At 42.3% G+C, this 60,948-nt stretch overlaps 1 protein-coding gene and 1 long non-coding RNA gene across 3 annotated transcripts in view; one reads left to right on the plus strand and one right to left on the minus strand.

The window, feature by feature from the left end:
- LOC311532612 overlaps positions 1 to 8,134 on the minus strand; it is a 14,102-nt gene extending 5,968 nt beyond the window's left edge. Inside the window, exon 1 of the long non-coding RNA XR_014714414.1 lies at positions 7,793 to 8,134. This is a non-coding gene — a long non-coding RNA (uncharacterized lncRNA). The remainder of the gene's footprint in view (positions 1 to 7,792) is intronic.
- A 22,974-nt stretch (positions 8,135 to 31,108) lies between these two features.
- USPL1 (ubiquitin specific peptidase like 1) lies at positions 31,109 to 56,179 on the plus strand. 2 transcript variants are annotated; one of them, XM_084651167.1, is made up of 9 exons: positions 31,310 to 31,412; positions 38,156 to 38,322; positions 38,880 to 39,008; positions 40,057 to 40,711; positions 47,706 to 47,792; positions 50,107 to 50,236; positions 51,146 to 51,271; positions 51,975 to 52,135; positions 54,135 to 56,179. In XM_084651167.1, exons 2-9 carry the CDS (start codon positions 38,224 to 38,226, stop codon positions 56,099 to 56,101), a joined length of 3,354 nt encoding a protein of 1,117 aa, XP_084507293.1. In that variant the 5' UTR covers positions 31,310 to 31,412; positions 38,156 to 38,223; the 3' UTR covers positions 56,102 to 56,179. The 2 variants fall into 2 exon arrangements, with proteins under 2 accessions (XP_084507294.1, XP_084507293.1); XM_084651168.1 differs by lacking the exons at positions 31,310 to 31,412; positions 38,156 to 38,322 and adding an exon at positions 31,109 to 31,201.
- Positions 56,180 to 60,948: the final 4,769 nt, after the last annotated feature.

Genomic DNA, 60,948 nt, shown 5'->3' on the forward strand with positions numbered 1-60,948 from the left:
GGATGTAGAAAAGGGGGTAGCTAGGGGCTGTGTGCAGGCAGGGGGGTAGCTCTGGGTGCAGGGAGGGGGTAGCTAGAGGCTAGAGGGGGATGCGCCAGGCGGCAGCGCTCCCAACCCAGGTGCTCCGGGCAGCGTAGCCAGCCCCAGTGTTCCCAGCCACCCTGCCTCCCTGAGGGAGGCGGGGCCGCCAGTCCGGTGCTCCTGGCAGCGTGGCACCAGCACCAGTTGCCCTGCCTCCCGCAACCAGCTTGAGCCGGCAAAGCACTGGAATGCAGGGGGGTGCCTGGCCTGGGGGCAGAGCATGGGCAGGGCCATGCTAGGTTGGTTAGGAAGGCACAGACTATGCCTGTCTATGATACCCGCCGCCCATGCCTACTGTAGAAGATGGCGAGACTCACTGCCAAAACAGAAACCTCAATATCTGCATTAAAAAAACCAACTGTATCCTGTCACAGCAGAGTCTTTGGGAAATAAATCTTCCTCTGAGGATACTGATTCCTTCAATAAAAAAACTTCCACATCATTCTGTGAACTGCAGCAAACCAGTCTTGTCTTTCTGAGACCTTCTTGATGCATTATAACAGAAATAATAAAGGTCAAGTACATTTTCTTTGCTTTTCAGCTCACTGAAGTCACTTTGATCTTCTTCCTGGGACAATGTAATGGCAGAAACTCACCTTCTCATCCTTTCAGAGGTGCAGTTTTGATAATGAGGGGCCCCAATTTTGCCCCACATACTTGAGACTGTGTTAGGAGCAATGATGGTTCAGCTGGAGAATTCTGAGCAAGGACAACTATCTCAAAATACCTGCTCCAAGCAGGCTTTGACCACAATTTCTGAAGCGGTATTGAATATATAGTTTGTCCTTTTCTACAGTTTGACATAAAATTGTGTTTAATGCCAGTTCAGCTACACCCATAGCTGGCACCAATTTTCAGCAACAAGTAATTTTGCTAGGTTTAGGAGTATTCTACTGCAGGCCTTTAAAATAATCTAAAGTCAATTATGTTATATCTGGTTCCACTGCATTTACAGACAAGCATTTTATACTGATTTTGGTAGGAAGCTGTCATTAAAATCACATCAGAAAATCTACGTGTAAAACTGAAGTATTTCATTCCCCCCCACCCCAGACTGGAGTGCTATTCTGTGACCATTTATTAAAAACTATTTTAAATCTGATAAACCCAACTGGGGAGAGAAACTCATTTTCAAAGCGACTTGGCTGTATTCATGGCAGTTTACTCGCAATCTGAAAGCCTCTCTCCTTTAGACTACCATCTTTAAATTATAAGCTTTTTACATGTAAGAAAGGGGGTATTTGTGAAACCAAGTTGACAATTTCCTCTTAAAATAAGAGTCTAAAGTTAAGGGTATTTTAACCAACAAGTGGAAGTGAGTACTAGTCTCTCTAAGGTTCTGATTGTGCAAACACTTGCACACCTGCTTAACAGTATTCACATGAGTAATATCATTGAAGTCAATGGGACTATAGACACAAGTAAAGCTAAGTATCTGCATAAACATTTGATGAATTGGAGCCCACATTTACAAAGAGACTGGAAAGAAATGCAAAGGATGTTAATGTATTAAAATTACAAATACTCCTTATTCAACAGTAGAATTCTCAGAGAAACTTCTACTACTTTCAAGATTTTTCGTGTTTAAGATACAGAAACATGCATGTGTCCACAAATATATTTTTATATACATAACTGACCCAATGTTCTAGTGACAAAGCAGACTGCTACCACACAGGGTTCCAAATCTGGGCGCCCCATTGCACAGGTTAACAGGCAACAGTAGCAACCCTACCTCAACCCTTCTGAAAGGAGTTCATTCTCTTTACTCTTAAGTAAGCCCCTATTTGACTGATGCTCAGAGCACTCAACCTGGGTTGGCAAGACAGAAAATTCCCACAATGCAGGGGGCTGGGAGGGGGAGTTAAAGTGTGAATGGAAGCAAAGGAAAGTAAAATAGTTAAAGTACCTGATTAAACACTGTGTTTTAAATAAGAAGACTTAGTAATAGAAGAGTAAAATAACATGTATTTGTACAGATTTAAACTAGGTACAGTACCCACATAGTTTAATGGCAATATTTGCAGCGTAAAAGCAAAAGCAAAGAGGAGTCCTTGTGGCACCTTAGAGACTAACACATTTATTTGGGCATAAGCTTTGGTGGGCTAAAACCCACTTCATCAGATGCATTACCAAGTGGGGGGTCAGTGCTAATGAGCCAATTCAATTAAGATGGAAGTGGCCTATTCTCAACAGTTTACAAGAAGGAGTGAATACCAAGGGCGGAAAAATCACTTTTGTAGTGCTAATGAGGCCAATGTAATCAAGGTGGCCCATTTCAACCAGCTGACAAGAAGGTGTAAGTATCAGCAGGGGGAAAGTTTTTGTAGTGACCCATCCACTCCCGGTCTTTATTCAGGCCTAATTTGATGGTGTCCAGTTTGCAAATTAATTCCAGTTCCGCAGTTTCTCATTGAGTCTGTTTTTGAAGTTTTTTCAAAGTTTTTTTGTTGAAGAATTGAATTGGAACCTTAATTGAATTAGCTCGTTAGCACTGACCCCCTCTTCCCCATTCTGTTGCATATGATGTCTTGTTCTATGACTCATGATACTTTGACTGAAGTATTTCACAGGGTGCACTACTCTTTTCACCCAAATGCAGAGAGTCCGAGTCAGGCCCTGTACACACCTAAGCACTTGCACAGCGAAAATAGCTGTAAAAATGAAACCTTTTTGATGCTACAGATCTGCATCAGGAGTATAATCAGAATATTTTAGTGCCAAAAGTAAGTTTGTAATTTTTTTCTCCTTGCTGTTAACCTGCAGGGCAAGCACAGCTAAGCACAGCAATGGTCACATAAACACCACCCTATACCAGAAACCTACTGACCATACTTACCTACATGTCTCCAGCTTTCACCAGACCACATCATATGACCCATTGTCTACAGCCAAGCTATTAGATACAACTGTATTTGCTCCAATCCCTCAGACAGAGACAAATACCTACAGGATCTCTATCAAGCATTCTTAAAACTACAATATCTGCCTGGTTAAGTGAAGAAACAGATTGACAGAGCCAGAAGGGTACCCAGAAGTCACCTACTACTAGATAGGCCCAACAAGGAAAGTAACAGAACACCACTAGCCATCACCTACAGCCCCCAACTAAAACCTCTCCAGCGCATCATCAAGGATCTACAACCTATCCTGAAGGATGATCCCTCACTCTCACAGACCTTGGGAGACAGGCCAGTCCTTACCTACAGACAGCCCCCCAACCTGAAGCAAATACTCACCAGCAACCACACACCACACAAAAAAAACCAATAACCCAGGAACCAATCCCTGCAACAAACCCCATTGCCAACTCTATCCACATATCTATTCAAGGGACATCATCATAGGACCTAACCACACCAGCCACACCATCAGGGGCTCATTCACCTGCACATCTACCAATGTGATATATGCCATCTTGTGCCAGCAATGCTCCTCTGCCGTGTACATTGGCCAAACCGGACAGTCTCTACGCAAAAGAATAAATAGACACAAATCAGATGTCAAGAATTATAATTTTTTTCGCAGGAGTGGGTGGGTGAAATTCTGTGGCCTGCGCTGTGCAGGAGGTCAGACTAGATGATCATAATGGTCCCTTCTGACCTTAGTATCTATGAACATTCAAAAACCAGTAGGAGAACACTTCAAACTCCCTGGTCATTCAATAACAGACCTAAAAGTGGCAATTCTTCAACAAAAAAACTTCAAAAACAGGCTCCAATGTGAAACTGCAGAACTATAATTAATTTGCAAACTGGACACCAGCAAATTAGGCCTGAATAAAGACTGGGTCATTGCAAAACCTAAAACTAATTTCCCCCATACTAATTTTCCCCTGCTGTTACTCACACCTTCTTGTCAACTGTTTGAAATCAGCCACTCTCATTACCATTACAAAAGTGATATTTCCTCCCTAGGTATCCTACCGCTAATTGAATTGTCTCGTTAGACTGACCTCCCACTTGGTAAGGCAACTCCCATCCTTTCATGTGCCGTGTATTTATACCTGCTCCTGTATTTTCACCTCCATGCATCTGATGAAGTGGGTTTTAGCCCATGAAAGCTTATGCCCCAATAAATGTGTTAGTCTATAAGGTGCACAAAGGACTCCTCGTTGTTTTCATCAAATCAAGATTACTATTATGTAAATATAGTTTCACTGGATGTACAGAAAATTCCACACATAACGCATGACCCTCATTCAACTTTAAAAGAATAGACCCAATAGTATTATCTGAAAATTTAAGGATCCTGTTAAGCACAAACCCTGTCTGGCTTCCATGTCACAGAAAGATGCAGAAGCAGATTTTTTCTCAGGGCTTCTGCAGCTTTCCAAGTTATGGAAACTTTATGTTCATTTTTTTAAAAACAGAATTGAGTCCTAATGACTCAGAAAGACAGATGCATAAGAGCTGCTGCAGTAAAGCAAAAATATTAGCACCGAACAGAGAAATGAAATAAGCTGATAGGAAAACACTGAATAGACTTACCAAAAAGCAGAACTGTCTCCTTACAAAAAGACAATAAACTCCATCTCTTTCAAAAAGTGTGATGGCTTGAAGTGTCGCAGAACTAATTTTCTAATGCTATAGTTTCCTCCCCAAATGTTCAGCAACTATGCATTCTACTGACAGAATGTGAGTGGCACTTCATTTGAAGAATAGTTGGTGTTTGACTAACCAGCACAAAGCCCAAAAAGTCACACTAATTTATGTTAAACTTTAATATGCTAAAAAACATAATAAATCTAATGAGGATCTAGTATTTATCTGAACTGACCAAGGACCTCTGGGTTGTGTTCTGACTGTTTCACAAGTGAAGACTTTTCTTTGCTTGATAACTTCAGCTCATCATTCTGTGGCACAGGCTCCTCCGAATGGTAGAGTCAATGAATTGCAACTAGGGAAACAGGTTTCAGAGTAGCAGCCGTGTTAGTCTGTATCCGCAAAAAGAAAAGGAGTACTTGTGGCTCCTTAGAGACTAACCAATTTATTAAACAGCTCATCATACAGCTCATCTAAAGAAAACAGAACCGGAAGTAAAAACGGCTGATCTGTTTTTAACTATGTTTGTACTTTAAAAACCGCTAAGTATTTCAAAAAAAGAAAAGGAGTACTTGTGGCACCTTAGAGACTAACCAATTTATTTGAGCATAAGCGAAGTGAGCTGTAGCTCACGAAAGCTTATGCTCAAATAAATTGGTTAGTCTCTAAGGTGCCACAAGTCCTCCTTTTCTTTTTGCGAATACAGACTAACACGGCTGTTACTCTGAAACCTAAGTATTTCAAATAGGTCTTTATTACTTTATAAGAACATTTTAAATCTTATACAAGGAAACTTTTTAATCTTGCTTGATAAAGTGGTTCCAAATTATTTTGTCAGTTAAAACTGGTGGTTGCTTAATGCGATTTTGGCCAGAAAATAAAATTTAGCACACTTTCACTTTTGCTGCCTTTCAGTACTACTAAGAAAAAACTTAGCATTGGAGGGAGTGGGTTTAATCACTGCACATTGAGAGGAGGTTTTCAATGAGCTATCCACAATGACACTCATATCTTTTTCATGAGTGATTACAGTTAATTTAAAACTCAGAAATATATCTAAGTAGTTCAAAGTCATTTCTTGCAACTAACTTTACCTTCCATTTGTCAATACTGAATTACATCTACCATCATGTTGCCCATTCACCTGATTTATTAGGTCCCTTTGGAGTTCCTCACAATCTTCACTAATCTTGAAAAACATAAATAATCTTTCTCACCTATAAATTTAGACTCCTTACTTTCATTTACAGATCATTTATTAATGCATTAAAACCAGCCCCAGAGCAGATTTTTAGGAACCCTAATATTAGCCGCTCACAATACTGAAAATTGACCATTTATTGATACTCTGTTTTCTTTCTCTTACCAGTTACTAATCTGTGGAAAAACTTTACCTCCAAACCCATGACTTCTTAGTTTTCCTAATAGCATCTTGTTAGGAACTTTTTCAAAAGCTCATGGAAAGTCCAAATAAATTATGTCTTCTCCTTCTTCCACTATTTTGTTGACATTGTCAAAAAAAAAATCTAGTAGACTAGAGAGATTTTCTTTTACAGAGCCATGCTGGTATGTCCTTTTTGAAAATCTAATTATTTCTTCAACCAATTTCTCTTTTACTGAAGTATGGATCATGGGTCTGTAAGTGCCAGGATCACTCCTAGTGACTTTTGGAAATCGTATGGCATATAGAAGGGTGCAAGTAAGCTGGTATGGGCCAGTACAGTGTACCGGTAAAAAGTGGCCACCGGTATCAGCCCGTAGTCAGCTGTACTGTGGCCGCACTTTAAGGACCCTGTTTCATGTGCTGCCATGGCAGCGCTTTAACATCGTTGTCCCTTTTGCCCCCCTCCCTGGGCGGCCGACTGGGTGGGGGCAAAAGGAGCAGCTGCCCTGGGGCCGGCGATTTAAAAGGCCCTTTAAATTCCTGCTGGAGCCCTGGAAGACGTGGGCCAGGCAGCGCAGATGGGCTAGCTGGGGGATGCTGACCGGAGCCGGCCCCCGTATCGGTAAGTGTTGAATGTTACTTTCACCCCTGGGCATATACAATATTTACTAGCTTCCAATCTTTTGGTATAGTAGCTGATTTTAATGAGATTTCATATTTTTGTTAGCTGCTCAGCCAATTAATTCCTCAGAATTCTCAGATTAATACCATCAGGTCCTAGTGACTTGTTGATCTTTATTACTTTATTCTTGCACCTAATTTTTGACACCTCAGTCTGACAGCGCCTAATCTGTATTTCTTAAAAAGATTATTAATCTCCCCAACATCCTTTGCAATGAAAACCCAATACAAAGAAATCATTTAGTTTCTTTTCAATATCCTTATTCTCACTGTGAAGGAGTGGACTCACTGCTGCAGTGCCTCCTGATGGCCAGAGGTGGTGTAGCAATTCTGTCCCCTTCCAACAGCACCCCATTCTGATGGCTGCTCTGATCTTCCAGTGGTCTACCTTCCTATGAGTTGGCCCTCTGGCCAGGTCACAATTTAATCCGCTCTTCTCAGGGTAACAAGAATTCCAATGAAACAATGTCTAATACCTTCTATCAGATCTTTGGCCATGACTCTGGGCCTCACGGTCCTGACTCCCTTTTCTGAGGGCTGCCATCCTTGTGCCCTTCTCCAGCCTCACACCACCATACCACTGCTGGTAGGGAAACCCGGGCCCTCTCACTACAACCAGGTTTCAGTCCAGTGACCCTGTAACCAGCAGCAAAGGTATGCTCAGTCCAACTCCTTGCTGCTGCTTCCCTGGGTTTCTTCCTACTCAGCCTCTCAATCCTTCCCCTCACAGCCTCTCTAAGCTCTCTCTTCTCTCAGGGTTGGGACTCTCAAGACCCTCCCCTGGAATTGGCTAACAAAATCCCAGCATAAAAGTATAAACAAAAGCCCACTTCTGACTTCCTTGGGCCTGCCTTTACATCCCTCTCACTTAAATGCCTCTCAGGCTCCCTCCCTAGGAATCCAGCTCCTGCTCTTTTGCCATGTGTTGGAATTATTAATAATATTTGAAATTACTAACACTAATTTAACCATAAATTCCTTTATTAAATCCCAGTGTACTTATATAGTTGCTCCTAACATGCCTAAGAAGCCTCAGTAATAAGCAATTTACTACATCCGAACAATAACAAAATATTTATAAGCATTTGATCAAGATACTTACAAACAGGCTAATCCCAGGGATGCTTAGACCCATGTTGATTGACTCCAACGTGGTCAGGCAGGTATTAGCAATGAACTCTAACAGAGTTTACTTTTTATAACTATCAAGAAGCAAGTGATGTCATTGCCAAGTACTGATGTCAGCTACAAACCAATTTGAGACAGTTCACCCTTATTTCCAGTCTTCATCCAGATAAGATTTACAACCTCCTTTCTTCCCAAGGCCTTTCCTTCCCTCCTTCTCACTAGCCAAGTTTTTCCATTGCACTTGAATTCACACAGAAGATAACAGTGGTATGTGGGGTGGGAAGGTCCATGGCTCATTTTAAGACACATTCTCTTTGTCTTATTTAAAACCATCTTCAGACACCCCTATTGGTCAGAGGCCTTCTTTTTAGAAACTTTCCCTTATCTCATTAGTTATTCTTTGATCCAGACAACCTCCCTACTTCATTCCTTCTGGCTTTAGAACTTCTTATTTTCAAGGCCTTCCTTCTACCTGCTAGTCAAGGCCTTTCTTTATAACACATATTTCCTTAGGATAAATATGAAATTAAAGAATTAGAGTTATCCTACTTTCCCCACCTTAAAACCCTACATACTACATCAGGCTTACTACATTAAGCATTTTAACATATTTTTTTTGATTTTGCAACATTTTGTACAACTACTAAACTTGACAATACAAAATCAAAATTACAATGATCACAATTGTATTGACAACCACCAAAGCTTTGAATGACCATTTTAACCGCAGATATAATCCCATGCATATTCCCATCAGGAGGGCTAGTTAACTCCTGAATTCCCTCTTCCTGCCTCTTCAGCTTTTAAGATCCAGGGTCAAGGGGAAAATACTAGGCCCCACCTTCAGTACTGCTTTTGCAGCCTCCTCCTGTAATCTGAATTCAGCCTGTAATTCAGTTACATTACAGAAAAATGGGCATGGGATATAAAGTCTTTCCATTTATCACTACAGTGAATTTTAGTGTGAAATACAATCAGAATAAGAGTCTTTGGATCCATACCAAAAATGGTTACTTCTAGCCACCACACAATATTTACCATTTCCAGCATAAGCAGTTTTTACTTCACCAGTTCCCTAGCATCTCAACCAGACTGTGCAGTTTGGAGACTGCTCCCCCAAAGTGAACCTGCAGCCAGCAACTCAGTCTGTAAAACATTACACCTGCACATGTAGGTGTCCCTCAGGTGCGAGCAACAGGACAAATCCGGGGTTTTCCAGACCTTGTAATTATCTTGCCTCTGTATTTGAAGAGGAAAAACAAACTGTTTTCAAACCTTATGAGTTGCAGTGTCTTCCAGTACTCCCACTGGTAGAGCTTTAACAATGATTTGAATGACACGGTGTTCTGTAATTACTGGGATTGACAGCATGAGTGGGATAAGGAGTTCCATATCCTTTTCACAGTTTACCCCATGGTATTGGACCCTTGTGAGGTTTTTTTTTGTTTTACACCAATCAATATTCTCTTTGCCATACCAAGTTTTCAGTTTCTCTGTAGTGATAAAAGAGGGCAATTTATCTTGCTCTGAATCAGAGAGAGTGGCTTTGATTTTGTCTGCTGCATACCTTCCATACACAGCACATCATGGCCCAGGCTATTGTCCCTCTTTGATGAGCCTCATTGGTCTGGTTGATTATTTCATTCACTTTAGGCTGTACTTTCTTAAACAAATTAACTATTTCATGAGTATTAGATACATTCAAAAGTTCTTGATTAATGGAGTTCATTGCTTTGCTCGTATATTGGACTTAGTATGTCCATAGCCAGCTTGTGCAGGAAGACTCATTCATGTCCCACATGGTCTTAATCACCACCTGGTTTCAGAGTGATGCTCCGTCTCCAAACCACATTGCCACATCACTGGAGAACAGGGTCCATTGGCTTCACCTTTGCATTGATCCGGATGCCTTTACTTTTGCATTTCTAACCAAGTCTTTCCGTAGTCCTTTATCATTTTGCCATACAATTGGCCAAGCTCTGGTAGACATAAAATCCATTTGGTAAATGCAATGAAATCAAATTAAGCAACAGATACATGTTTAAATTGATCATTGTACAGCACTTCTTTAAGGGGCCTTAATACCAGTCCATTACTGGGTCCTGCCTCCAGCTTGGGTCATTCTGTGTTTTTCTTTTCACTGTCTGGTATTTGTGCCATGCTCATTTCTATTTTTCCTGATTCCCAAAACATTCATACTGCTAAGCCCTGTTTGATTAAATTTTACAGGGAATACAAAACCTGTGTACTGTCCCTCATGGCTAGCATACACATATGGAAAAAAGAAAAGGAGTACTTGTGGCACCTTAGAGACTAACCAATTTATTTGAGCATGAGCTTTCGTGAGCTACAGCTAAATTGGTTAGTCTCTAAGGTGCCACAAGTACTCCTTTTCTTTTTGTGAATACAGACTAACACGGCTGTTACTCTGAAACATATGGAAAAGGTACCATTCCCTTAAACAGGGATTGATGCTATGATTATCAATCATTATACAATCACCATGCTTTTTGCCTGTCCTCCGGCCATTTGTAGAATTGTATGAGATATCCAATGGCATTATCTATTTTGCCCCATAACTGAATTGGGCTTCCAGCTATCACTTCAATAACGGAGGCTTCCTCTTATCCCCAAACTCAAATTATTTCTGCATTTATTGAGTCACATCCTCCACGCACAATCAGACCCGCCTTTCTGTACACTACCAACAGTTTGAAAAATAAAACAGTTTCTGGTGCTCCCTCAGTGGGAGCATCTGAACAGTTTTAACAGAATAGCAGGTAGCCATCAATCCTTGCTTTAAGATCCTGCTTCAGACCAAATAAACTGCATGGCTGGCCTTTTTGTATTATTTAATAGGGGCCTCCCCACCCTAGTGCTAGAAATGGGTTTTTTCCTCACGGTTAACTGCACCATCTCTCTACCCCACACTTGCCAATTTAAAGTATGTCCTCATTTTGGCATGATCATCATGCCCCTGCTGCTGTGTACTAGACACATACACATCTTGTAACTTTTCCCCCAACTATCTTACCCATTGTTCCGTGACCAACTTTCCTTCATTAGGTTTGGCGTGGGAACAGCAAACCAATGTTCTGGGAGTCATTTCCCTGCCTGTCATGGCAGTAAAGGAAGAGATCCCCTTTATTTTGGATTCCCCCCCCTTAAAGCCATAAGAATAAGCAATTTTTCATCCCAGTCTTTGCCTGAATCACACACACCACTTTTTTCACCATTGTTTTGATTTTTCTGTTTGTCTTTAATTCCCCCAAGACAGAAACCTGAGGGTAATAAGCTTTGTAGTCAATCTGCAATCTCCCTCTCAAGGATCCCTGAAGTTTTGGGCCTGGATAAATCCATGTTTTGTTCTTCCTGGTGGATTGTTTTTAGCACAAACCAGACAATTGTTAAGAATTTTTACTTAAAACACACAACACACACACACTTGGGCCACCAAGCTATCAATAATTGATAAATGGCATCAGCATTTTCATGGGCCCCTGTCGCACGTGAAGCACCAGTCTTAACATTTCCCTTTTAAGGGGCTGTGGTGAAATCCAGATCAGGTAAGGTAAATCATCCCTACACTGAGCAACCAATTTTCTGATTTACCATTTAGCTGGTTTAAGTCCCCATGCATTACTTTTTGTTTAAGAGAAGATGCCTCTGGATCATATTCGTGTAATGTCAGTGTTTTCTGTTGGTGCTCAAGTGGTGACAGCAAGGACTGGATAAACAGAGGGAGGGACCCAAACCAGATCCCCTGTCAGCCTCAGCTTCTTTTGCAGCTTCATCCACTCCACTGTTTTCCTTGCTTACTTCCCCATGTCTGGAGTGAGTTTTTACCTTAACCACATATATATCACTAAGACACCCAATTTACTTGCTAGTTCCCATACACAGGGCAGAAGGGCTTGAGAGCATAAAGGCTTGTGATCTGCACTGCAAAATAAATCCATACTCCACCAAGGGAGATATGGAGTCAAGGCATCACGGACCCACTGAGAGTCTGAACATTTTAGAGCAGCTGGCGTTTGTCCTTTTACAGTGATGATGCCTCTGCTACAGCAGCCAATTCAGCATACAGGGCTGAGTGTGTACTACATTTGTACTGCACAGGTTCAGCCTGAACGGAGGGAGGCCAAATGGCAAATCCTATGACTGGGGTTCCTTTTTGGTGACAAGAGGACCCATTACAATATACTGTCAGACCCTCACACTGCAGCCCATCAGAATTTAAAATATGTATTGCACATGAGATAAAAGGGTGGGGGGCCCCTCTTGAAAAGCAATTTCTTGAGAACACTCAGAGTACCATCAATTAATAATCTTGCTGCAAAGGTGAGGGTTGTTTAAGAGGACAGATTGCAATTTGGTGTTCTTCCAGCAGCCAGACCTCCAGGTCAATCTAAGACTAGTCACTGTGCCATCTTTAATTTTACCAGACAAAAAATTCTTTACAGGAGTATGAGCAGTGTACAGTTTTATGCATCCCAACTCCACCAGATATCTGAAATGTGTCATGGCCCAGTACACAGCCAATAAAGGTTTTGCATAGTACATTTTAACTCCTTTCAGTATGCTGGAAGCATAAGCACTAGGTTTTTCTCTGTCAGGATAGCCCTGAGTTAACACATCTGAAATGGTTACAAACAATCCAAAAGGTTTTGTACTATCTGGGGGGCTAGATACTGAAGCTTGCGCCAAAACCTCGTTTAAATTATACACTGCCTATATTCCCGCTCTACCTTTTTCTGCAAGAGCTGGTAGAGGGGTGCAGCAGTGGCTGTGTAGTCACGGACAAAATTCTGACACGGCCCTTCGTGCCCAGCAGTGATCACAGTGTTGTTTCTGAAGTAGTGACAGACAGCACCAAAAGTCATGTTAACGTTTTCTTTGTTTGAAGCTCGCTGGCCAGATTCACTAACTGGGTCTTCATTTGGGGTTTGGCTTCAGTCCAGCTTTCATCAAAACCTCACACTGGGTTTCCAACACTTTTAAATGGCTTTCCTTGTCCCCAGGATATCATCTACATATTGCACAATATTTAACAGGTTTAATGCTAAGTCATTACTTGGATGTATTTCCAGGTTAGGGCTTTTCAATCTTTTTATACAATTACTTGAAGTTTCAATTATTCTTTTTTATTTACAAAACACCATATAGATTTTAACTCACTAATAACATTTACTTTACACCACAGTTAACCATAACTTTCGGATACAATTTTTAATGGTTAAGCACTTTTTCTTTTTTTAATGTATTCACTTATCTTTCTTCTGGGTTGTTTTCTGCTTCCCAAGTACACAGCTATCTGAAAAAAAATACAACCTATTGTGGCTCCTCTTTGGAGTCCTTATTGAATTTTAATTAAATAGTATGTTTTGTTTACATTTCATTTACCCCTTTTACAGTATACACTGCATAGTCCAAAACACACAGTGGTAATAGTAGCTACCCCCTTATCTGTTGTATAATTTGTTTGACTATGAGGATTCCACCCAGTGTCACTGTACCAAGTTGTACTGCCATAACTGGGTTTTATCATCGAACCAAGCATTCTCTTCTTTAACACTAACATTTCCACAACCCATGACGGCTTAATTCCTTCTCAACCCTGCAGTATTAATCTGTGTAAAAGTTCCTTTTAACTCCTCACTCTCTTTCCTTAAATCACTTATCTCCCAAAGTAACACATTCATCAGCCGATTCCTCTCACTGGCACTGGCTTTATCTTTGTGGTTTTTTGCACTCATTTACCGTTCTCTCCAGGGTTGCTCATGGGTCTTATTCTTTAAGCTGTAAGTGGCACTCTACGTTCCTCCGCTGTGCTCTGCCATGCACTCTTTTAAATAGGTATCTGAAGTACCTCCTTCTATTCCTCTTATGTTACTGAATTTCTCTTTAGGAGAGAAATTATAGTAGCCCCAGAGGATGTCACTACCTCTTTACGCTGGAGATTTACAGCAACTGAACTTAAGGTGGGATCCCTTTGTGGGTTGCCAAAATGTGGGAATTATTAATATTTGGAATTATTAATATGGAAAACCAAACACTAACGAAAAATTCCTTTATTAAATCCAAATGATACTTATACAATTTCTCTAAACATGCCTAAAAAGCCTCAATAATAAGCACTGGCATGTGGGGTAGGTAGGGCCATGATGGCTCATTTCTCTTTGTCTTATTTAAAACCATCTGCAGCCACCCCAATTGGTCAGAGGCCTTCTTTTGAGAAACTTTCCCTTATCTCATTACTTATTCTTTGAACTAGACATCCTCCCTACTTAATTACTTCTGGCCTTATTATTTTCATGGCCTTCTTTCCACCTGCTAGTCAAGGCCTTTCTTTACAACACACATATTTCCTTAATCAAACTTAAACTAACTCTAATTCTTTAATGTCATATTTATCCTACACCAGGGCTTCCCACCTGAGCCTGCTCCACCCCAGTGGCTGTTCTCTGTCACTCCTGGCCACTTGCCAGATTTGAGGTAGGGTTCCCAGCTTTCTACTTGCACAAAACCAAACACCCTTGCCCCGCCCCTCCTCCAAGGCCCTGCTCCGCCCCTTCTCTGAAGCTCTGCCCCTGCTCACTCCACCTCCATCTGTCGCTCACTCTCCCCACCTTCACTCACTCTTTTAACCGGGTTGGCTTGGGGGTTGGGGTGCAGGAGGGGGTGAGGGCTCTGGCTGGAGATACGGGCTCCGGGGTGGAACCAGAAATGTGGAGTTCAAGGTGCCAGAGGGGGCTCCAGGCTGAGGCGGTGGGTTGGGATGTGGGAAGGGGTGATGGTTTTGGCTGGGGGTGCAGGCTCTGGGGTGGGGTCAGGGATGAGGGGTTTTGCAGGAGGGGGCTCTGGGCTGGGGGGTGGAGCTGAGTAGTTTGGAGTATGTGAGGGGGCTCCAGGCTGAGGCAGGGGGTTGTTGGAGTGTGGGAGGGGGTATGGGCTCTGGGCTGGGGTGCTGGTTCTGGGATGGGATGAGAAATGAGAGTGCAGGGTGCAGGACGGGGCTCCAGGGTGGGGCAGGGGTGCTGGGGGGGGGCGGTTATTCATAAATGGAAAAAGATAGAGTTGAGAGCTAGAATTGGTTAAATGAAATCAATTACATACAGTAATGGCAAAGTTCTTGGTTCAGGCTTGTAGCAGTGATGGAATAAACTGCAGGTTCAAATCAAGTCTCTGGAGTACATCCACAGCTAGGATGGGTCATTCCATCCTTTGTTTAGAGCTTCAGTTTGTAGCAAAGTTCCTCCAGAGGCAAAAAGCGGGATTGAAGACAAGATGGAGGAGCTGCAGCAGTCTTTTATAGTCTCTTGACATGTGGACTTTGCTTTCTTTGTCCCAAAGACATGCTATCCAGCACATGGCATAGAAAAACCTTAGAGTTCTGTTCAAAGGCAGGTCCCTGCGTACCTCGCTGAGTCACAAGGTGTATCTGCCTTCTCTCAATGGGACAACTGTATAGCTAATAGTCCTTAATGGGCCATCAAGCAGGCTAGGCAGTGCGGATACCAAATTGTCTGGGGTGTCACCCAGAAGCATAGCATAAGTTTGAAATACAGACAGTATAGAGCCAATATTCATAACTTCAACTAAAAAAATGGTACACATATACAGATAGCATAATCATAACCAGCAAACCATAACCTTGTCTTAGACACCTTATTTGACCCCCTTTATACAAGATTTGGTGCCACTACAGGACCTTGGTTGCACCAATGATCTATACGGTCCCAGTTCATGTCAATAATGTCACAAAGGAGTCAACGGTGCAAGCTCTGGACAGTGCTTACCTGAAGCAGCTCCCAGAAGCAGCGGCACGTCCCCACTCCAGCTCCTACATGGAGGCGCAGCCAGATGGCTCTGTGTGCTGCCCCGTCCACAGGCGCCACCCCGCAGCTCCCACTGCCCGCAGTTCCCAGCCAATGGGAGCTGTGGAACTGGCGCTTGGGGCGGGGCAGCATGCGGAGCCCCCTGGCTACCCCACGCATAGGAGCTGGAAGGGGGACATGTTGCTGCTTCCGGGAGCTGAGCGGAGCCACAGCAGGCAGGGAGCCTGCCTTAGCCCCATTACTCCTGCCAACTGGACTTTTAACAGCACTGCTGACCGGAGCCACCAGGGTTCTTTTTGACCCGGGGTTCCGGTCGAAAACCAGACACCTGGCAACCCTACTCTACTCAGGTAAGAATCCCAGGGCCTTCTCTCGATAATCTCAGAGAGAGACAGCAGACTCTCTCCCTACTGCCTTCTGTGCTAAACTTCCTGCCTTTATAGTCACTACCCAGCTCCTCCACAACTGGGTTTCATCCCTAAGCTTGGCCTACCTCCAGATGCAGCCAGATAACATAACGGGCCTCTCAGGCCCTCATTAACCTTTTCAGGGCCGGGGGTGGGTGGGTGGTACACAACCCTTAATTGCCCCTTACCCTCCCTGGGAGTCCAGAATACCTACTTGTTTCTGATATACTTGTAGTTTAAAAATATATCAGAATGAACAGATGAACCAAGACCATAATTTTTGATTCACAATTTAAAAGTTAAATAGTCTTAATCATAATTTTTCACATTACAAAACACCCATTATTTTGAAGCCGCTCCCTAGACACCTCAAAAGATTGATTAAAATGTAAATTTACATAACTGAATGTTTGGAAGTTGTCAGAAATGCATTCACAGAGAGCCTTCAGAGGACTTATTTCAATGGCTGTTTACACAGGTGAACCTTGCCACAGACAGCAGGTGGCCTTAAGAATAAGTTTTGCTACAGTAACAGATGGATTTCCACTTAAAATTCTTCATTTAACCATGTTGCTAACTGAAAACTATCAAAAATGATAGCAAATTAGTATAGCTATTACATCAAAATCAATCAGTTTAAATACATTGTTTTAAAAATAGAGACAGCAGTTTTAAAAGTATGTAATTTGCAAATGCTGATAAAATATAGTAATTATAAACTAGTCTTATCAAACTATATTAACAGCAAAATCTTTGAGGAGCTATTCATTAAGAGTACAGCACAGTCAGTTTTCAGAGGTACGCACAAACCAAAAGTATACAACATGAAGACTATGCCTATCAGCTACTATTTTGGTGACTTTGTATACTTAGAAGGATGAAAAGTAAAGATTATTGTCTGTACTTATTTGAAAATGGCTAACATCTTACAGTCAATAATTTGTGGCTTTTTTCTCCTTTCAACTGTTACTTAAAAGGAAATAATTATCACTAGTAATATTAACAGAACATAATTAAACATGTATAGAAGATATATATTCTCATCCAAATAGGGGAAGGAAATGCAGAGAAATCTCTTACACCTCGACAAGTATAGCCATGCCATTGTTGCAGAAAATTTATCTTTAAAAGAATATTTTAAAATGTTTATTCATTTTCATATTAATTTGTTCATTAATCTGATCTGGTTGTGACAACATGTATGTGTACACAGCCCATAAAGTGTAGTGGTTTAGAGATCTTATTTAACAGAAATTCTCTCTCCTCCACCCTGCGGTATTGTTTTGGGAAGTCTTTCTGGATACATGTATAAGAAACATTTTCCATTTTTCAAGCTATTCAGGAGTCTAAAATTGGGTTTTCTGATAAACCCCCGTAATTATGGTGCTTAGTGTATTGTTGACATCATCCAGGATTATCTCATTTAATAACTGAAATGTTCATCAAGGCAGAAAAGAGTTCTGGGATGGAAGAATACCAAGGACCTTCTAAATAACAGTACCGTATGGTTAGTATTTCAAAGTATTCAACTGAATTAAAAACAGCTGATCTGTACAGGAAAAGTAAACATTTAAATTAGATTAAATTGAAGAAGGATTCTTTTGCATCTTCTTTATTTACTTTACCATACTGGGTATTTCTCCATTGAGAAATATGTGACAAGGTCATAGCCTTGGATTTGGGGGGAGATTTTCCAATTTGATAACTGGTTCAGCTATATCTAAATTTAGTGAAAAAAGATGTTTAGTCACATGACGGGAGCATAGTTTTCTCTCATAACTAAAACGAGGCATTCATGTTTTTAAACAAAATTCTCTCACGAAGAAAAAGAGTCCTCTGTAACTGGACAGTGGGTTAACTGAACACAAAGGCCACAGAAGGCAGCTGAAATTTTCAGTTTTAGTGCCTAAACTTTCTTTCTCTCTAATAGCAGTCTATACACACACTGTGGCCTGCAGGGTTTGTAGTGCAGACAAACCCTGTGCCCCAAACACAAACAGGGTCACACCACAATAGGGCTGCCAACTTTCTACTCACACAAAACCGAACACCCTTGCCCCACCCCTGCCCCTCCTCTGAGAGCCTGCCCATGCCCCACCCCTTCTCTGAGGCCCCACCCCCCGCTCACTCCATCCCCTCTTCCCTCTGTCGCTCGCTCTCCCCACCCTCACTCACTCGCTCATTTTCACCGGGCTGGCTCAGGGGGCTGGGGTGCAGGAGGGGGTGCAGGCTCTGGCTGGGGGTGCAGGCTCTGGGGTGGGGCCAGAAATGAGGTGTTCAGAGTGCACGACGGGGCTCTGGGCTGGGGCTGAGGGGTTAGAAGTGTGGGAGGGGGCTCTGGGCTGGGGCAGGGATTTGAGGTGTGGGGGGGGGTGAGGGCTCCGGCTTGGGGTGCGGGCTCCGGCTTGGGGTGCGGGCTCCATAGGCGCCAACTCCACGGGTGCTCCAGGGCTGGAGCAGCCACAGAGAAAAATTAGAGGGTGCTTAGCACCCACTGGCAGTCAAGCTCCCCTCTCTTCCCCGCAGTGCATCTCACCTGCTGGTGGCCCCGCTAACCAACTTCTCCTCCTCCCTCCCAGTGCCTCCCACCGACCATGAACAGCTGTTTGGCAGCATATAGGAAGCTCCGGGAGGGAGAGGAGGAGGAGAAGCAGGAACAGGACATGCTTGGGGGAGGAGGCAGCGAGGAGGCAGGATGGGGGCGGATCAGGGGCAGGAAGAGGTAGGGTGGAGACTTGGGGGAAGGGATGGAGTGGGGGCAGGGCCTGGGGTGGAGGGGGTGGTTGAGCATCCCCCAGCTAGATGGGAAATCGGCACCTACGGCAGGCTCTCTTGTGGGCCCAGGGATGAGGGATTTGGGAGGCAGGAGGGGTCTCCAGACTGGGGCTGAGGGGTTCGTAGTGCAGGATGGGGGTTTGGAGTGCAGGAGGGGGCTCTGGGCTGGGGCAGGAGGTTGGGGTGCTGGGGTGGCCTCCATCTGGAGGTGCAGGCTCTGGGGTGGGGCTAGGGATGAGGGGCTTGGGGTGTAGGAGGGTGCTCTGGGCTGGGACGGGGATCAGGGCTGGGGTGGGGGGGAGTGAGGGCTCCAACTTTGGGTGCAGCCTCTGAGCTGGGGCTGAAGATGAGGGGTTTGCGATGCAGGAGGGTGCTCTGGGCTGGGATCCAGCTTTGCCCGTTACTTTAGAGTATGCTCATTTATTAGGGTTATTCTTCTGGGTGGGAAGGGGTTTCTGTACTTCTCTCAATGTACTGCTTGTGTCACTTGTGTTCTCATACGGAGCTCTACTTCTCCTTGCTGCAAGTTCCCTCCCAATGGAGCTATCTTGCAGGACCTAGGTTCCCCAGGGCTGGGTTCTTCCAGCCCCAGAATCAGATGAACACACTGTGACAGGTTTGGTCACAGAGACCCCCCCCTTGGGACTGTCACCTGATGTGCTGAAATTACCTCCAAGTCCATTTTTCTTGCCAGCTTGGGACTCCAGAACCCTGCCTTGTTGAGTCAGACACGCTAGCCTGCTGCAACACAGACCCAGATCTGATCCACACCCCCAAAGCTGCAGACTTTAACAAAAACTGCTCAGCAGGTCACCACTCTCTATTGCCCAGACACCCAGCTCCCGATGGGATCCAAACCCCAAATAAATCCATTTTACTCTGTATAAAGCTTATACAGGGTAAACTAATAAATTGTTTGCCCTCTATATCACTGATAGAGAGATATGCACAGCTGTTTGCTTCCCCAGGTATTAATCACTTACTCTGGGTTCAATAATAAACAAAAGTGATTTTATTAAGAATAAAAGGTAAGATTTAAGTCAGGGGTGGGCAAACTTTTTGGCCCGAGGGCCACATCTGGGTAGGGAAATTGCATGCAGGGCCATGAATGTAGGGCTGGGGCAAGGGGTTGGGGTACGGGAGGGAGTGCGGGGTGTGGGAGGGGGTGCATTATGCAGGAAGTGGCTCAGGGCAAGGGGTTGGGGCACTGGAGGGGTTTGGTGTGTACGAGGAGGCTCAGGGCAGGGGGTTGGGGTGTTGAAGGGGTGTGGGGTGCAGCAGGGGGCTCAGAGCAGGGGTTTGGGGTCCAGGAGAGGTGTGGGGTGTGGCAGGGGGCTCAGAGCAGGGTGTGTAGGGGCAGCCAGCGGGCTCTACATGCTACTCCTGCCCCAAGCGCCACCCCCACAGCTCCCACTGGCCGGGAACTGCAGCCAATGGGAGCTGGGGGTGGGGGGACCGCCTGCAGACAGGGCAGCACACAGAGCTATCTGGCCGTGCCTCCACATAAGAGCCAGGGGGAGGAGGGAACATGCCGGCTGCTTCTGGGAGCTGCTTGAGATAAGCGCCGCCTGGAGCGTGCACCCTGACTCCCTCCTGGGCCCCAATCCCCTGCCCCAGCCCCAGCTCTGATCCCCTTCCTATGTTACCTAGCAGCTCTGTGTTCTTGGGGAACCAGGGCACAGTACCCAGCCTGTCTGACTCATGAAAGACCTTCTCTCCCCCCCAGCCTCTGCTTGAACCAAAACCGATCAGAAGAAAGACTTACAAAAAGCAATGAAAAGGCAGTGGGAGACACACCTAAACCCCTTGGGATAACGGTGACAGGATTAAAGAAACTCTGCTAGCCTCATTTGCATCGAAGATGGGACAAGGTGGCATCTCCATTAGCATACAGAATGGAGAAAAGAAATTCCAAGGCAAGTAATGTCAAATGTGAATATAATTGAAAGATTAAAGAAAAACATTTAGCGGGCTTAGTGCATTTGGCAGCAGCACTCTGTTTATAGCCCCAAACTGTTTTGCAGGCCTTGCCCAGGATCTGCAAAAGGTTGTTTAACAATAACAGTAGCAGCAAAACTGAAACAGCAACAAGCTAGAGCGTGCACAGAAAGAAAAGGGAGACCTGAGCATGTTTGATAGAGTTGCTCTTTTGAGCCTAACAGATTTTTTTAAGATTAGAAGACATTCTACTTTACAGGGTGTGTTCTCAGAAAATCGATTTAAAAGAAAGGTACATTGAACTTAATTATTTACAGTGCCTCTTCAACAGCAAAATTTCAATCTTAACCCTAGATTTCTTTCCTTTATAATTGCATCAGTTTTCTCTACCAGATTTCTGATGACCAAAACTCAATGGACTCTCCTACTAAATATTTTAGTTACTTTTTAATATCCAACTGGATTGTTCTATCATTTTAGAAACTGATAATCTATTAAATTGTACCTATGGGTGCTCCTGTTTACCGCACGTGACAGGCCCTATCCAGGATTACCCACAGGCTTCAAAATTTCTTACACACTGAAATGCATGCTAGTTGAAAATGAAGGCCAATAAATGAAACCAGAGCAAGAATCATAGAAATCAGTTACTGCCATTTCACACAAAAAAGCAATAGTTTTGAGTAACAAAATATACAGCACTACAGAGGATAGGACAGTAGTGCACTTCAGTACATTTTCCTTAAAACACTGCAGGTTATATAGAACAATGGAAAAATTACTGACTTAAGAGGACAATTATAGCTATTCCCTTCTGTTATAAAGACAAAGGTAGAAACGTATACTTAATGTAGCACAATTACTAGAAATCATCACAGCTTCAGAACATATTGTTTGCAGTTTTAAATTACAGAAAAAGATTGAGACTGACAGCGAAGAGGACAGACAATTAAAGGCAGTGAACTGGCCAACATGTTGCAACAGCCAGGGAAAGAATAAGGGCTAGTCTACATTAAAAGTGCTACAGAGGCGCAGCTGCGCCACCGTGACGCATTTGGTGAAGACGCTCTATGCTGACAGGAGACGTTGGTATAATAAAAACCACCTCGGCGAGAGGCGGTTGCTATGTTGGCGGGAGTGCTTCAGCACATAGGTCGGTGTAACTTACATCACTCAGGGGGGTGGCTTATTCACACCCCTTAGTGACATAAATTATACAGACATAACTGGTAGCGTGTACAAGCCCTTAGATGCGTGACCAGTTTATGTTGGCAACTGGGATAGGAAATAAAGAAGGGAGTTGAAATGTTGCTGCAATTAAAAGCTGAACAATTGATACTATGGGCTCCAGTAAGATCTTGTATCTTAAAATGGTAAAGATATTTCTCTGTCTCCAAATGGAGGCCTAAAAATTTCCCCCCACAATTTTTCCTCTGAAAAAGTCCTTGGTTCTGTTCAATCTATATTGAGACCCCAGACATACCATTAGATTTTTTTTTTTTAAGTGTGGGAATTCTTGGTAAAATAAATAAATGGTTAAATAGTAAACCCAGAAGTAATCCTGAAAAAGTTATGCCATTTTTCACAGTGAAGGAGAACTCAAACAGCCCAATAGCTAAAGGAAGGTTAATGTGCCAGACCATAAGTTGGTGGCCAACTATGAAATCTTATTATGGAAAAAATCTGGAGAAGCAGCTCAGTTTACCAGATGAATAAAAATAACGAAGGGTATGTTAACATGAAAACCAAATATTTGTTTTTGCTCAGTTCAAGCCTTTTCAGTTGAACAGTTGTAAATAAAAAGTTAGCAACTGTCCAGTCAATATATGAATGACCAGAATTAAACAAGATACTTCTGATTTGTACCCTTAAACATAGTAACACAAGCTCTAGAACATAATTCCATAATATTTTGCTATTCTAAATTTATTATTTGTATGTAATATTACCAAAAATGACCTTCATATAGCTCTTTATCAATAGAGTATAACTTAGCACTTAATTATTTACCTTCTTTAAAATCTGTAAGATCTTCAGCAGTTGCACATGCACTCACAAGTCAAGTTCACTGGCCAGAAAAAGCACTGTCTATTGAAATTAAAACATTTTATTTTACAATAATTAAACATTCAAATAAATTAAAGAGATGATCCTATGTGAATGTTGCACACAAGTTAAAGTACAGTTTTGCTTTAAAAAAAAAGGTTTCTCAGCAAATTCTAGATTAGCAAAAGGCTGGTAGGTTGGTTTTTGGTCTGCCAGCTCTGCAAGCATCCTGGAATTAAGAGTCAAATTGGGCTCTCTCCTGTTTGTGTGTATAGGCCCCCTGAGTTTGGATATCCTGACTCGTTTCTTAAATTTCCTTAAAGAAAAACTCTGATAGTTAGTTGGATATATGTTAGGGGAACATTGTATTATATGTACACAAAGAAGTTTTCAAACATTTTAAAGATACCTGTCACTATTTTAGTATCTTCATTATTCACTATCATTGCTGTCCTCTCTGTATGTCTGCCATTTTAATAATGCAGCATTTTATCTACTCACAGAAGTTCCCTTCTCTTTGAAAGTACAGGAAACTAGAACATCTGAAAATGTTATAAAGCAAGTTCTAGGTCTAGGATTTAAAAAGAAAGTGATTTGTCAGTTGGCTAGTAAATTGTTTAACATTCTGGGCACCGATAATATCTGAGTTTGGTTCTGTCGACAAAATATGTAGAAACTCTTTGCAAGAGTCACAAAAGTTCTGCATTTATTTACATACTTGACAGGTGGTCTTCAAAATACCTTCCAAAATACCATAGAACAAGTAGTAGCTGTTTTTTTAAGAGTCACATATTATGTCAGACATTGCACTTGTCCAGACATATCATTTTAGGTTGATTTCATGTATTTAAAAACACATACAAACAGATGAAGCTCTAATCTCTTATAGGCCAGATTTTCCTAAGTGCTTAAAACCACTGACTTTAGCTAGTATAGTGCAGGCTCACTACCCCCCAAAAAACAAGCTTTGTGACCACCTTCATTTAAATTCTGCAGAAGGCTGGTATCTTTAATCACGGCTGAGGGAAGGCCTCAGGAAAGTCTTAGGCATTTATAGAGAATGACAGAAATTCAGTTGGAAGGTCACTTAAGGATGGGGGGGGATTAAATCAAAATATGGACTAGCTTGCAGTTTAAATAGCAACACTGGCAACTGTCTTTTCTTTTCTGCTAAGACTGCAGCATCCTGACATGAAACACTTGATAAGTGAGGGACCACTTATAATCAGTTAAATTCTGACAGGATTTACTATAGCAGGTGTAAATTTTGAGGTGCTGATTGGGTGGCAGAGCTGCTAATTAAAGGGAAGTCTGTGAGCACAGAAGTATATTATTGAAGAGTCTGAAAAGTGTAGTGGGAAAGTTTGTGGGCAATTTAACCTGTAAATTAGATTTCTATGGGGAAATAACCTTCATAGAAGTGCTAGTTTACTCTAGATTCCCTATTGAACAAGCTACAGACATTATAGTAGAATCAGGGCTGGAAACTCCAGGCAATTAAAGAAATAATATTGGTTTGTTTAGGATCTCATACAAAGCTTATTGAAACCAAAGGAAAGACTCCTATTGACTTCAATAAGCTTTGAAGCATGTCCTTAGCAGGCCACCCTCTTCCCTCTGAATCAGTATTGACTCAAGTGCACAGCATTGCATTATGCGGCAATGTGCTATTCAAAGGGTATCTTGAGATCCTGCCCACTTGTAGACAGCAAATATTCCACATCAGGTCTCCCAAAAGTAAGAGTGTTAGACTTCGACCAGGATGTACGCCAACTGTGCAGTTATACTGTTAACCTAAAATTACCTCTGCAGTTCAATTTATTTTTAGTACAAATAATTTATACGATGAACTCTGCATATATTTTATGCCAAGAAAAGCGTCAAACACACTTTTCAGTATTTCACCAGCTCTACAATGGGTAAAATAAAATCTGAATGATATATTCAACCTTTCTTCCTTCCACTACTGAATAAATTATTATTGAATAATATTTTTCATTATTCAGTCAGGTCCACATTTATTTTGATGTTTACAAACTATAATGAAAGAGCTTCCATCTAGGGCTCTGGGTGCCCTTGACAATCTTTTCAACATACACCAAACACATGGACATGATTATACCACACATGAGAGCAGATATGTTAGACTGGGTTAATATAATGCAAGAGGACATGCATGGTGTGACCAAAATAAAGGTTAATAAAAGCAGGGTGTGCCCTCTTGACAAAAACATCTGCCTGTCACCTGCTGAAGCAGTAAAAAGATTTCCTTTCCATACTACAGGAGCAATGCAAGTGACAAGATAAGAGAAACATCTAAAAATATGTAAGTTAGGAGAAAAGTAACAATTTATTTTTGAAAGTGAGGAAAATAGGTCTGCCAAGCTGCTCAGCAATACAATGTGGGAGATTTAAAGGTATCCTAAATAAAGTTTGAAATGTCTCATTGAAAAGACAAAATCAATCCTCTATCCGCAGAAGAAAAAGTTTAGACACAGTATTTCACCAGGTAAGGAAAATAAAGCTGACATGAACTGTTGTGTTATCACACTTTTTAGCTAGTGATTTTTGCTTCTGTTTGGTGTAACAATGTTTCAAATTTATGACATATTCTGTGATACTTTATACAAAGGACATTGTATGCACAAATTAAATGAAAAAAACCCTCAAGTGTTCATGCAACACTCAAAGTTGTACAGTTAAAATTACAGTCAAGAAATGCAATAAAGAATGCACCCCCAGCACTATAGACTGTCATATTTTATGGGATATATTTAATAACAAGTCATAGATACATCACTGACTTTATGCAGAACATAACTTACTAACTGGAATCCTGTTTGTGCATTTCCAGCTAGACTTTCTGTGATTTTAACTTTGGACCCCATGCACTGTCTGAATGTATTATTTTAAAAAAATAAGGTTTTTTAAGAGAAAAAAATAACAATGGTACAGAAAGTGTCCCCTGAGAGATGAAACATTAGGAGTCAGGCTTGTCAGATGGTGCCTGCTCTTCATATTCAACCTGTCAGAGTACAACATGCAATAGCCATTTAGCTAAGAATTTCTCAAATGCAGCCACCGTGGCCACCAGGAGCTTTTCTTGCAGCCACGGCCTCCTGGACTATTATGGGCAGGAGGAGAGCAAAGCAGCAGCTCCTTCCCCTCCCTAGTGCTCCTAGATGCACCGCCTTGGTGTTGGTTGCTGGGGCTGCCAGCAGAGGTCCCCCTCCTCTCTCCCAAGACACTTGGGACACAACGCTGGAGAAGCAGGCAGCCGGTGAGTTCCCCACCTTTCCAGGAGCGGTTTGGACTTCAGCCCTGAGGTTTCAGGGGGCAGGCTCTGGCTGTGGGGCTTCGGGCTCCAGCGCTGGGCTCCTGGCTGCGCAGCTTCAGGTTCTGTCCTCCAGCCACAGGGCTTCAGTCTGCAGCCCCCTACTGCCTCCCTCGGCCCTCCTCTCCCCCCAGTCCAGGGCTTAATTTGTCCCCAGGCTTGCCGGGGCTGAGTAAGTCTGCTGTGAAAAGTGATACTTGCATGTTTGTTAAGATCACTTTTCACAACAGGCTTATTAGCTAGCAATAAATATTACAATGATTTGGACGTGTATATGTGCATATTTATTTTTTTCCTAAAGACAGGTTTCAGAGTAGCAGCCGTGTTAGTCTGTATTCCGATGAAGTGAGCTGTAGCTCAAGAAAGCTTACGCTCAAATAAATTTTTTAGTCTCTAAGGTGCCACAAGTCCTCCTTTTCTTTTTTCCTAAAGCTAATTAAGTATTTTAGGGAAAAGTGTGAGAGTGGCCACCAGCAAGAGTTGGTGGCCGCCCTCTGAGGACACCAAAAATTCTATCCTGAGAACCCCTGAGGCTAGGTAGGAGGCACCAGCCAATGACTATTTAACTTCATTGAAGGGTGCATACTTGTGAAAGGCACAAATTAACAGCGCATACTCTCAGTTTGCATGAAATTTTTTTTAAACTGCATGCCCAGTATGCTATTTCCAAACATTTGTTACTATTTTCAAGCCAATTCTTTTCCAACTTGATCGTGAACATGCTTCTCTCCAAGGACTATTTACAGACCAAGCTTCAAGGTCCAGTCATTTTAGAGTTCTCTGTGTGTTTATTAAAAAAAAAAAAAAGACGTGACAATGTTTTCCTCATACTTGCAAAGAAAAGAAAAGGATGAGAGGGAGTTTTCTCAAATATCTCACATGCACAAAACGTTCACCTTTGATTATACTTCAGGCATGGAAAGTTTCAGCCCAAAAGTGGAAACAGAGTTTTACTGAAACTGAACTATAGTTGTAATTATTGAGTGACTAGAACATACTTTAAAAGAAGGTGGAATAGCCTGTGTCCTGAAATTAAGTTAGATATGTAAAAATTAGCCTGAAATGAATACACTTCACAATCACATCAGACAACCTCCTCTTTCTCTTCCTGTGTGCATGCACATGTGTAAGGGGGAACAATGGAAAGTAACGTCTCAGGCTTTGTGCCTATTTAATAAAATTGTTTTTTAAAAGTTACTGATGCAAGCGAAACTAATATGGCCAGTTGTAGACCGGAGTGCATGTATGAGGGTTGCACTGTTTAACTAAACCAAACTGGTTAAATCAATTTTAGTTAAACTGGCACAACTTCTGTGTTTCGCCTCCAACCCAGTCGCAACACCACTCACTCAGATTTGGCCTGGAGACAGGAGCCATCCTAATGGAAGAGTGACTGGCTTACATTAAAGTGGTGCTACAACCTCATTCACTAGGCATGGGGGTCACAATGCCACACACTCAAATTTGACCCGGCAACCCCTCCATGATGCCAGTAGGGGCCTGTTTAAAAAAAGGGGGGAGGGCAATGGCTCCCATCTCTGGTCTGTGCTCCCACCATGCATATAGAAGGGTCTACCTCTCACAATAACTTTCCCTCTGGAGGACGGGGCAAGAGTTCTCTCTCCATATATGTATGTGCAATGTGAAGTCTGCCTCCTTCTAACCCAAACTTTTGCTTATCTCCCACCTATGTATTTGGGAGGAGGGGAGAGAATTTCTTCCCAAACATTCCTCTCTCTCCCAACTCTTGTTTTCCCTCCTCTTCTGACATACCTACCTGGGGAGGGAGTGTCTCTAGTCACTCGCTATTTAGTTTAATGCACAAAAGCTAAGATTTTTTCAAGCCAAAACAAACAGAGGCATCTGTGTAAGAACATCTAAAAAATTATCCAGTGACATCTCCAATAAAAGAATGTGACAGATACCTGAGCAACACCACAAAGACAGATTGGATTCCTCCCTGAGAAACAAGTTGCTGATTACATCTTCAACAGACAGAAGACCATAAACCTACAAGTAAAAAACTGAGAGTAGAGGGATATGTACCTGCTTTGTCGACTTTAAAATAGTACCCAGCCATGAGCTGTAAATGGTTACAAAATTGAAATGATTGGAAAAGATATGATAACCAAATCCATGTACCAATCTACAAAACGTAAATTAAAACAACAACAACCTGCAAACAGGCTTTCAGACAAGAAAGAAGGCTAAAAAAGGATGCAATCTTAATCCTACTTTTTGTCATTATAAATATCAATGACCTACGAAAGGCCTCTACCAAAGCATTTCTTAAACAAAGCCACAATAACTGAAAAAAATGCCTATCTATGTTATGTCCTAGGAAGATGGCACATAATGTCTATTGTATGACTTCTCACTCAGAAAGTCCCTGAAAAAAAGAGTTTACACTTGCTAGAAACAAAGCAAAAACAAAACAAAACAAAATGGGCTCCATTGGTCACTCTGGAAAAGATTAAAAGCTCAAACCATGACCATAACTGAATTTTTTATTACAGCGATAAAGAAACTGAATATACCTTAAACTGTACATATCTAACCCTCACAATAAAGTTACAAGGCAGCATCCCATATAGGCTAAAGAAGCATTAAAATAATGTAATAGCACTACATAAATAACAGCAAAACTATTCAACAAAGTTATTCAAATCATTCTACATATGGGGCTGAACTTCAACTACACCAACTGAAACAAAACACAGATACAAACCCTGTATCTAAAGCTCTGCAAACAAGTCCTCTATGTACACTGAAACACCAACATAAATAGCTTCAGAGCAGAACTGAGTCATTTCCCTCTCTTAATCTATTTACAGGAACATGCATTGAGCTCTGGTGCCAACATATTGTCCATCCCTCCACCAAAAAGTACTAAAGCTCAAAAATCAAATCCAAATAAAAAGCTAATGCTATATAACATTACTACCAAGTCTCAACACTACCCTTCTGACAAACGAAGCATACAACCTCCTTTGAAACAGAACACAGACTAGGACACCAGCCCAAACTTTAAAACACTAATATGCGAGTTACTGAGAAGAACAAATACAAACTTTTTTTTTTAAAAAAAAAACCCACAACCTATAAATCCACACCCAGAATAATCACAGTAGTAAATTATCTCACCACAAACTGAGAGAAAAAATTCTGTGCACAGTGACAGGTTTCAGAGTAACAGCCGTGTTAGTCTGTATTCGCAAAAAGAAAAGGAGTACTTGTGGCACCTTAGAGACTAACCAATTTATTAGAGCATAAGCTTTCGTGAGCTACAGCTCACTTCCTCAGATGCATATCATGGAAACTGCAGCAGGCTTTATATATACACAGAGAATATGAAACAATACCTACTCCCACCCCACTGTCCTGCTGGTAATAGCTTATCTAAAGTGATCATCAGGTGGGCCATTTCCAGCACAAATCCAGGTTTTCTCACCCTCCACCCCCCCACACAAATTCACTCTCCTGCTGGTGATAGCCCATCCAAAGTGACAACTCTTTACACAATGTGCATGACAATCAAGTTGGGCTATTTCCTGCACAAATCCAGGTTTTCTCACATCCCCCCCACCCCCATACACACACAAACTCACTCTCCTGCTGGTAATAGCTCATCCAAACTGACCACTCTTCAAGTTTAAATCCAAGTTAAACCAGAACATCTGGGGGGGGGGGGGTAGGAAAAAACAAGAGGAAACAGGCTACCTTGCATAATGACTTAGCCACTCCCAGTCTCTATTTAAGCCTAAATTAATAGTATCCAATTTGCAAATGAATTCCAATTCAGCAGTTTCTCGCTGGAGTCTGGATTTGAAGTTTTTTTGTTTTAAGATAGCGACCTTCATGTCTGTGATTGCGTGACCAGAGAGATTGAAGTGTTCTCCGACTGGTTTATGAATGTTATAATTCTTGACATCTGATTTGTGTCCATTTATTCTTTTACGTAGAGACTGTCCAGTCTGACCAATGTACATGGCAGAGGGGCATTGCTGGCACATGATGGCATATATCACATTGGTGGATGTGCAGGTGAACGAGCCTCTGATAGTGTGGCTGATGTTATTAGGCTCTGTGATGGTGTCCCCTGAATAGATATGTGGGCACAATTGGCAACGGGCTCTGGGACAGCTCTCCAAACCCCTCCAAACACCAATGCCAGAGGCCAGATTGAGACTGAGCAGCATTTCCTCTTGCAGTCTCCAAAATCTGAAGTGTGAGAGAGAGAGATTGCCTTAAAATATCTGCTAGGATGCACACTTTCAGTTAAACCGAGATGAAGGAAAACTGCAGAAGCCTGGGAGACGGAGGACTGGCAGAAGCAGCCTGTCACCGGCCACTAAATCCGTACTGGGAAGGAACGACAAAGAATACAAGGTATTAAACCAAGAGGGAAGCTGTCCCTGTCCCTGTCCCGGGGGCTGTCCCACGCAGGTGTTCAGTGGGTCGGGGGTTAAACCCACGGTCCCCGGGGCAAATGCTGATGTATTCCCCCCTGGCCCCCGCAGAGACCAGAGCTTCCCAGCCTCTGTCCATCCGTCCTACTGACCTGACCTGAGCTGACCGGGTGGGGGGGAGGGAGGCTGCATCCCCGGGGCGGGGGGGGGAGGGGAGTCTCCTCGTGTCGGGACCGGCCCGGCAGCAGGATCTGTCCCCCGTGGGGGGGTGTCGGTCCCTGTCTCGGCCGCTCCCCGGGAGGGGCGGGGGGGCTCTCCCGGAGGAGGAGGACCAGGGAACCTCCACTCCCTTCCCTGCCGCGGCAGGGGGAGGGGGGGGCCGCCGCTGCCCGTGGAGGGGCGGGGTTTGCGACGTCACGCCCTCGGAGCTGCACGTGACCGTGCCCCGCGCAATCCCCCGGCTTAACTGCGCCTGACCTTGACCGCTCGCGCCAGGGGCTGCCGCTTGTCACGTGCCGGCGGCGGGCGGAACTGACGCGCCGGAAGCTGGGCAGGCGCATGGGCCGGCCAGGGCCGGGGACGCGAGTGGGACGTTGCAGCGGGCGCGGGCGCCGGGGCCTCGCGCTGCAGCGGCCGGTACGTAAGGGGCCGCTTGGGTCCCGCGAGCCTGCAGGGCCCGGGCCCACGTGCGCCGGGTGCTGGTGCGCGGCCCGGCGGCCTGTCTCGGCTCAGGGCGGCGTTTGTCTTTGGTTGCAGACACCATGGGCGCCCGCGGCGACGCGGAGTGCGGGGCGGGCCGCGCCCGCTGAAGGGGAGAAGCCGGGACCCGCTGTGCAGGCGTGAGCAGGTGAGGTGGAGCTGCTGCCGGGCCTACCCGCCTTGCACAGCCCCCTGTGGTGGGGAGCCCGCGGGGAGATCAGCTGCTAGGTTGGGACCTGCTCCAAATACCGACCGTGTCTAGCGCGCCTCATCCGGTAAAGCTGCCCCGGCCGGAACGCGTGGGAACTCTGCCTTGGGTCGCAGCCTGGTGCGAGGATAAACTCCTTTCGGCTCCTTAGCACGCCTAGCTCCAGGAGACTAGTGCTGTATAGAGTGGCGCTGAAATATGACTACTTACTTCTGTGTAATTTCAAATGCCGACTGCATATTTCCTGTCAATCGCCATGTCCCATTCAAGGCCTTGCTTTTACTGTTCAAATTGTGTCAGCTGAACTGTGTCAGTGTTTTAATCCTGGTGCTACTACAGTTCCCATCATCAATGTGTAAAGGCTCCGTTATGTTCCCATCAGTGTACAGCATTCTGTGTCTCTCCTAGAATCCTTCCCTGGTCTCTGGACAAGTCTATACTGGGCTAGAAGTCAAGTCAGGGAATTTGTTCAACATAATCCCATCTGAATCCGTTTCTAAGGACTGGTCTGCACTTAGAATCTAGGCCAACCGAGCTATGTTGCTCAAGGGTGTGAAAAATTCACATCCCCTGAGAGAGAGTTAAGCTGACCTCAGCCACAGTATAGACGCCACTGTGTTAATAAAAGAATTTTTCCATCAATCTAACTACTGTCTCTCAAGGGGGTGGATTTACAGCAGCAACAGAATAACCCCTTCTGTTGCTGTAGCAAGTATCTGTGCTATAGTGGTGGTGCTGTAGTGCTTGCAGTGCGGACACAGCCTAACACCCTCTCACTGGCTGTTGCAGATGGGGTAGAGTCTAGAATACCTTGACCGTGACAGTTTTGCCATAAAACGTATTAGATACCTCACTAGCTAGAATTATGTCCAGATGCTCTTTCTTAACCTCATGGATTGGGGTAATAAAATATGGGAATGCCTGCACTAAACCTTTTTCCAAAATCACCCACCTTTGGTCGCTCCAGCTGCAGTTGAGTACACTAGTATAAACTGGGCTGTTTTTACCACTGTGAACTAATCCTACTTGGACCAGGTCTAGATGACATGGCAATAAAATGCTTAATCCCTGCTTGTCCTAGCAGTCCCATAATTTCCCATGCTTACAAGCAATTTAGCAGTGTAGGTGGAGCTTCTGGGCACACTTAAAGCTTGTCTACGCTACCAAATTTTGTTGACAAAACTTATGTCATCACCCAAAAGTCGACAAAACAAAAATCGCCAAAGGGTGTTCACGCTTGCTCCCTCTGTTGACCGTTCATGTCCACATTGGGGACACCATCATCAACAGGGTGAGCAATGCACTGTGGGTATGTATCCCACAGAGGAGTGTTGTGGGAAGGAAGAGCTGACCGCTGCGTATCTTGGGATTCTCTCCGAGTTCTGCCACAGCCCCCTCAGCTGCCGAGAGCAGCATCATGACGAGCTCTATGAGCTCTCCGTGCTGAGGAAGGGCAAAGCAGCACAGCAGTCTGTCCTCCTCCCCTTGCAGCAGCCGTCTGCCTGCTGCTGTGTTCCTAGCGCAGGGCAGAACAGGAGCGTGCCGATGATTTGCTCTTTGTATGTTCCCCAAATGGAGCAGCACACAGATAGTTCCTGGAGCTTTGAAAGGGGAGGGCAGCAGAGATCAAAACACTGAGCAGAGTGATCAGGGCAGGTATTGTGGAAGCCAGTTCTGTCCACAAAACAATCAGCAGTGTCTACACTGGCTTTTTGTTGACAAGGGAGGAGAAAATACAAAAGTCTCTCGTAGGGGTGGAAGTTTTTTGTTGCCAAAACTGGGCGTTTTTTGCGACAGAAGTGTGTACACTCTTGCTGTTTTATCGCCAAAAGAGAGTTTTTGGTGACAAAACTTGCTAGTGTAGACAAGCCCTTAGACTATTGCATGGTGTTGTGAACCAGTTTATACTGCAGTTCATTACAGTTCCCCCAACCCCCAAATCTGTGTGAATCTACAATATATCTTGCAGGATCAAGGCCTGAGTTTGTCTTTTCCGAGAAGGAATCTTGATTCTGGGAGGCTGTTTGAACTGTAGTGTAGACAGGATAGGACAGGTCCTGTGTTATACCTTATGCAATAACAGTGTCATTCATTTTGTGCTTAAAGTAGATTGTGGTTATGTTCCTGAAGTTGCCATGTTTTAAAATATATTGTGATTAGAATAAACAATGTTAGTTGATGTCTGACTTCTTGTGTTCCAAGCAAAAGGAAAAAAAATTGAATTATCCGGTTTCCTTTTGGAAAAAAAATGAATATATAACTACTAATACGGTCAGCGTAAGTGTTGCAGTTTTTCCATTGGGGCTTTAATTGTAGTTTCTGTACCCTCTCCTTTCACCAATACCTTCTGATAGAGATTATTTTTAAAAATAAAGTGGGGGTGGGGGCAGGAAGAATAACAAGATCATTTGCAGGAAATTTATTCTTGGTATTCTTTTAACCTTGAGACGGCAGAGAGGAGAATGTCACAGATATTCGATGAACTGGTCATTGGGATCTTTGGAGATTCTTAACCGAGGAATTGTACTTTGCCTGCAAGGGACTCTTAATTTGTAGATCTGGGGCTGAAACATTCCAACTAAGGACTTGTCAACACTACAAAATTAAGTCAACTTGAGTCGACATACAGCCACTGCGGTAATTAAAGTGATGGTTTATGTCCACACTTGTTCCTTCTGTTGGTGGTGCAGGTCCTCACCAGGAGTGCTTCCTCTGATTGAAGTGGGGCATTGTGGGACACACAGCTGGAGCCAGGCAGCCCTGGGGCTGACAACCTCAGCTGTAGGCATGGGGCTCACAGCTGTGAGCTGCCCCCATGCAGACAGCTGAAACTGAGCCAGCCCTAGGCTCAGTTTCACAGCAGGGAGCCTACCAGCAGTGAAATTGACATTTTTGTCAGTTTCACGGCTGCTGTTGTTACACACTTGGGCTCTGGCTCCCTTCACCATAGGGCTGACATCCCGAGCTGTTAGATCCATGTGGGGTTGACAGCTGGAGCGTGCTCCTCCGTCTCCGGGACTGACAGCCAGAACCAAAATGTGAAAAAATAGCAGCCATGAAACTGAGAAGAATGTCCCTTTCACAGCTGGTAGGCTCCCTGCTGTGAAATTGAGCTCCAGCCAGGAGCCCTGCTGCTGCCTCCCAGTGAGGGATTGGGTCAGGGGAGGTAGAGAAGAAAGAGCCCAGATGGTGGCCATGATTGGGCTCTCCTCCTGCCCAGTCTGTCAGTGGGAGGAGGCAGTGGGGCTTCAGGTTATCATTGCTGGGGGGAGAACTCCCCCTGCTGGGGTTGACACCAGGAGCCCTGCTGCCACCTCCCAGTCAAGAGATTGCCTGGGGGGGGGGCGGAAATCCCAAGACTGACACCTCCTGGTGAGGGATTGGTGCGGAGGAGAGCTTGGGTGGTGATAGGGCTCAGGCTGTTCTCCTCCCCCTGCTCCCATCAGTCAGCTGTGGGGGAGGGAGGGCTCCAGCTGTCAGCCCCTTGGGACTGACCGCCAACGGCTGATGTAAGTAATGCATTGTCTACACAGACATTGCATCACCCTAACAACATCAACTTAAGCACTACGCCTCTCATGGAGGTGGAGTTATTATGGCGTAATGGGTTACTTCTGTGGAAGCAGCATTGTAGTGTAGACACTGACCTTATTAGGTTGACATAAGCTGCCTTAGGTCAGCCTAACTCTGTAGTATAGACTAAGCTTCAGTATCCTACATTGTTTTAGAAGCAAGAGGAGTTTATTCTGCAAAGAAACTGAGGTAATAGTTTTAAAATGCAAACAGCATATTTGTAAAAAAAATTTTCAGCTTACAATGGTTGTTACTATTTGCAGATATATTTGATATATATTGAGACATAAACTATGACTTAAGAATTTGTTTTTTAAAAAAAGTCTTTAAAGTGTGTTAGTCTTCTTGTGGTGTGTGTGTGGGTTTTTTTTTTTTTTTTTAATGCAGGGTCTGCTTATATCAGTGTAGAAAAAGCTAGGTTTAGCTCAAGTACCATGTTTGGCAAGTGGTGTGTGCCAGTGCTGACCAGGAAAGAAAAGAGAACAGGGGATTAAAAATGAGGCCTCATGAGTCTGAAAATACATCATGTAGGTGCCCTCTAGTTCTGTTTTTGTGATATTGAGGTGATTGTGAGACTGGGACAACACAGTTTACAACATTGAAGTATAACCGTTTCTAAGTAGTGTTTTCCACTGTGCATCATGTCAGCAGCTGCCAATTTTTATCCAGTACACCAGCCTCTCACATGGAATTGCCAATGTCTTATGAGGAGGCCACTCCAACATCACTGCACAGATTTAAATGCGTGGGCAGCTCAGCTGATGTTACTCTGTTTTATTTGGTTTTGCATGCTTTGAAGGGGGGGGAAGAATTGCAGATCCCACTCTGTTAGTTCTGCCTGCCCCATCCTAAAAAGATATTTATAGTTAAAATATATTGTGATCACTCTTAAATGTATAATAAATAGCATGGGCACACACATTTTAGTGCATCATTGCTGTAGATGGGTTGTTGTGATTTGCCTGAGTGATGTACATTACAAAATAGCATTTCAGTATTTTGGGGGGTTTTTAAAAAGGGGGTGGTGGTACTGGATGAGGAGGTACACAAGAAGCTTTTGAACCTGAAGTTTCTTTTTGAGAAAAGTGGAACACTGATTAGATAAGGACTTCCACTGAGGTAGACGTCAACATTTTTTAAGCTAAGAGGTAAATATTGATGAAAACAAAATAGGTAATATTATGTATTTTTTTTAATTATTAATCAGAAATATCTAGATGTCTGCAAGTCTGGTCAAGAATTTCTTAAGAATTACAGGGTTTAGAGGGTTTTTTTAAGATGAAGTTCTAGAAAGATAATGCTATCAGTCGGGGAGCGTGACTAAATTATAGATCTCTGAGCCAGTCAGGAAGCTTTTATTGGTATACATGCTCTGGTTAACATTTTTCCAGGCTTTAATATTGATCTTGGGAGGTAAACAGTTGAAAATTACTGACATGTGACTTTTTTTCCCTGTATGTAACAATGATAAATCCATGAAAGCATGTACCTTGGTAATATTATGCCACTGGATGGAGAGTTGGAGAGCTGGGCTTGCTATGTAGTCCAGCAGAGCTGCCCTCTTCTTAATTCATTAAGATATTACCTTGAGTGAGTCCAGCAATGTGTTATTTCTTATACTTTTCTGATCATAGTTCATTTTTGAGCCCAACGTTCTCCACAACATGTATATGCTTCAATTTCATATAACCGATGCTTGTGTTCTTCAGAACTGCTGTTATGGAGTTGAAATAGAGAATAAATGCTTTTATGGCCTGTAGTTGTACTTTCTAAGTGATAGTCCTAACAGCTCTCACCTCACAAGCTAAATGATTTTTGGTCTGGATTGGTATTTGGATGAAACTCCAAAGAACCCTTAGGTGCTGCAGGAAGTGGAGTTGGTGATTTAGTAGATAGCACCTTTTCCTCTGACTCAGAAATAATGAGTGCCCCAGCGTGGTAGCTGTGGGGGGCACTGTGCTGTTGGAATGTCATGTTTCAGATGTGACATTGAAGAATAAAAATAGCTCTGGAATGAGAGAGGGTGTTAACCTCCTTGACCTGGACAAAATCCAATGTAGGTAGTTATTTCACCTACCTGAACTTTTCGGGAAAGTTTAAAGGGACATGATATTTTGTTTACATTTGGTCTAGTCCTGCACCTACTGAACTCAGGGAATTTTCAGTTAACTTTTGTGGGTACAGTACTGGGCCCTTGTTGTCTAAATTGCTGTGGTCTGCTACCTTTCATCATAGACATGGCTGAATTTCACTGTTGGATTGAAGTGATTTCTGCATAAATATGTCAGCGTAAGAGCTAAATTATGCTTTCTGATGTGTGTGTATATGGCTTATACTGAACTCTGCCCACAGAAAGTTCTTATGTGGGAGATTGCCTACATGTATCAAAAAGGCAAAATTTGGCCCTACGCTTGTGAAGTTATTTGAGATGAAAGGTGCTGTATCAATAGTAGAATCTTACTCCCTGTTGTAAGATGTGAGATAGTATTATTATTGTAGCAGTGTTGTTGAATTACTATGTCAGAAAAATCCAGATTTTGGCAACATTCAGAGTTGCTTTCTGCAGTTAGGAGGCAAACAGTCACATTTGGAGGAACAACTTCTTATAGTTTATTATGAACCCAAATTAAATTTAGCATTTGGAAAGCCCATAGCAGATCTTTGATGCTCCTCGCTTGGTGAGCAACAACAATGTGAATTCTTTACATCTGCTAATTCTGATGTCAGTCTGCACATTTAGCATAGTCCTTTCCCACTTAGGACCTGATCCTGCAAATTGCTCTCCCCAGGCAGACCCTTATCTTTGGGCAGAGCACTGCACTTTTGAAGTAAGTAGGGCACTGCATGGGTCCCAGGGTTAGCCACATGGAGAAGTGTGCAAGACAGGGCCTAAAATTATTCATCTATTTTGCAGTTAATATGAATATCACATTTAGGTGCTGTTTTATTTTCCAGTTTCAGTTATAAACCCATAACTGTTCATCTTAAAAAGGAAAAGCACCATGATTTCTCAAAGAAAATATAAAATATGCTTTAATCTTAATTCAGATTTTAAATCAAAATTAATACAATTTTCATTTAACTGTTTGTATTCGCTTCTTATTTTTCAGAGTTCTTTGAAAAATCCTTAGTGGTCTTGACAATGTTACAAGTGACATAAATTAGCCTGTGGCACAGAATGATGGATTCCCAGAAGACTGGAAATGGTTTGCAAGTGATTGGACAAGGGACTGGTATAGGGATATCTGCACTCCACATGGTGGGGTATTTGGGAAAAGTCAGTTGAAACTTATTTTTCATGTGTGCAAAGTTCATTTTTTCTCTATTTTTGAGAGATTTTAAATTGGTCTTAATTTTACAAAAATAACTTTTTATAAATTATTTTTCCACGGAAATCTTATAGCAATGGCGAAAGATTGTTCTGTTTTAAATACATTTCTCTTTGAATTTGTTTACTGGCATTCTTTTCAAAAGCATTTGATCTAGTCCTTTGAAAATCTGTGATTTGTCTTTGAGAGTTCAGAGTTTATATTCACTGGCCATGAATAACTTTGTTCAGTGCAAATAAAATGAATACCATTTCAATACATAAGGTATTTGGTGTAAAAAGCTTATGAAAAATCTTATTTAAAATGATAGCTGGGGACAAATTAATTTAGAACTCTCCATTTCCTATGTATATTTTATTTGCTATGATCAAATCCTAAAGTGTCAAGTTTAACTTTTGAATTACATAGCTCCTGCATTATGAAAAAATACAATTGTTTTTCAGTGCTGTCATTTATACCTTACTGTTTAGGAACAGCGTATCATTGTATGCACTTTATTTTTTAGAACTGTAATTCTGCTGTAGTAACGTCAGATGACTGCTGCCCAGCCTGCAAAGAGAAGGGCCAGATACAAGCTTTACGGACTTACCGCATTAGTTTTCAAGAGTCTATTTTCCTTTGTGAAAATTCACAGGTATTATATCCTTTTTCTATGTTGTTGGACTGCATATAGACCTTTATCTTTTAGCAACCCCATCCTCTAAATCTGAGCATTTGATAGCTTTCAATGGTGCCCACAGCCCAACACAACTCAGAATCAGGCCCCTATGAGTTCATATGCTAGACAGTTATCCACATGTGATTAGACAGAGATAGCATGTCTTTATGTACTAACTGTCTAGGCACAATTCTTGAAACTACAGGAATTACATGAAAAGAACAAAGGGTAGTTTGTGAGACAAGGCATCCTATTTAGTACTAAATACATATGTATGAAACAAATTACAAAAGCTATTGTTTTGTGTTCCACATTTCCAGTATTCCAACACAAAGGAGGGAAGATTGGAGGCTTATATCTGCAGGGGGTGAATTGCAAATAATTTGGTAACAAGTGTAGATATCCACACTTCCAAGTATTTTTGTTTCTTTTTAAGTTTAGTTGAATTTCCTTTTTTTTTAATAGTTGGGTATGGTTGGAGTTGTTGGTGTGGGGGTTGTTCTTGTTTCTTTACAAGCTACAGTGGGTCTTGTGAGGATTGTTACCCATAAGTTAATTGAATGTACCCTCAAATATAATTTCTCGTTAAAGTTGTAAATTCAGGCTTTCTTTTTAAATAGTTGTAAGATGGGACTGGAAGAGCAAAGAGCTCGAGTCATTTTCCAGCTTCTGAAGGTCTGTAGGAATAGTTCTTCTCCTTACAATATAGGAGATGGGATCCTTTCCTGGGAATATTATGAGGTCTGTGGGGAAGAAGGTGAAATGAAGAGAACTAGGAATATAGAGAGAGTATTATATTGGTTATTGACATTAATCAAGGTAACTTCTGTTAGTACGCAATCACTTTATAAGAGAACTATCAGAATGCACTTCCAGTCCTCATGCATATGTTGATTTCTATGATAACATGTCAATGTACAAATGTTTTGTGTTCATTTGAACTGCATTGTTTGTATTAATTTCTACATTTTTTCACCCAAAAATGCTTTATAAATATCACTGTAATCTTCTTTCCTCCCTTCAGTGCATCTACCCTCTGGGCTATAAACCCTTAAACAGCATAATAATTCCTGCTGATTCAGAAAATCATCAAACTCAGTGTACTCAGAGAAAAAGGAAGATTTTTGAAATCAGTCCTACAGCTTCCCCCATTGAATCATGTTCAAAACAAGCTAGGACTAACAACAATTTGATAGATGCTGAGCACACTTTAAATACTGATCTTGTTCTCAAGTATAATGGATATAATTTATGTATGACCCAGCCATGCCTACCTGATTTATCACAGGATGATCAGCAGAAACCTAATAGGACGGCTGAGTCTCTGGAGCATAATGTGGACGTGGCAACTGTTATCACTGTTTGTGGTGCACAAGAAAGTCCTGACTCTAATTCCAAAACACAACTTTTGCCAGATTCTGAACTTCGTTCAATAAAATCTGAAATCTTACATGGAGACAGCAAACCTTCATTGTTCATGGGGCATTTGTGTCTTCAGTGGAGGAACGTCTATGCTCTGTGTTGGTTAGATTGTATTCTGTCAGCATTGGTACACTTAAAAACTTTAAGGATTGCTGTGACCGAAGCGTGCACTGAAGAATCTGTAATCCAGAGGCTGTTTACAAAATATAACCAAGCGACTGCACTCTTGAATGCCTGCCAAACAAATAAGCTAAAAGGTGAGTAATTTTGTCTGTCTTTTCATTTCAAAATCCTTTGAATGTAAAGGAATATTGATACAAGTCTACAGAGGAATTTGTGTGTATGCAGAAGTTTTCATTCCCTTCTATTTCAAGGTTGCCAAGGGGTAGCTGCAATTTGTTGTTATGGAACTCAAGATAAAGATGTAATTTTCCCAGCAGGTCCTCGGTAACTAGCGAAACTATGCAAAGGCATCTCTGCACATTATGTAAGGGTGAATATGCACCCTCTCTAAAAGCAGATATTTGAGGGCAGGTCTGCATTTCAAAGCTAGGTCATCTTAGGGTATGTCTTCACTACCAACATTAAAGCGCTGCCACAGTCTCCTAGCTCTGTGGGGGGAAAAAAACCACCCCACGAGGGGAGTAGCTACCAGCGCTGGTGCACTGTCTACACTGCCACTAAAAATTGCAACCCTCAGGGGTGTGTGTTTCACACCCTTGAGCGAGAAAGTTTCAGTGCTGTAAAGTGGCAGTGTAGACAAGGCCTTAGCTACATCGCTCAGGGCTGTGAATAATTTCATGGCCTGTGTGATTTAGTTAAGTTGATCTGTCTCCTCACTCACTCAGTCAATGCAGCTAGGTCGATGGAGGAATTCTTCAATAAACCTAGCTGTGATGCTGTATGGAATCTGGGGGACACTTTAGGATATTATGAATACAAATGTAAAATTGCCATGAGTTATGCCAGATATGCCATGTAAGATATCTGCAAAAATGTTATAATTTGCCAGATACGATGATCTTGTTAAAGTTTGTATCACCTTTGTATTGTGAGCTATAGATATATGTATATATTTTAAACTTGTGCTGTGCTTCTGGGTGACACCCCCAGACAGTTTGGCATCAGCACTGCCTATCCTGCCTGATTGTCCATTAAGGACCATCAGCTACACAATTGACCCATTTGAGAGAAGGCAAGGGAAAGACCTCCATGACTTAGCAAGGCATGCATGGGCATGCCTATGGACAGAAAAGGCTTCCAAGCCATGTGCTGGGCAACTTGTGTTTGAAACGAAGCTCAAGCCCCATGGCAGAAGACTATAAAAGGCAGCTGCATCTTCTCCAATCTAATGTCTTCAATCCTACTTCTTACCTATGGAGAAACTTTGCTACAAATTGAAGCACTGAACAAAGGACTGAATGACCAATCCAAGCTGTGGATGTAGTCCAGAGGGACTTTCAAGCTAGCAAACTCACCAATACTGCTAGGAACATGATATATGGACTTTGAAGTCTTTGTATGTATGAGACTGCTTTAGCATTTAACATCTTTCTTTTTATTTCTTTTTTCTTTATAATCGTTTTACTTTTAGACACTAAAGGATTGGCTGGCAACATGGTATTTTGGGTAAGATCCAAACCTATACTGACCTAGCAATGTGGCTGACCCTTTGGGGTCAGAAGAACATTTTTGTATATGTGAGCAGAGTTTAAAATAACTTCTCACTATACTGGACCAAGGTGCTGATTTGGGAGCCAGAGAACTGGAATGCAAGAAGTGTGCTGTATGATTTCTTTTCCTGCTTCTTGGTAACCGGTGTGGGTGATCAGAAGCGCAGTTTGTGACTAGTGGGGGAGTTTAACTTCAGTGTTACCCATTAGTCTTGAGTGTCCACTCTCCCTTTTGCAGCCTGCGCTGACCTTTGGCATTTCCAATGCGGGCTGCCCCCAGGCACCATCAGGTCACATTGGCATGGTCTGGCCAGGATCCACAGAACCAAATCATTTGGGTTTTGGATCACAACCCCACACTATTCCAAATTTGAAATTTAAAACTCAGTGTTAAAGGTTAAAGTTAATCACAATGAGTGATCCACAATCAAAACTGTGAACCCTGAGAGCCAGCATCTTCAGCATGAGAGAGAAATGGTGGAACTTTGGGCACAAGAGAAGCAAGCCTTGGCCCCGCTGGAAGAAGCTGAGGAGAGAGCCAGGCAAGCTGAAGAGAGAATCTCACGGGAGGTGAATGGAGCTGCTGCAAGCGGAGACTGAATTTGCCAGACTTAAACTCCAAATTGAAGTGAAAAAGAACAGCAGAAACTGTGTCATTCTGAAAGTCCAGTTTCTAATGATGTTGGTATATTTAATAATGTGGTAACTGTTTAATCAGGGTAATGTCCTATACCAGTTTAGGAAAAGTATGAAGGTAAATCCACTGATCATCTGTAACTAACGGAGATTTGTGAGGGGGCTGGTATATGATGCTAAGCGGTTGTATTAACTAGGTATGCTATAACAAGGAAGAGTGTATCTAGCCTTGAGATTGAAAAATAGCGGTTTGTCCAGTCAGAAAAGCAGTTTACATGGTGAAGAAATTTCTGAATATGTCTATCTCAGAAGAGAGTTTTGGGATTAGATGAAGAGCTGAAAGAAGCTCAGGAAAACATATCTTTAGAGCAGATTAATGTTGATGATCAGTTTGAAGTCCTGACTGAGGAAGGTAAGGGTAGATTTTTGGTGGTTGATGGATTGCTGGCAACTGAACCAAGTGGAAGTGTTTAGCTCAAAGTAGCTGAGTATGCTGAGCCACTGCTTGTGGAAAACAGCAGCTTATCTGTTAAGGGAGAAACTGTTTCCAATTTTCTGTCCATTGGGAGAGGCAACCAGCCTGTTAAGGAAGCCGCCCCACTCTCCCAGTAGTTATCTGGAAACAGCCATGGGTGCTGAGATAAGGGAGAGGAAGGCAAAGTTTAGATGAGCATAGGGCAGCCTTTTAAGCTGCTGGCTTTGTCTAATCAGCAGTTTGGGAAGGCAAGGTTAGTGGAACATGAGTATCCCTATACCTTACCTGTTATCAGTGTGGAGAATAGTGATATTGCAAATAGTGTACCTAATGAAGGCGAATGTACCTCCAGTCCTTCATTTCAGGAGCAGACAGGAGCCTCTCAGCCTATGATGGAGGATATTTCAGTTGTCCCAGAGGTGGTTCTGGACTTAACTGAAACCCGAAAAGGAAGTGTGTCTAAGCTTGTGTGTGGTAACCTGCATATTTCTAGTGAGGAAAGCTGCAGAGGGAAAGAGTGCCTCCAACCCTTTAACTATGAAGTTTAGCAACTTGCCTGAAAGGGGGTTATGTGACAATCCTGTAATGTGCCCGAGTTGATTCTGCGTGTAAGCAAAACTCAGAAGGAGTTTGTTGTGGCTCCACAGAGCAATGCTTTTGTAAAGCAGAAAAAAGATGGATTATTGCTTAGAAAGATTCCTGAAGAGAAAAATCTTTGCAAGCAGTTTTCTGTAACTGATGGATGTGGAAGTGATTTGACTGAGTTAACCCATGGTGAATCACTGTATATGGAAAGCAACAGTTTGGGAGACTTGTTTCAGTTCCTTACTGCCAGAGTTTTTCTGAGGTGTATATAAATCCACTGACCTTGCTTTAGAAAGATCCAGTGTGGATAGCCTAGAGAAGGTTTCAGATGGGAAAAATTGTTAGAGAAATTTAACAGCCCTGTGGCCAAGTGGCTGGGCTTGGCCAGCATGTTCTCCATGCTGATTCTTTGAGTTAAGCAGTCTGTAACTCAGGGTCTGAGGAAAGATTGGATTACTGGTTTTTCAGAGCAGAACAGCCTTCTAACTGAACCCATAAGGATGCAGGGGACCGCAGGCAAACTCTCACCCTTAGACACTTTGGACTGTTTTAACGAGATACCAAACAAATCCCCTCTCTAAGCTGGTGGTGGATCCGCAAGCATGCAGGAGAGTCTGTGTACATGTTCATAGCACAGAGGGGCTGCAGTTGGTGAACACACCTAGCCAGCAAAGGATTTCTGTAAGCAGGGAGGTTCAGTTTTCAACCCTCTAGGAGAAAGGCAGGACCCAGTCCTGCTGAGGGGAAGAATGAGCGTCCAGCCTTGAAATTGGTGGTAGATGAGAATTTAAAAGTGTCTGGGTTGATACAATCTACCTGGCTAACCAGGGAGGGGGAAGATTTGCCCCGTAGCTGTTAAAACAGAGAACACACGTGGCCAGCCAAGGGATTCAGTGGAAAAAAGAGGCATGGTGTGACCAAGATACTTATAAACATTCACTTGTAACAAATTTGGTGTTAATGTATTTGATTTTGATGTCAATCCTGGTAAAAAGGTACAATGTGCATGTGAAAAGCCTGTAAACATATTGGAAATGATACCTGAAAATACTGTACGCTAAAAAGCCTTAATTGTAAAATGGTATGACTGATGATACATGTAAGCATTCTTGAAACTTGGCACAGCAGAGACCTTAACAAATCTCCCCCTCCCTCCCGATGCTTCCTGCCTGCCGCGATCAGTTATTTCCTGGCATGTGGGAGGCTCGGGGGAGAGGACATGGAGCACTCGAGGGAGAAGGCAGAATTGGGTGGGAAGTGGTGGGGTGGGGCCTGGGCCCTAGGGCAGGTCAACCCCTGGCACATTGGAAAGTTGGCACCTGTGGTCACTGTAGTAAGTGTCTACAGTGGCAAAGCTGCTGCTGTAGCACTTGTAGTGTAGACATACCCTTGAAGCAGGTCTACGCTACGGGGCTAAGCCGACCTAAGTTATGCAACTCCAGCTACCTTAAGTTGACTGTTGCGGTGTCTACACCATGCTGGGTCAACGGGAGAAACCCTCCTGTCAACTTACCTTATGCTTCTCATTCTGGTGGAGTACTGGAGTTGACGGGAGAGTGGCAGTTGATTTAGTGGGTCTTCACTAGACCTGCTAAATCAACCCCTGGTGGATTGATCACCATGTGTTGATCCCCTAGTAAGTGAAGACAAGCCCTTAGTGTTAAGATTTCACTTGTGGATTTCTTCATCATAGTAAGAGCAGAAAGCGAACTGTGCAAAGCTGGGTTACAAAGATTGATGTAAATCTGAGTCTTGTTTTTTCCTGGTTAGCATATTGAGCTGAGGTACTAGCTCTTCGCCTCTGAAAAGTTGGATTCTAACATGGCTTATGTCGCAGTATAAATGAACAGTTGGCCCATCATGCCAATACTAGAAATATGGCCTTAAGCATTTTGTGAATTCTTGATTCAGTTTAAGAAGTTGTAAATTAGCAGGGACTTTCTTTCCTACCCCTGGTGAGCAACTAATGGAAAAAGTCATGAGCTAGTGGGGGAATGATCAAAGGCAGTCTGCACCAAAGAAAGAGAGGTTCCTGCAGGGAACTAATGCAGATTTGTAACCGGCCAAAATCTGCTTTTTGATAGGTGGTCCTGAGAAAGATTGTAATTTCGGATTATTTCTAATCGGGCCAGAAATAACTTAAAGAGCCTGTCAACCCTTTCACAGACCGTGTTTAAAATGGACAACAGTTTTTGATACTTCGTCAAAAAGACGACCCAGGAAAATGTAGTTTTGAGAGAAATTGCTTAAAAGAATGAAACAAAATTAATGATTTTATATTAACACCTGTTTAACTGAGATAAAAATCATACACTAATTGCACTGAAATCATCAGGATTACGTTGATTGCTTATTTGTTTCTGGGTGGACATCTTAAGTGTTGGTGGTGTTAACCTATAAAGTCTGATAACATGGGGCCTGCCTACTTGAGATACTACTGCATTTGCAGGGAAGTATTAGAGTAGGAGCCCCCTTGGTTTAAAAGGGAAGGAATGTCCAGCCAACATCTTTTCCTCTCCCCCCTTGCCCCCTGGAAGGGTTCCTGGGCTCTGAATTTAGTGTCTGCCCCCTGCTCCCATGTCTGTAATAATTTGAACCTGTTGGTTTCCGGGGAACACTGCAAAACCCATCAGTTTACTTTGAGCTTCCCTTTTCCACCAAAGCCTATCTATTACTTTTTATTGATAGTGTTTTTAAAAATCTGTCAGAAGTGCCTGGAGCATGGGGGAGGATTTTAGCTATATTTCAGTTTAGCTATATATTTATCTATATAAAGATTTTAATGAAGAAATAGTTTCCAAGACTGTTTGTTTGAAGTCCTTACTTTAATTATGGAGGCTCTGGTCTTGACTCCAAAGTTAAGTTCTGTTTTGCACTTAAAGCAACATTTGTTCTATATGACAAATATAGCATGCCCTTCTCGTATTTTACAGCACTTGGAGTACAGAATTAATTTTGAGACCCTACAAGAAAATCTGTTTTGAGTTTAGAAAAATAAATTTGAAAACCATTACTTAATCTGAGGCCATGAGCATTAAAATGTCTTCATTGTTTTATGGTATTGCATGGCATCGCTACAGCACAGAGCTAAGCTTGTTTGGGTACTCTAACTGTATGTTTTTCACTTTAATGTCTGGATTTTTAAGTGTGGCCTTAACTCTGAATTTTCCAGGATTATAATGCTTGGTTTGGGAATATTTACAACATCCCTATAATATTTTTTTTACCCTTAAATTACAGATACATACTCTCAACCTTCACTTAGGCCATGTCTATGCTAGTGAGCTTCCAGCGGCACAAATGTACTGATGCAGCTGCACCACTGTGTGTTCACTCATGGAGCCACTGTATGCTCTCATCAACATAATTAAGACACCTGCACCAAGCAGTGATAGCTATGTTGGCAGGAGAGCATCTCCTGTCGACGTAGCGCTGTCCACACCGCCGCTTTTGCTGGTGTAACTTATGTTGCTCAGAGGGGTGTGTTTTGCACACCCTGAGCAATGTAAATTATACCAACAAAAGTACTAGTGTAGACATAGCCTTAATCTAACAATGTTTTTTGCTTGACTATTTAGATTACACGTGAATTAAACATATTTACACAGGCTTTAGACAAGATTCATTTAAAATATTCCATTGAGTAGATCATAGTAGAAATTTGATTCCTTTAAGTAGTTAGATAGCTTTTACATCTTCTAATGTAATCTTTTACAAATCACCTAAGTAAAAGAACTTTAACTATTTAGTGTCATCCAAATGTTGTGGGTAAACAAATGTTAATAGAAAATGCATTGGTTTGCAGTGAATTGATTTGTGTATGTGGTATATAATATGAATTAGATTTGATTTTTTTTTTCTGGCTGAATCTTTTTTCTTTAGATGTTCTTCCAAAAGCTGAGTTGCATCTAAATGAAATCAGAAATGTGATATTTGCTCAACTTCAACCTCAGCTTAAATGTGAAATGGGTAAGTAATTTTCCAGTTCTGTGAATGCAGAGATTGCTGTTGTCAGTACTTAAAATGCATTCCATAAGAAAATGAATACAAACAACTTGTCTCCTGGGGGGGGACATCAGGGGAGCAAGAAGCATGGGAGGCGGGGGCCAGGCCACTTTTGGCTGTTTGGGGAGGCTTATGCTCAAATAAATTGGTTAGTCTCTAAGGTCTTTTTGCTGATGTAGTTAATTGTTAGTATCTTTCATGCTCCATCACTCAGTGAGCAGCTGTTTGATATCTTGTCTCTGTTCCCTTCTTTCCTATAGTGCCTGTACCTACAGGCCCACAAGAATCTTTCTAAGTGCATGCAGAGATGAAAAACACTTGTGGTTGTGCAAAGGGCAGCAGAAATTTAATTTGCAAAAAGCAAAACCTGTTTCTTGTATGAACAGAACACTTATGCAACTTTGGGGAGTGGGGAAGATCTTTGTGTAAACACTTAAGTTCCTACAATTGTAATTTTTAGGCGGTGGGAAAAATTGAGAATGGTATATAACATACATACATGTATATATGTAGAAGAACAGTATAGCTTCAAGGTCTTAAGAATCCTTTTACATTTGGGGCGGGGGAGGGAAGGGGCTGTCATTCTGCTATGTACTCTGCTTAAGTGGGATGTCCTCCAGGGACTTGCTGTAGGGTTAATAATACTTAATGACAATGACTGCTGCTAATTGGGAATGGTAATTCCATTAGTGCTTGAGAGGAAGTGCAGCAGACTATCAAAAAAGCATTGAAAATGACTATACATAGTACTGTCAAATGCACGAAGTAACCACACTGAGAAGCAGAGAAATCTTTTTCCTCTAATATTTTAGTCGGTCATTTTAGAGCTTTTGACTGGAAAAAAACCCACCACTGAAAAGAAATGGGGTGGGGAAGAAGTGTAGCGAGGATGACTAATACAGGTGACGTGATACAAAACGGGCACAAACTTAAACAAGCAGATTAAAATATAACAGATACTTGATTAACCTAGGGTCCCTGGGAGATCTGGTGGTAGAGCATGGAACTCTTTATAAGACATGGAAACATAGTAAAAGTAATTTACACCCCCCCCCCCCAAAAAAAAAAAAAAGCTGCAGTGGTTTTATGAAAGCGTATGTTTTATGAGATCCAAAGCTACAGCAGAACAGCATGTGCATAGAGCAGAGGTGGGCAAACTACAGCCTGCGGGTCCCTCCTGCCCGGCCCCTGAGCTCCTGGCCTGGGAGGCTAGACCCGGGCCCATTCCCTGCTGTTCCCCACCCCTCTCCCCTGCAGCCTCAGCTCACTGCGCCGTGGCGCAATCCTCTGGGCAGCGGGGCTGTGAGCTCCTGGGGCAGCACAGCTGCAGAGCCCGGCCTGACCCGGCTGCCAGCCACCAGTGCTCCAGGCAGCACAGTAAGGAAGCAGGGGGGGTTGGATAGAGGGCATGGGAATTCAGGGGGAGGGGCGGGGGTGTGGATAGGGGTTGGGGTGGTCAGAGCAGGGAACGGGGGGTTGAATGGGGGCAGGGGTCCCGGGGGGCAGTCAGGAAGGAGGGGGGGTTGGATGGGTTGGCGGGGGATAGTCAGTGGCAGGGGGTTGGATGGGACAGGAGTCCCTGGGGGTGGACATCAGGGGGGCAAGAAGCATGGGAGGCGGGGGCCAGGTCACTCTTGGCTGTTCGGGGAGGCACAGCCTCCCCTAACTGGCCCTTCATACAATTTCCAAAACTTGATGCAGCCTTCAGGCCAAAAAGTTTGCCCGCCCCGGCACAGAGGCTGCTAGATCCTCTTTCCTGACTCCCCAGTTATAGGTAGGACTAGATGACCTCCTGAGGTCCCTTCCAACCCTGATATTCTATGATCGAACTCTGGATGGATGCTCTGCAGCAGAAAGCTGGCAGAGCAGCAAAGTTCTCCCCATTCTATAGGCTTTGTGTGGCTTGACATCCTCCTATCCTCTGTGGAAAGTGCTCGCAGCAACTTGGCTTAAATTAGCAAATTGTTAACAATTGCACGTGTTCATTTATTTTTCATAATATTAGAAATAAAATTCAGAGTTAAGGCTGCATGTCGCATGTGAAGAGCATAATTGACTTGTGCAGATGCTAATTTTTTTCCATTCAGCTGATCTCCATTTTCTTCAGACCTTAATTTAAGGGGGTGTATTATTCTTTTGGTAACCATAGCTGTACCCATGAAGTTATTCCAGTCATATCTCATTTACAGTGGGGATCAGATTATAGCCTTGCAAATTGACATAGCATTCTAAGGTATAATCCTGTCTTCCCTCTCTCTTTTTTTTTTTTCCTTTGAAGGTAAGAAGGAAAGTCCAGTATTTGCATTCCCTCTGCTTTTACAAAAGGATCCCCAAGTCGAGACACTTTTCCTGCATTCTTTTTCATGGATGTTTGAATGTTTACATTGTGGCTACAGCCACCAAGACAGGTTAGGTTTTTACCTAAGCCACATTTATTTACATGTATTATTGTACTTTCAGTCTTCACTTAATAAATATTTTTCTTCAAACCAACCTTGTGCACAAAGTGTATACATTTGGTAGGAAAGGAAGAATTGTGATAGTGAAGTTATCTGGTCACCATTTTCAAAGGTCAGCATTTGCAAACGGTTTCCAGGTGGTGTATGGTATAATAGCTACTGACACAATTGTATCCTATGTAAAAAAGAGAAATAACTGGTGATTCTGTTCTCAAATGCTGACTTTTTGGTGTTGACTGCTGTAAATCTCTCACATTGCTGCTGTTCTAATGAATAGCATGCCAGACATGACCAATAAATAGGTATATCTTTCACGGTTAAATAGAATTAATTCATCTAAATTGCATAAAGTCAGAAATGTAAATCTGATCCTTAGTCATATAATTGAACATTTGAAAGTGTCCTCTACTCCTTTTGGTGTTTTAAAATGTTAGACAGATGTGATGAGGTTCCTCAAGGTCATCTAAATGGCAGTTGTATTTAGTGTAACACATCAAAGTGTCCTGAATGGTTATGCACTCTGTAAAAACATATTCAGGAATTTCTTTAAAGCCATGTTTCATTAGGGTATAAATTGACATTCAAAGTGGCGAAAAAATGAGTCGCAGAAAATACATTGTTCCATTTTATTATAGTCTGTATAAAGGATTACTGATTGATATTGATGGGCAGATTGAGGCAAATTGAGTTTATATTTATCCCACTGGCAGTGCCAGGGATATCAGTGGAATTGTGCCAGGTGTAAGTCGACACTGCATGTAGCCTGTTAATTTGTGACCTCTCTTTCTGGTAAATGCTAGTATTTTTTTCAGTAGCTCAGGTAGACAACTGATCGAATTTTATTTTTCTTCTGTCCAGGTGTAGGAAGACACTAACAACATTTACAAATATAATCCCTGACTGGCACCCACTTAATGCTATTCATATTGCTCCATGTAATAATTGTAATGATAAATCTCAAAGAAGAAAAATGATTTTGGAAAAGTAAGTTTGAATCACTTGAGATCTTGAATATAAAATCTTAATGTTTAAATCTACACATGATGAACTTAATGTCAGTGTTCTGTCACCTTTATGACATGTTGAGAGACACTGAAGAGCAAGTTTCCACTAAATGTTCAGTTACCCAGGTTTGAAATCATTCTGAAAATTCTCACAGATGTTGTTAGAAATCTTTAATATATGTGGAATATTTTTGTTCAGTTTAACACACTAAGCAGACCTTTCATTTGAGCCAAGTTGTAAAGCCCAACACTGAATATCAGTCTTTCCAGGGCATCTGGTATTGAGGGATGATAAAACTACCACTTTATAACGTTCAATGTTTTCGTCTGACTTGTGGTTGTCAGCCTTCCAGGTTTGGCAGAACTCTTATTATTTTGTCTTTGTCCCAAAACATTTTCTTTATAGGTTTTTTTTCCCCCTCCAAAGCAAATTAAGCTGTAAGATGACACCTCTATTTCACTAAAAGCTTATTATGTATTAAAATTGGAGTGCCCTGTTCCTATGAGCTCCCAGCCCAAATTATATATTTGTGTATAATTTGTAAAGCAATCTTAAATTAATAAACAGCAGTAGAACAGTAATGCACTGAGCGAACTACCATTCTCAAAATGCATTGCTTGTGATTTCATTAATAGCTTGAGCCACTGTTTTATTCCAATAAAATGTTTTGTATCTTTATCAGAGTACCATCAATATTTATGATACATTTCGTAGAAGGTTTGCCACATAACGAGCTGAAGAACTATTCGTTTCAATTTGAAGGAGATTTCTACCAAATAACAGCTGTTATTCAGTATCAACAAGATCCAAAACACTTCAAAACCTGGGTTTTGAATCCTGATGGTAACTATTACAACTTTATTATCATCATAGATAAAGCTGCCTCTGTTACTAATTTTGGGGTTATCATAATCACTTTACTATCTTAATAGATAATTTAAAGGTTTTCTTTTGTGTATAATCTAAATTAGGTATTAAATATTTGCAAATATGTTTACATTCTTTGGGGGTTTTTTAACTCTGATTTGACTGACTCAGTAATGTGCTGCTATACTTACTGTTAACTTCATTGGAAAAAGTCAATTGGATGTGATCATTTTCTCATCAAACTTTGGTAAAATTACAAGAAACATAATCTGGGCACACTGTTAGTTCTTTCAGGTGTTCAGATTACATGGATATTACATAGTAGTGTAGTAGAGTCAGCTGCCTCCTGAACGCCCCCTTGTGACGAGCTTGCTGTGCAGGTGCCCGGACTTAATTTCTCTTATTGTTTCCTCAAACTCAAAACACAACCCAAACACTTCCCTTCTGGGGGTAAAATGTATTTAGTCCTCTGGGTGCACATTGGTCCTCCAGGCCCATCCCAGTTGAGTGTCTGTCTCTCTCTCTCCCCCCTCCTAGGTAGGGAGTCCACAGCTCTCCTTCCCAGAGGCAGATCCTCAGTCAGCAGACACTCCCAGGCTTTACCTGGCTAGAGTTCAGCTTCCTGGCTGTGACTTCTCAACTTCCCTAGTGTTAGGATCTTCAATGCCAAAGCCTTTTTCACTTGCTATAGTTTGATACAGCTTCCTGAGCGTCCCCTTCTGCTTTTTATAGGGCAGTCACATGATCTCTCCCAGGTGTGGCTCTTTCAGTAATGAAGGTTGGCTGACCCTAGGCCTCCAGCCCTTAAGGGGCAAGCTACCCTGTTACAGATACCAGATGTGTCTCTTTGTGGGAAAAGCAAGTTCCCATGGGACTCGCAATGCTGTCAATGCTCAGTTTCTTCCTCCTGAATTTTGCATTTCTTTTAAGAGTAACTAGTAAGTTGCTGTTTTGATTTGTTGAACTATAGAGTACAACCCAGAAGGAACTCCCAAAATTCAAAGAGAAAAAATAGTTGATTATTTTGGTCCTCCTGGAAACCTGCTTCTACAGAGGGAGGAGAGAGAAGAGATCATTTTAATCAAAACCTCCTTGTCAGCTGAAAAGTTGTCCATTTAAATTGAACTCTTTTTTTTTCTTCATGCAACTCTGGCAGAGGATGAGAAACATCCCACTAACCGCCAATAAATTCAGGGTATGTCTGCACAACAAAAGCTGGCCACAGGCTCGCCTACCTAATGAGATCCAAGCTAGTATAGGGTTCCGTGACCATGAAGGCAGCTCAGTGTGCGCTTCAGTGCAGGCTGCACAAGCCTGGCATAGCCCCTGGGTACGCACTCTGCTCGTTAGCCCACTCTGAAGCTCATGGTGTACTGTCTCCAGTGCTGCCTGTATCCACGCTAGCTGGATTCAAACTAGCTAGCCTGTGCACAGCTTTTGCTGTTCACACTATGCATTGCGTGCACGCTTAAGGTATCTCGCTTTAGAATCCTTACTAAAAACATTATATAAATTTTTGTAACTGTTGGGATGCTTGGGAGGGAATTATCTATATGATCAGTTTCTCCCCTAAGCCCCTTCCCCACATCTTTATGAAAAATAATTCCCCAAATTCTCTTTTAATGAGAGAGGTCTATATGTCTGGTCTGTCCATATATTCTCAAACAGTATGTCAGTATCACTATCTTGGCCATGAGCATCAGTGTGGCTAAGGAAAAAGAGTTACTTTCCATCTTGGTGATGTTACTAGGAATTCTGTTGCTTCAAGTGGCCTAGTTAAAGTGGAAGACCCCCAACTTTTCTTTGGGGAAAGTGAGGGAACAAATAAATCCACTTCATTCACCAGGGTGTATGTAGCATGGTCAGGGAAAGAGTTAAAAATGGGTGGTTTTGGGTCTCAAAAGAATAATGATCTGAGTTTCAATGGCCATTGTGTATCTTTGAGCCTCTAAACTATTCATTTTTTATTTTTCAGAAACTTGGCTTGAATGCGATGACATAAAAGGTCCATATTGTGAAAGACGTGAAAAATTTGAAGTTCCTCTTTCAGAGATTCACATTGTCATTTGGGAAAGGAAAGCATCCCAAGTGCCAGATAAAATGAGCTATCAGGTCCAAAGTGTAAAATCTGAAAATCTTCCTCTTAATGATGCACAGTCAAGTTCTTCTCAAGTGTTGCATCATGATGGTGATAATGCCGTAGACGAAATAACTACAGTATTTCACAAAAAGGAGATTGTGAGCATTCCTGTTAACGAACAACAAAAAGTGGCCAGAGATGATGATGAAAATAGCTTGCTTTCTGGCTTAGAAAATTTGGCAGCTGATGATGTTATAACGCTGACACTTGTAGAAATTCAAGTTGATTCTGAAGGTAAACCACTGGACAATGGACAGACTGTGGGAAATCACCTAATTGCTGAAACAGGCTTGCTGAAAGAGCAGGAGTCAGCTTGTTCCGATCACACTCCATGTACAGAAGACGTTTGTAGTCCAACTACGTCTACCAACATGTGCACACCACCTGAAAATGCCTGTATTTCCTTACATCTTGAACAGTTGAACCTAGCAAATATTGCCTCTGCTGTTCCCACCAGAAACCATTGTAGTGACTCGTCCGCGCCATCACAATCTCAAGAGGCAGAGGCCAAGGCTAACCCAGTCAACACTGAGAATATCGTGTTAAATCCAGAACTCTTGCAGAATAAGAAATTAGCATTAATGGAGAATGTTATGCAGAAATCATCTAACACCAGAAACACAAGCAAAATTGTAGCAGACTCTCAGGCTGCAGCTTTGTCTGCTACAAATAATTCCACCCAGTCTTTGCATAAAGATCAAAAGAGAGGATTTGTAGGAAGTTGGGTAAAGGGGTTCTTAAGCAAGCATAATACCTTTATGCCTTCAAGTGCCTCAATTCATCATAATAAGAAAAGTTACAAAAATCCTTCTTTACTAAGAGCTGCTGACTTGCACCTCCCTACTAAGGGGGCAGCTAATTTTGGTGGCTTTCAAGCCAAAGGTACAAGCAAAACAACTGAGGAGGCGCCTAAATCAGCTGTTTGTCAAGGTGCAAATATTCCTCCTTTGTTAACAAACATCACTGGTCCTTCTGTACATGCTCGTCTCCCTGCAGTAAACCCTGTAGTTGATGATCCACCTTTGAATAAGTCTGGAATTTCATTGGGCACCTGGAGTGAAGTAATTCAACCCAACACCCCCATCTTTAGTTCCAAACCTCGCCATGGTGAAAATGGAAATCACAAATCTGATGTGAAGGATAAAGAATCGGATGCCAAAACTCACAAGCTTCGTTTAAAACTGCTTAAAAAACTGAAGGCTAAAAAGAACAAGTTGGCTTCACTTGATAGGCTGGCAAAGACTCAGATGTGTAATGGAAGCTCTCCAAATAGAGATGTAGAAGATCTGTTACAATTTGGATCTCATCATGAAAGTGAATCAGTACAGAACTTATTGAATGAACTACAGTATCAGATTGATGTTGCAGACAGTGAATCTGTATATAGTACAAACTCCAACATGTCACTATGCAGCAGCCAGAGTAATGCAGCGTTTTTAGCAGACTTACTATCTCCTCCTTCGATTGTTGCTTCTTCAGAGCTTCCAAAAGATGAAGATGAGTGTAGATATTTGGAAATGGTGGATAGCAATACTGCAGTACCAGTGCATAGTGCGAGAACCAACCCCACATGCATCACTGTGACAAGCGAAGACCATAATTATTACAGTCCTGTAAAAGAAAGCAAGTATGAAGGTCATACAGACTCACTAATGAACAAATCCTGCTTGAAAAGACTTTCCTTTGAAAGTCCCACAAAGGAAGATTTCCTTGAAGACCTGTTCTCCTCCACAGTGTTGAACTCAATAGCAGGAGACATAGATTTACCTCATTTTGATGAAACTCTATTTGAAACTTGTTGAATTGTTGTAATATTTGTTTTTAACATTTGAGAATTTTGTATATCAGCTTTCATGCAAAGTACTATTAAATTATTTTCAAACTAGTTTATTTGCACACTGGCTGTACTTGAACATTTTAATCTGAAGTATTTGCCTCTTACGTTTCTTTGTGGCTGTTGAATAAGATTTTTAGTCTTTAACTTTCTCAGTTATTTAATTGGAAGAGTTAAGGATCTTTTACAGAATCTTTTAATGAACGTTAATCTTAATTTTTTTCCCCTGCTTCAATGTGCATTTGTGTTAATTTAGAAAGGTGAAAATAACACGCATTCAGTTTTCTGGACCACAGGAGTAATACCTATAAATTACTGCATTTATAACTATAATTTCAAACTATCCGGATTCCTGATGTCTATTTTACATTATTTTGCCTACTATTTAACATTTCAAGGGTGTTCTGCAGAGTTCCTTTACCATTGTCACAGCTGCTGTTTTACAAGATCTACCTGTGTAAATGCTACTCAAATTCAGCTTGAAAGAGGGATTTGAAAGCAGAGACTTCCCCTTATAAGGTGATGGCGCCTCTTAGGGCTTACCTTCTGGGTAAACGAGCATAACAGTGCACACCTTACTTAGGGTTTGGCCATGCATTTGCAGCACCAAATAACATTTAACATATGGCATCAAATTTTAATGGTTGTATATAACACTTAAAATATCCTTGTAAGTTAATATTAAAAAAAAAAAAATTCACTTCTGCAAATCTACTTACCAGATAATTATGCTGTCTAAGGAATTATCTTTTAAATGAGGAATCATTTCTCTCATCACTGACTTTTCGCAGCTGGATCTCGTGAGTGAGTTTGTTGCCACTGATGGGAGTCGTACATTCTCTCTCACTGAACTGAGGCTATTCCATTCCCTAATTTGGTCAGATGTATGTTTTTCAGACATGAAAAATAAAAAATATTTAATACTGCTTTTTTAGTAGTGTGATGAAGTGAGGCTGTTAATGTTTCCTCTGAATATTGTAGGGGTGCCTCAGTTTCCCCTATGCATTTCTTAAGTCTCTCTTAGTGGTGGGATAAGGGGGTGTAATTGTTGCAGAGCAAAGGGCCAGTGTACATAAATGGCTGACACACTGTCTCCTGGCAACTGATGGCCTGGGCCCTTCCCCCCTGCAAGGTAATAGCTAAAGGGTTGGAGAACAAAAGAATCAGGTGACCTCCTGGCCTGGGAAAGGGACAAAGTCAAGAGGAGGAGGGGCTGGAGGATGAGTCAGGTTGGGGCTGGCTGGGGATGTGGAGTGAAGTGCAGACGTGGTTGTCTGGCTCACTGCCCCCCAAAATGGACCTAGCTGAGGGGTCTTGTTCTCTGTACCTACAAGCTCTGTTTTAGATCATGTTTCTGTCCTGATAAACCTTCTGTTTTACTGGCTGGCTGAGTCATGTCTGACTGCGAAGTTGGGGTGCAGGACCCTTTGGCTTCCCCAGGACCCCGCCTGGGCAGACTTGCTGCTATGGGAAGCGCACGGAGGGGCAGAGGATGCTGAAGGCTCCAAGGTCAAATCCAGGAAGATGGAGGCTGTGTGAGCTTTTTGCCCTGAAGACAGTCTGCTCACAGAGAGGAGACTTCACCAAAGTCCTGACTGGCTTCGTAGGGAGCAGTTCCAGAGCATCGCCTGGGGACTCCGTGACAAGTAGTACCCTAAATACTACATTCATTGTATTCCTGAACCCAGATTCATAGCATTTAAGGCAAGAAGGGACCATTTGGTATACAGGAGCTCAGACTAGCGTATCTCAGGCCCTTAAATTTTACCAAGTTACCCCTGTATTGAGCCCAGTAACTTGTTTGACTAAAGAATAACTGGTTTGGCTAAAGTATGTTTTCCAGAAAGGCATCCAGTTTCTATCAAGAGAGATAACGTATCCCTACTTCCCATGGCATGTTGTTCCAATGTTCATCGTCCTCACTGTTGTATTGTGTCTAATGTGAATTTGCGGACTTCAGCTTTCAGCCATTGGTTCTTGTTTTGCCTTTCTCTACTAGATTAAGGAGCCCTTTAGTATCTGTTATTTTCCCCCCATCAGGGTACTTATAAAGCAAAAAGATTGAGAGGTGATTTGAATGCCAAGCTAAACATTGAGCTCTTTTAAGTCTCCTTAGTGTAAAGCATTTTCTCCAGCCCTCAAATCTTTTTTTGTGGCTCTTTAATGCACCCCCCAAGTGTTCAGTGTACTTGTTGAAATGCTGACACCAGAACTGTTTGCATTCTTACAGTATCATCTGTAAATATCTTGCCAGTGCTGTATACAGAGGTAGAATCACCTCATACTCCTACACCTCACTACTCCTATTTATACATCCTAGCATTGTGTTAGCACTTTTTGCATTACAGTGGCAGCTTACATTGAGTTCCTTGACTGCTATGACCCCTAAATCCTTTTCATGTTTCTCAGTGAGCAGGTACGGCCTGCTTTCCTTGTTCCTAAATGTATAACTTTTCATTTGGCTGCACTAAAACACAAAAAGGTTTTGTTTCAATGGTTTCAGACTATTCTGTTTCACTGCCTTTTCTATTAGATCTAGAGATATTACTCATCCTACTCTAAAAAAGGAAGATGAATGAACACAGTACACTAAAATTACAAAAATTAATGGTCTGCACAGGTTTTATAGTGGTAGAGCTTTTCTTCTTAAAAAAAAAAAAAATCCCATCCCTCACCAAAATAATTACATTGTGGACAGTTATTAGTATAAGGCAACTTTATAACAGTATGTGACATATTAGGGTACAATCCAGACCAGTGAGTAGCTGGGTCACCCCTGCCATGTAACCTGGGGTGCCCTTTACACTGCCTTGCTGCTGTAGCCTCTAAATGGGACTGCTCACAAACAGCCTCCAGCATGTAAGTCACTTGTGTGTGTGCTACAGCAAGCCCCACCTTTGCTCTTACCAACCTTAAAGACTACCACAGCTTATACCAATCCACTCCCAGATTTCCCCCCATAAACGTATGTCCTGCATTGCTAATACAACACCCTGTTTACTAACCACTCCAGCGGTGGTTAGTACCATTTTTCTCAACAGTGCAAGTCCCAGACAGATGGACACTGCACATGAATAAGGCCATTATTCATGTCAGGGAACAATATGCACATGATTTGTTACTCCAAATGGAGTTACCCAGACACTTCAACTTGAACACACGGGATTAGAATCATAGAATATCAGAGTTGGAAGGGACCTCAGGAGATCATCTTGTCCAACCCCCTGCTCAAAGCAGGACCAATCCTCAATTTTTACCCCAGATCCCTAAATGGCCCCCTCAAGGATTAAACTCACAACCCTTGGTTTAGCAGGCCAACACTCAAACCACTGAGCTATCCCTCCCTTGTTAGATATAGTTGTTAAACTTGTTTTATTGTTTTGAGAGATTTTAAGTGAATAGAAGCAATGCAGCATAAAAATTAGAACTGGTCATAAGAAAAATAAAGATGAAAATGCTTACTGGTGCCTAACTTAACACTATTAGATTCAAAGTAAAGTTTTCTCACCACATGCTTTCAGCCATCTTACTGACCAAACTCTTCAGGCCAGGACCCATTCCCCCCAGAGTCCAACAGCTGCTTCCTTTGTCTCTTCAGGTGCCGAGACTGAGAAGGGCAGGGGTAGAGAGAGGAGTACCTTGGGGTGTTTGTCCCTCCTTTTTATAGTTTTATAGCCCCCTCTTGAAAACACATTTCCAGCTGAGATCCAGGAGACAAAGAGTCTATGTGGAAAAATATTCCCTGCTGGATTGTTGTTGTTTTTTCTCACCTGTTAGAACTTCCTTTGTTTTCTCTCCCTGCTTAATAATTCTGCTTACATACAAATTAAGGCAAGCACACATTGCTTCCATGGTTTAGGACAGACCGGACTTCTGCCTGGGCTGGGCTGCGAGGCTTGGAATGTGTGTTAACATCATATGAGGGAATCTTAAATTCCACATATAATATTGCCACATGCATTTTACCAGTACAGTACTGACCAGCAAACTGAGTTTTCAAATGATAACTTACAAGGCATACCTTGTACAAAATTTATTACAATAGTGTGTAAGGTGTGAACATGGGTGTATTTTGTCACAAGTATAACTTCTTTCCTTTCCCTTCCTTTTTAGAATAGGCTATGCTGCTCTAAGCAGTATTACAGTTGTATAACTGCATCTATAATAGGGGGTTGTACCACTTTAACCGAGTACAGTTAAAGCAGTAAAACTGTGTGTGTAGTCAAGCCCTTAAAGCAGAAGCGAAAGAAATGAGGATTATTTGATTTCATTATTGTTGTTCTTATGAATTTAGTCACTTTTAATGAGAAAAACTTGACTTTTTTCTGCAATTATCCCTTGGTACTCCATTTCTATCTATCCACCCAGCTTCTCATGGCCTCTCCCCCAAGTAAAAGGCCATAATGATATTTCTCTTTCCGTGCTCTTAAAAGGCTGATGGGGTTAGTTTTGGACATATAAGAATGACCATGAGGGTACTGTTGTGCAAAAGCCTGGGTGACGGTGAGTTGTGCTGTGACATTAATGGTCATTCATATTTCGGCTGCCAGAGTTGCATACGCTGAATCTGTCTCCTGTTATTTCAAGCCTCCCTGTAGTTACAGTGGAATGTAACTCTCATTACAAGACATGGCTACAAAAAGAGAGATGGTCTTGGATAGCTTGGGCCAGTTCTATGCAGCCTTTGAAAAATCAGTCCAGCAACCTTGAACAGACTCTGTGTCAGACTGGTTCTGTAACAAATATGGCTATGTACATCAAAGTAGCACTCCATGCAGGGGCTGTTTCTTTTAACCAAAAGTCAGTTCTTGCCAA

Source organism: Lepidochelys olivacea, assembly GCF_965140295.1.
Source record: "Lepidochelys olivacea isolate rLepOli2 genome assembly, chromosome: 1".
NCBI lineage: Eukaryota > Metazoa > Chordata > Testudines > Cheloniidae > Lepidochelys > Lepidochelys olivacea.

Bases quoted from the DNA above. Each gene is read 5' to 3' on its own strand.
- USPL1 (XM_084651167.1), top strand. From the start codon at position 38,224: ATGATGGATTCCCAGAAGACTGGAAATGGTTTGCAAGTGATTGGACAA. The intron at 40,712-47,705 runs GTGAGTAATTTT...TTTTTTCTTTAG, and splicing joins CCAAACAAATAAGCTAAAAG to ATGTTCTTCCAAAAGCTGAG. The intron at 47,793-50,106 runs GTAAGTAATTTT...TTTCCTTTGAAG, and splicing joins TCAGCTTAAATGTGAAATGG to GTAAGAAGGAAAGTCCAGTA.